The 72,089-nt window shown below is 42.0% G+C and overlaps 1 pseudogene across 1 annotated transcript; it reads right to left on the reverse strand.

Moving 5' to 3' along the window:
* Nucleotides 1–31,834: 31,834 nt before the first annotated feature.
* Nucleotides 31,835–33,469, reverse strand: LOC308337344 (splicing factor 1-like; annotated as a pseudogene). Its single transcript has one exon. The product of its transcript is annotated as a splicing factor 1-like (transcript).
* Nucleotides 33,470–72,089: the final 38,620 nt, after the last annotated feature.

Here is a 72,089-nt window from a genome sequence, read left to right on the forward strand (position 1 = left end):
AAATAAAATTCCAGATGACTTCTTTCCATAAATTGACAAGCTGATCCTAAAATTCATATGGAAATTTAAGAAATTCGGAGTAGCTAAAACAATCTTGAAGAACACAGTTTGAAGACTCACACTGCCTGATTTCAAAACTCTGAAAACTACAGTAATTAAGACAGTGTGATACTGACATAAGGATAAACATAGATCAATAAAATAGAATTAAGAAACTGGAAATAAATCATCACATTTATGGTTAATTGGTTTTCAACAAGGGTGCGAAAACAAGTCAATGAAGAAGAGAATAGTCTTTCCAACAAATGGTACTAGGACAACCAGATGTCTATATACAAAAGAATAAAGTTGGACCCCTACCTCATACCATAGACAAAATCCACTCAAAATGGATTAAAGACCTGAATGTGAGAGCTAGAACTACAAAATTCATGGAGGAAAAGATAGTTGTAAGTCTTCATTACCTTGAGGTAAGCAAAGAATTCTTAGATATGACACTAAGCGCAAAAGCAACCAAAGGAAAAACAGGTAAATTGAACTTGATCAAACCTAAAACCTTTTATGTTGCAAAGGATAGCATCAAGAAAGTGAAAATATAAGTGACAAAATGGGCGAAAATATTTGCAAATCATATATCTATTAAGGGATTTGTGCCTGGAATATATAAATAACTCTCAGAACTCAATAATAAAAAGACAACACAATTTAAAGATTGGCAAAGTATCCAAATAGATAATTTCCCCAGAAAAGATATACAAATGGGTAACAAACACAAGAAAAGATGTTCAACATCATTAGTCATCAGGAAATCCAAATCAAAACCATGATGAGATACCACTTCACACCCACTCAAATGACCATAATCAAAAAGACAGATAATAACAAGTGTTGATGAGAATGTGGAAAAATTGAAATCCTCACTCACTGCTGATAGGGGTGTAAAATGGTGCAGCTGAGAGTCTGGAAATTAATCCCCACATTTAGAGTCAACTGATTTTCAACAAGGGTGCCAAGACAAGTCAATGGGGGGAAAATAGTCTCTGGAAAACAGTCTTACATTTCTCAAAAGGCTAACCATGCAGTTACCATATGATCCAGCAATTCCACTTCTGGTTATATGCTCAAGATAAATGAGAACTTATGTCCACACAAAAACTTATACTCAAATGTTCATAGCAGCAATATTGTTAAATTTTGATATCTGAGAGGATTTGAGAACTCTGTGATTGATTTCTAGTTTAATTCCATTATATCAGAGAACATATATGATTTCTTTAATATCAAGTATACTTTTTATTTTTGATGCAGAATATGGTCTATCTTTGAGAGTATCCTATGTGTACTTGAAAAGAATATGCATTCTGTTCTGACTGGTTTGCATTCTCTATAAATGGTAATCAGGTCAAGTTTTTTGATCGTATCATTCAGTTCTTTCTATGTATTTGTTCTATCAATTACTGACTAGTATTAAAGTGTCCCACCATAATTGTAGTTTTTGTCTATTTCTCCTTTTGGTTCTATCAGTTTTTGCTTTATGTATTTTGAAAATCTCTGTTGTTAGGTACATGCAAATATAAAATTGCTTCTTAAAGAATTTACCCCTTTATTATTACATGATATCCCTTTTTATCACTGATAATATTCCTTGCTCTGAAGTTTCCTTTGTCTGATAGTGATATAGCTGCCCAGCTTCTTTATTTATCATGTTTGCATTATACATCTTTTTCCATCCTTCTTATTTTAACTTATCTATACCTTTCTATTTTAATTGGATTTTTTATAGCAGCATATAGTGAGTCTTGTTTTTGGTTGTTTTTTTTTTTTTAAATCCAACATGGCAATCTCTCTTTCATTGGGTACATTTAGACCATTCACATTTAATGTGATTATTGATGTGGTTGGGTTGGATTAAAATCTACCATCTTGCTAGCTGTTTTCTATTTGTTCCATTTGTTCTTTGCTTCTTTTTTCTTATTTTCCTGCCTTCTCTTGTATTAATTATATATTCTTAATTGAGTTGTTTGTTCTTCCATTTTGTCTCCACTATTAATTTTTTATATATAATTTCTAAAGAAAATTTGTCTTACTCCAGGACTTACAATACACATCACTAGTTAATCAGAATCAGCTTTAAATAACATACCACTTCATGTGTAGCATACAGACCCTGAAGAGTAAACTCCCAATTCCCCTCTCCCATTCTTTGTTCTATATCATCGTACATTTTACTTTTATGTATGCCATAAACACCATTTTGCTTTAACCAGTTAGTTTTATTACAGCAATTTTAAATAAGAAAAAAACACATTTTATTTTACTTTAATTTATTCAATTTCAAGTGTTCTTCATTTCTTTGTTTCTATCTAAGTTTTTATCTGGTAATCATATTCCTTCTGCCTGAAGAACTTCTTTTCACTTTTCTGGTTGAGTAGCTCTTATTTTTTGTTTGTCTGAGAAAGTGTTTACTTCTCTTTCATTTTTGAAAAGTATTTCTGTGGGCTTTAGAAATTCTGGGTTGAGAGATTTGTTTTGCTTTTAGTACGTTAAAGTTGTCATTCAATGTCTTCTGCTTCGCACAGTTTTTTTTTTTCTTTTCCTTTTTTTTTCTTCGTGTAGTTTCTAGCAAGAAACCTACAGCAATCCTTATCCTTCTTCCTTTGTATGCAATGTGTCTTCCCCCTCCCCCTCATGCCTCAAGATTTTCTCTGTATTTTGTTTTCAGCAGTTTGATGATTTTATGCCTAGATGGGTGTTTTGAGAGGGTTTGAATTTTGTTTCTTGGTGTTCATCTTTCTTGTTGTTCTTGGTTTCCTTTCTTTGCTGTGTAGTGTTCGTCATTACCTCCTGAAACTGCCCAGCAATTATTTCTTCAAATACTTCTTCTGTTCTATTCTTTTTCTCTTTTCTTCTGGGATTCCAACTGTGTGTCTGTTAGACTATCTGGGGCTCTTCCATGGTTCTTGGATTCTCCGTTCTGTGTTCCTTATTGACACTTATGTTTCTCTTTGTGTTTGAGTTTTGATCATTTTTGTTGACCTCGCTTCAAATTCACTGCTTCTTTTTTCAGCTGTGTCAGGTCTGCTAATGAGCCAAAGATATTCTTCATCTCTGTTACTGTGTTTTTTCATTTGACTTGTTCTTATCGCTTTGATATCTCTGTAGAAATTTCCCACCTGAGTATGCACCTTGTCCATCTTTTTCCCTGGGGCCTCTAGCATTCATGGCTATTTAAACACTACGTCAGGTAGTTCCAACATTTGTGTTGTCTGTGAATCTCATTCTGTGGATTTCTTTGTCTCTTGTGGGTTTTTTTCCTTTCTTTTTGTGCCTCATAATGTTTAGTTGAGACTCAGACCACTTGTGTGATAAAGGCCAAAGTGAATCATTTTTATACCTGGAAACGGGCATGCCTTTTCTTTTGCCAAGTGTTTAGCACGGAAGTTTGAGTTAATTGAGTCAGGAATTGAGCTGGGTTTGAGTTTTGTTCTTGCTTAAGTTTGTTGTTGCTTTAGCGTACTTTCAGTTTAACATAGATTTTAGATCCCTCTAGCGATGCCTTGCACTGAGGCTGGATACTGGTTTGCTAGAGGGATTGTCTCCGGTGGCACATCAGCTTTAGATTTTCCTTCTAACCTGTGATGGTCTCCACAGTCTTGCAACTCTTCTGCCCATATTCCCTTATTAGTTGTTACTTGACACTTGTTAGATGGTTGTAAGAAAGCGTGGGAGTGGTATATTTGTTGTTCTGATTATACCTCAGTTTTAGGCAGGGCCTATGTCCCTTCTGAGTGCTCCGGTCCATCCCTCATATATAATTCAGGGCCCTGCACCCATTGCTGCCCTTTCCTTGGGTGTATAGTTTTCTTTTTTTTTGGTCCCTTCCTTCAGCTGCAACAGATTTTCAGTGACACTCTACAGAGAGCAGTGTTTGTTGCCCTGCATAGATTAAAGCTTTTGTTCCATAGAGGATACAAGGAAGAAAGGTGTTGGGTGCAGTTTCCTCCCCTTTTCCATGATGGCTGTTATTCCTCTCCCTGAGGCCTTTACTATGAGAGATGCTTTCTCAGAACTCTCAGCAGGTAGGGTCCATGGAGAAAAACTTGTCTTATACCTGTAGCCCCCCGGGTCTCCATAATCTACCTCCAGTCCACACTCAGCCCCCACTGATTCTAGGTGAATTTTTCATACCAGTGTCCAGCAACTTCTGCCCTAGGTTAACAACTGCTTACATCCTCTCTGCAAGATGCATGTCTCTCACTTCAGACTAGTTGGCTATCCTGCTATTCGGCTCTCAAGAAGTTATGGATATGCAATTTGGTCTTTTTATTATAAAGGTGGGGATGACTATCTCTAGCTTTCTAGATCCCTGTATAGAAAGCAGAAATCACTTAGGGAGGTGTTCAAAAGCAATTTTTAACTATCTTCCCAGCAAAGAGTTTACTCTTCCAAAGGCCATAGAACTCTGGCTCCAACAGCATGGCATACGAAAGACAAAGAAGGGAAGATGATATTGCACATCTATATTCTGGGAAAAGTTTAATAGCATGTTCTCATCTACCCTGTAAGCCTGCAGAAACTTCTGTATGTCTCTAGGTCTTTCTGTGGCCAACCGTTTAATATCAAGAAGGTCAGAATTTGATTGAACTGTGAATTCACACTGTGTTTGTGTATTTTATTTAATCCATTGCATTAGGAGTTCTGTCTGTTTTTCCTTTTAATCCCATGGAAAATAAAGATGCATCTCTTATATCATTTATAGTAATAAGTAAACAAGAGCTGCTTGGATATCTTTAAACACTGTGCTTTCAAACAGCTGAAGTTACAGACCCAGCCCACACTCACTTAATGCATTCAGCAGTCAAAGCCAGACCCCCACTTTAGTTATAGGCTAAATGTTCTTCCCTCAAAACCCTTGTTGTCTTACGGTGGTTTCCAAACCTGGGTACACGTCATAACTATTTTGTGAGCCCACACCAGAGGTCCTGATATAGTATTCCTTGGGAAAAGAATCGATGTTTTTAACAAGTTCTCCAGGTGATGCTGACACTGATGGTTTGTCTTTGGAACCAGGGAAGTTGGGAAGGCAATCTGGATCCTCGATTCCTGATTCCTTAGATGGCACCTAAGCCCAGCCAGAGTTACATTAGTGTCCAGAGGGCCTCTTCCTATTTCTCCAGCCACACAGTTTAAGTTCCTTAGAGCCTTTTGCATCTGACTATTCACTACTGATAGGAGCTCGTGGGCTTTGACCTCACTCCAACCAACACTCCATCATGAGGAGCCTCACTGTGTATCATTTTGCCAAGATCTGGGTGTGGTAGGCAGCTTCCAATACGGTCGCCAATGATCCCTTGTGTAGTCTCCTCCCACATTGTACAGCAGAAGGGATGGTATGTCACCTTCAAGATTAGGTTATAAAAGACAGCAGCTTCTGTGTTGGAGGTACTCTGTCAGATCACCCTCTGAGGAAAGCCATGTTGTGAGTGGTCCTACAGAGAAGCCCACACAGTCTTTCATTCTTTCGGCCCGAGAGTTATGTGAGTGAGCTTCAAAGTGAATTCCTTAGTCACTTCAAGATGACTACAGTCCTCACTGAAATTTGACTGCAACCTCCTGAGGTTACCTTGAGCCAGAACCACTGAGCTAAGCCTCTCCCAAATTTCAAACTCTCAGAAACTCTGTGAGATAGTCGCGGAATGTTTACAGTTTTAACCTTCTATGTTTTGGGGTCATTTATTTCACCACAATAGATAACTCATACACTGGGTCAGACCCAAAGCTGATGTGGAGTTGCAATGACTAAAGACAGATGTCTTCTGACTCCAGGTAAGACTGGGTTTTTAGCAGGCTGCAGGCAGATTTTATCTGCTCTCATAAACAGGTTTATTTCCTCATGTAGCTTCTCCAGTCCATGCTGCCTTGTACATCAAGGGTAGGGCAGCCTGACTATGGAGTTTCTTGGTACAATGGAACTTGAAGAAAGCCAGCCTCATCACAGCTCAGCAATCCCATGGTTAAAAGCATCCCTTCCTCATTTCACCCTTTCAAAAGCACCTAAGAACCATGGTGACTGACTCCATAATAGCCAGTGGGCAAGAGAACAATGAAAGTATGTGATATACAGAAAATGGAGGAGTTGTCCATACATAAAGGAAGCTTTCAGGGTGGCACAGAGATTTACTGTGAAGGGCAGGAACGTTGGCACTTACAGAAATCAAAAGAGGCGAGCAGCTTCTGGTCAGTAAAGCAGCCAGGTGAAAGATTGCTATTCAATCAACAGGATATTATGTGCCAAAGGGAGGCCATCGTGCTGTCTTGATTGGGGGAAATATGACAGAATGAAATATGCCGGATCACTGCAGTCTTTGGAGTTTAAAGCAGTGAGGAAGATTCAAGTCAAGAAACACGAAACATGTATATTCAATACAGGTTCCAACTTGAGGGGAGATGTGAGATTGTTAAAAGGTGAGATTCCTGTGCTTAAAAAGCTGGCATACACACCGCAGACATGTGAAGTATCTGTACTTAAACCTGCCAGGCCATAATGCAAATATTTATCCTGGTCATTCTCTGTCTACCCATTCATATTTATCTCCACCTTTTCTTACCCTGATCCATTCTGTATGGGAGACCATTGCCTGGGCTCCTTTGGCTTCTGGCTTCCAGTTGAGATTGGCCAATGGGAGGCGCTGGCAGTAAATTGGAAGGTAGGAGGATACAGAAATCCAGAACCGTTTTCCCTGCCCTCCCCTTTGCTTGGGGCCACTTTCTTGGCAGTGGCTACATCTTCTGTGTCTACATCTCCTACTGCATGGGCCTTTTTCCCCGGGTTCCAACTCACACTGGCTCCAGTAATACTGTTCCCTCCCTTTGTCCCATGAGGCCTTGGGGTCGTAGTGGTCTCCTGCTTTTGCTGGTCTCTGAGGGCCTCAACATTCCTCCTTGGTTGCCTTAACCCTGCCTGTTCTTCCTTGAGCAGTCCTTTCATTAAAGTCTTTAAAACCATCTGAGCTGGATTATTTCCTGGCTAATACAGCAGCTTATCCATTCACTCATTTATTTTACAAGCATTTATTGAGGATCTCCCACCGACCAGGAACTATGCTGAGCAGAGGTAATTCAGAGGTAAATACAATTTATTCTACATGCTGCTAGGACATACATTCTAGTATGGAGGAGAGACAATAAACCAATAAGTATATAATATCATTTCCATCAGCATAAGATAGTAGGAAGAAAATTAAATCAAGGCAATGAGATTTGAAAAGTGATAGAAATATGAAAGGGGCTGTTTTAGATAGGAACATCAGGGAGGACCTCTAAGAAAGTGACATTTCTGCAGAGAGTGAAATAAATTCAGGGAATAAGTCATGTAGATTATTTAGAGGACAGATTATCCCAGACAGGAAGAATACAAGACCCTAAGGTGTCTAACAATAAAGCCAGTTATGGCGTGAGCAAGGTGAGTAAATGAGGTGGGAGAGATACGAAGCGGGTGAATCATGTGTGGTCCTATAGAACCTCGAGTTTTATTCTTATTATAATGGAAATTCATTGAAAGATTTGAACAGGACAGTGATGTCCTCTGGCTTATATTTTAGAAAGAATACTCCAGCTGTTCTATGGAGAATTGGCTGCTAGAGGCAAGGGTGGATGTTTGGAAGATATTCAGTGGTTCAGGCAAGAGATGACAAAAGTGATGAGAAGTGCTCATATTCAAAGGATATTTTGAAGGAAGGGCCAGCAGAGTTTGCAATGCATTGGATGCAAGGGTGTGGGCAAAATAGACCAGACTTGGCAAACTCCCATCCTCAGGCCAAATCCACCCCTCCATCTGCTTTTGTATATAGTTTTTATGGAACACAGTCATGCCTACTGCTTTACTATTGTCTATGGCTGCTTTCCTGCTACAGTAGCAGAGCTGAATACTTGTGACAGAGAGGTTATGGCCTGCGAAGCCTAAAATAAAAGGACTGACGGGCCCTTTACAGATAATTTTGCTGGTTCCGAAACAGGAACAATCAAGAACAGCTCCTGTGTTTTGGGCTTGAGCCTCTGTGTCATTCACACCGTATGTTAGGAAGGTGAGGCCTGCAGGAAGGGTACTTTGGCCTGGAAGAATCAAAGCCTGATTTTCTCACAAGCCACATTTCAGATGTTTATTCAACACCCAATCAAAGACATAGTGTAGGCAATTAGAAGTAGAGTTTGGCATTAAGAGAAGAAATCAGAGCTGGAGATAAAAATGTGGGAGTAATCAACACATTGGAGGAATTTAAAGTCATGGAGTCATATATAATTGCTTAGAGCAAATGTTCCCAAACTTTCTTGGTTCACAGAAACTTTCTTTGTTCACTGGAGTCTCAGTAATCTTTTTTCACAGAACTTCTACACCAAAAGAAAACACCCAGCAATTCTGCTTACCAAGTAGTTTAGTCATCTGAGTAAGTATTTTTTACTTTAGTAGCCATTTAAAAAAGGTAATACACATTACTAAAAGACAAAATTATATTTTCCTTTCATTCCTAAGTAACCATAAATACTTGGTAACTGGAAGCACGCCCATGTTGGGCACTGTGCAACTTCTCAAACCTTGGAATCAGCTTGAATACTGCTGCCCTCATTTTCTTCTTCACACTGATTTTCATACAATATTTGCTTTTTATCACAACCACCCCCCAAAACCGACTTCCACAAAAGGTTAGAGCTATGAACTACATCAAACTAGTTGTTTGTATAGAACCTGCCACATGTTAAGAATCATCATGTTTCCTTCCAAAACTTTAAATATCCCATAGTCTCCCTGTAAGTTTGCACAACATACCCAAGACACCCTACTTTGGGAACCACAGACCTATGGTGTAAGTGTGGCTAGAGAACAGAAGAGATCTGAGAAAGTGAAATAGGGGGAAAGCCAAGAAGTATCCTGAAAGTCAAGTAAAAAAAAAAAAAAGTGTTTTGGTGCACTTGGGTGGCTTGGTAGATTAAGCATCCAACTCCTGATATCAGCTCAGGTCATGATCTTATGGTTCTGGAATTGAGTCCCTCATCAGGCTTTGCACTCATTGGGGAATCTGTTTGAGGATTCTCTCTCTCCCTTTGCCCCTCCCCTGGCTCATGCACATGCACTCTCTCAGTTTCTGAAATAAAAAAATAAATCCTTTTTTTTTAAAATCCCTCTTTTTAAAAAAAAAGTGTCTCAAACAAGGACTAACTTTAGGAAAAGTAATAAGATAATGTGTGAGGGATATCTGGAGAGTGAGATCAGAAGATAGCTGTATAGGAATTTCTAGCACTTGTCTCCCCCTAGAAGCACCAATTTGAACAACTATCCTCACTTGGAAATACCTTCACCAGGGCTAAGGACACTCCGTCAGGGATTACAGCAACTGGGTAGAGCCTAGGAATAAGAAAACACATTGAAGATAGTAGGAAAGACAGTTTCCCATTATTCTCATCACCTTTCCCTCAAACACAGGCAGCCCAGCATGAAGATAGACACCCTCCCTGTGGGAGAAAAGGTGAAGTGAGCACCCAGCTTCTTCATGGACTCAAGGAACAGGCCCATGCCAATACAAGGCAGACTCTGTGGCCCCACATGGTTCCCATGGTCCCACATGGCTCCTGGGGCCCCAGGCTCTTGGCCAGCTCCTGCAAACCCAGGTTCCAGGGGGATCCTGTGAACCCAGGCCCTTAGCCATTCCCCCAGTGCCAGGAAGACCCTGTGGCTTCAGGCCTCCTTGCCCTCCCCAGCACGTAACCAGTCCACATAGACAGACCTAGACTCCAGACCAGCTCCCACAAACCCAGGTTCCTGGTCATCCCAACATTAAGACTGCTCCCAGAGCCCTAATATCAATAACCATCAAGGAAATGGAAATCAGAACTAAAATGAGATACCACCTCACACCTGTTGGAAGAGCTAGTCTCAAAAAGACAAGAAATAACAAATGCTGTCAAGGATGTGGAGAAAAGGGAACCCTTGTGCACTCTTGGAAGGAATGTAAATAGGTACAGCTAGTATGGAAAACCTCCACCATAGGGGTTCCTCAAAAAATTAAAAATAGAACTACCATATGGTAGCAATTCTGGATATATATCCAAAGGAAATGAAATCACTATCTCAAAGAGATGTCTACATTCTCATGTTTATTGCAGAATTATTCACATTAACCATGACATGGAAATAAGTGTCCATTGAAGGATGAATGGATAAAGAAAATATGATTTGATATATATGCATATATATATGTGTATATATATATATTCCATATATATAATGAAATGTCATTCAGCCATTAAAAAGAAAGAAATCCTGCCATTTGCACCAACATGAATGAAACTTGAGAGCTTTATGCTAAGTGAAGTAAGTCAGACAGAGAAAGACAAACACGGTATGATCCCACTTACATGTGGAATCTAAAAAGACTAAACTTAAAGAATCAAATAGTAGAATGGTGGTTACCAGGGGCCAGGAATAGGGGGAAGGGAGAACTGTTGGTCAATAGGTACAAACTTCCGGTTACAAGAAGAATCAATTCTGGGTATATATCTGAAGGAAATGAAATCTCTATCTCAAACAGGTATCTGAATGCCCATGTTCATTGCAGGATTATTCACACTTACCAATATATGGAAACAACCTAAGTGTCTGTCAACAGATGAATGGATAAAGATGTGATACATACATAATGGAATATTATTAAGCCATAAAAAGAAGGAAATCTTGCTTTTTACAAAAATATGGATGGACCTTAAGGGCTTTATGCTAAGTGAAATAAGTCAGACAGAGAAAGACAAATATTGTATGTTCTCACTAATACGCAGAATCTAAAAAAGTTGAACTCCTAGAAATAGAGAGTAGAATGGTGGTTGCCAGGGACTGGGGGTTGGAGGGAGGTGGGGAAAACAGGGAGATGGTTGAAAGGTACAAAGACGGATAATTTCTGGTGATCTAATGCACAGCCTGGTGACTATAGTTAACAATATTGAATCATAGATTGGAAATTGTGAAGAGAGTAGATCTTAAACATTCTCACCACAAAACAAGTTTAGTTATGTGACTCGTTGGAAGTTTCAGATAACCTTACTGTGGTGATCATTTTACAATATATATGTATATCAAATCATCATCACAGTATACGTCTTTAAACTTACACAGTATTCCATGCCAGTTACATCTTAATAAAGCTGGAAAAGAGAAAAACCAAAAAAAGGGCAAGGCCACTGGCTTTGGCCACAGGTACGTGACCAGTAAGCCTGATGTGAGGAGTTTCAATGGAGTAATACAGATAAAGGGTTAAATTCCCAAGGGAGATGTTCAGAACGTAAGCACTAGAGAAATTTAGTGAGGATGTTCCTATGAGTTGGCAAGGACTGTATAGTCAGTCCATAAGAAGCACATTGGACTCAGTACTGGCCTTAGAGGATGGGGAGGGGCAGGGAAGGGAAGAGAGTGTATTTCAGGAAGGAGGAACAGCATGAGCAAAAGTACATAAGCAGGAAAGAGCAGGTCATGTTTAGAAGATAGTGAAAAGAGCAATGTGGCTGGAGCAGAGGATTTGGGCAGTTGAAGAGTGGAGACATTGTCCTGAATGCCACCATCTGGAGTGAGCACTGGGTAGAGGAAGTGGGTTTGAGACAAGGACCTCAAATGTGCTTTGTGTCCAAAATACAGCACAAAGAATGCTTTGGTGTGACATCGTCTCTTCCTTGGTAAGTTTTGGAATCCAGTGGCTCATCCAGTTCTCTTCAGGGCACAAAGAAGTGACGGAAATTCCAGGTAATCCTCCCACCTCCCAAGCCCACCTCCTGCCATTCTCACCCACTCTGTGATTGTGAAGCTGCCCAGTCAGCAGAGAGCAGGGCAGAGAGATCTGGAGCATTCTTCAAAGATGGACCTGGAAACCTCTGAGAATTGTCAGAAGTGATTTCACCCACAAAATGATCGCACAAAGAGAAGGAGGGAACAACAAAGCCTCCTGGAAAGGCTGATTCTCAAAGTTGTCCAGATGCCCTCACTGGGCTTCCATTGCTCCCAAGCTACTGTACCTCTCTGGCTTTCAAGGTGGCTCATAAACAGGACACAGGGTAAACCACATGTCAGATTGGAGAGTACCAGTGGTTTCCTGCATCTTCTGGCTGACTCCGGGAACGAGCAGTGTTGAGCATGTCTCTTGTGCAGAAGAGAGGGTCAGGGGTCTAGGCCACTGGACAGGGAATTGCTACTTCCATTTTATTCTTGGTGCTGCTCTCACCAGGACCTGGAGGGCAGGGGTGAGGTTGCCGAGGAGACAAGTAGATTTGTTCCACCCTTCACGAATGAAGGTCACCTTTCCCTCTGTCTCCTGTATACATGATCCCTGGGACTCCTTGATATTATCTGCTCCCTTTATTTTCCCTTCTCTGATCCTACTTTTGTAGGTTGTTAATAGAGCTCAGCAAATTTAAAAACCTCCTTCCAAATTTGATTTATTTAATAAGGATTTCATTTACTCACTCAGCAAGCATTTATCAAAGGATGTCAGAGTTCAAGCTCACAGGACTTCAGTGATCACCTTGTCCAGCCCTCTCATTTTACAGATAAAGAATCTAAAATTCAGAACAGGTCAGTGACTTGCTGGGAGTCATACTGCTATTTTTATTGCATAACTGGGGTTAGAATGTGGGTCTCTGCAGCCCCTATTTGTGCTCTCTGTTGCAATGAAGAGCTCAATCAGACCCTATCTTATCCCATCTGTTACTTGGGTGTCCTTGACCCATAGGAAGACTGTGATTACTCTATAAGGTGACATCTTATTTAGGAAACAAATAATATTACTGGTACCACATCAGACTATTTCTGGAAATCACTTATTTTATTATTAAATATTTTAAATTCTTAAAGAATGTAAATTCCAAGATATTTAAATTATTTAAATGTTAATTTTAATTATTAAACATTTTCCTGCATCTTTCCCCCCATTATTCCTGAGATTCCCCAAAAGGGCAGCTCCCATAAGTCCACAACATCATCTGGCAGTTGCCGTCTCCATACAGCAACCATTCTGTTCTTCATCTCCACTGCAGCTCCCTCTTGTTCATGTCCACTGTCCACTAGCTTTGTGGGGAAGCCTCTCTGCTGCCTCTACCCACCAAGAGAATGTCTATATTCATGCCAAGAATGCCAGCTCTGAGGATTGCCAAGCTTCCCGCCCTTAGTGCTCCCAAACATGATTGATTTCCATGCAGTGGCAGAGTGAATGGGAATGAATGACCTCTTTTCCAACTCTTCATTTACTTATCCTTTTATTTATTCCTTCAGTTGAATATTTATGAGGTACCTACTATGTACCTACTATGCTAAGCACTAGGAAGGCAGAACAGTGGAGTGTTTAAGAACATGGACTCTGGAACCAGTTAGCCTGGATTTGAATCCTGGCTCCATTATTTTATGAACCATCTGACCTCAGGAGAATGACTTAGCTGATATGTGTCTGTTTTTCCAACTATAAAAAGTGGAGGCAAAAAAGCAAGTGTCACCTTACAGAGCCTTGGTGAGGATTAAATGAATGAATATGTGTAATTTTCTAAGAACAGTATGTATGTGGCATAGAGTAAGTACTCAATAATGGTAGTTGTTCTCATAGAGGACTTAGCAGTGAACAAGACTGACATCATCTCCAAATCAAATTTATCATCTAGCAAATAATGGGAAACAATTTGCCACCTGAGTCTCAAAGAAACTCTGCGTGTTTCCAGAATATTATTCAATCTAAAAAATATTTCTAGTTTTGCCAGTATCTCTCTCTTCTAACCACAGAGACTCAAATCCAGGTCAAAGGGCCTATATCGGTTAGAATTCTATCAGGAAAAAAATGGCAGTAAAAATAGTCAATTGAGGACAATTTCATAAAGGGCTATTTCCAAAGGTATAGGCAGAGTTTTCAGAAATTGTCAGGCATGGAGCCTGACAGAGCTTAACCTTCTCTGAGGTTAGCAACAGAAGGGAGCGGTTATTTCTCAGGCCTAAAGAGATAAGAATAAAAAGTTACAGGAACAAGGGAAAGTACAACTAACAGAAGCTTTGTGTGGAGCATTGGGTCAAGGATTCAGTCGATCCATGGTGATCAGGCAGAAAAGGACCCAGAGAATATGTACCTTGACTTCACTATGTCTACCTTCTGACATCCTTCTGGGGCCTCCCATTGACCGAACCCAACACAAAGCCAAGGGTAGGGAGCCTGTTGATACATCCAGTGGATGTCAGTCTCCTAAAGAACAGAGCAGGATAAAGAGGGCAGAGAGTGAATTTGAAGGGTAACATGGAAGATAATCAGTTCTAAATCAAACCAGGAACAATGCTATACCACCCCTCCACTCTTCACCCCCATGAATCTCTCTTCTCCAAGTTCAAAAAAAAATTTTTTTAAACACCTACATATATCAAAACATGTAAATAGGGAAGGGGTTAGGTGCAATGACTGGGCCCTGCACAGGCAGCTCAAATGTGTTTATACACCTTAATGATGGTATGTGTCTTGGGAAAAGATTTTAAAGTCAAGGGAAAAAACAGTGAAGGTGACCCAGTATAGGTTGCAGGTTTTATTCAGACTATGCATATCAAAGAGCACCTCAAAATTAAGTAACTCCCTGAGCTGAAGCAGGATTGGAGAAGAGGGGGGTACAGGACTTTGGTATTGTCCCTGGTTGCAATTTTCTTTTTCTCTATCTGATGTAAAGCTGGAGGTTGGAATGGCTGGGGTAAGTTGGTTTTCATGCCTCTTTCTTGGAATCACTGGCACATCTCATTTTGGCAGCTGATGGAACAGTTCTTTCCAGAGTTGGTCTTTGTAAACCTTGATAGTTGTCTTTAAGTTGCCTAATGTCAGTCAAGTTTCAGGGGAGTGGAAGATAGAAAAAGAAAAATAATGGAAAAGAGAGGAAAAAAGAAAAAGAGGCAAAGGTCTAAGCAAGGAAAACTGGGGTCGGCTCTAATTCTTTTATAGCTCCTTCTCTTGGCCAACATAAATAACTTTCATCTCCACACAATCTTTTGGGAGAAAACACAAAATTACAGAGAGGCATAAGGTTCAGGAATTGAGTCAAGCAACCTCTCGTAGTGAGTTGGAGGACAGTTTGTTCTTTGGTCTTCTGTCTTTAATCATAGTTTGGATCATCTATTTGGACAGGACAGGGCGGCTGGTCTTGATTAGATATGATTGGATGCCCTTGAGGAGGGGTACTCTTTTCAGAAAAAAAAAAAGAAAATAATCACTAGCCCTTGGGGAGAAGTGTATCCCAAGGACTGTATCTCTGTTGTGAATACCCAGGCGTAAAAGTCCCTTCTGCAGTAACCAGCCAATGATCCATAGGTCCTAGAGGACAGGACTACCTCATTCACTTGACAAATGTTTTGATTGGCTTCACAGATGTGTTTATTCAATGAAAAGACATCAGAAAGTTTGGGAGGTGTGTGTGTGTGTGTGTGTGCACGCACACGCAAAAATCATCATTTTGACAGCTGTACAAATACATTCCTTAGATGCCAAGACAATGTCAAATGCCAGTTAATGATGGACAACAGCCTCTGGAATTTGGGCATTTCATGAGCAAGTGCTTTAATACTTTGGTGACATTGTTGGTGGCATGGTTAGCTCACAAATGACAGCATGAAAAACTCTTGCATTGCATTAAAATCTTCAGAAGCCCACAGGTTCGCTCCTTCAGTGATAATGTTGGCGTAAGACCTGTTGCAGGTGGCAGTGAACATATCTAGATTGTTTCTGAGTCTTTTAGCTTCTTCACACAGTTCCTTTTTGTCACTTACTGAAAATGGATATTTTGCAAAGAGGGTGCTAGTCCTCAATCATGGATTATTCTTCTGGTTTGGGAGCAAGAATTTGACTGCTGACCCAAAGAGATGATAAACTCAAATAGATGAGAGAATATGGTTCTGTCCAATTGTTTATTGGCCAAAACAAATAAGCAGTGGAGACACACACACACAAGTTTGAATCCCTTGGGACTCTTTCCTGGGTAAAGCTGGCCCATTGACATTCACCCCCTTAAACTGGGCCTGGCAGGTTTTGTTACAATAGCTCAGGGCCCATGAACTGAGGATTAGGAACAAATATTTCCTTTCAAAAGAAACAGGTTCCCCCTCTTCAGGGAGTCTTCTAGGTAGGGTGTTCTTCTTGGAGATTTGTTGGAGACCCAGTTTGCGTGGGACCTTGTCCCAAATGCCAACAGTAATGACAGACAGATTTCCTTCTGTGTAGGAAATAGGTACTTCTAAAATGGCAATGGAACTAATGGGAATGATGAGCAGAGTCAACAATCATAGCCGGCATTAGCTTCAAAAGTAGAAGGCTGACCCAGAAAAATGCCGAAGACTAGAGATATTGAAGGAGGAAGGTAAAGTGTAGAGAGGGAGAAGGAAAAAGAAAGAGGGAAGGAGAAATGACAGAGCAAGGCTAACAGTTGGAGATTCTTCTGCATATTCAGAGGTTAGAGATAAAGGCTGAGAAACAAGGCTGGCATGAAAAGGGAGATGATAAAATTAGGACAAGATAGTTCTGTCATCTCGGGCAGAATCTGTCCACTATTCAAGATCATCTGCTTATACCATGTTTCTTGGGAAATTTATCTCCTTTGTGTCCTCATCTGCTTCAGAAGAGTTTCAGGAAACTCTCAGTTTTAAGTCTCCAGTTAAGGGAGAAGACAGAACTGAGATGTATTACTAAGCAGTGTATTGAATTTGGAGGTGTAAAGCCAGGGAAACACGGTTGCTCTATAAGATTCATAGCCCTCAAATCTCGTATAAAGCAGAAGACAGGAGTGCTACAGGGACAGGTACAAGAAATGAGTAAATCTGCAACAGTGGGTTATAGTCCCTCCAGTGCTTTGGGCTTAAGAGATACTGGGGCAATTTAGAAAGAGGCATTATGGGATCTCCTAAGGCGCTAGAATCTTTCTTTCTCCCGCATTTGTAGATGATGAAACCCAGAGGACATCAGAGACTAAGAAAAGTAAATCAGAAAAATGAGTTAATTCTAAGGAAGAAGAGAGTTGGGGAAATAAGAGTGTAGGGTAATCGAGGAAAGCCAGCATGCGAGGGCATATCGGGTCATCCCAGTCGGAGAGCCAAGAGAAAGTCCTAGTGAGCCCTTAATACTGGCTTCTTACTGGGGCAAAAGGTCCCACTCCTGATAGGTTGGGGGCCAGGGGAGGATGGAAAGACTGAGGGAAAAAACATGTTGACAACTTAAGGGTCCCAAGGAGACAGGAAACTGCTATATTTGTGGAAGGCCCTTTATTTCCCTCAAGCTATTTAAACTGTACTGTCATAAATTCATGGTATGAGCTTTTCTCTTTTTTATGATATTATCTGCAAAACACTAAGAGTTGTAACTCATGGAAAGGTGTGGTCTGTCAGCCTATTTTATGCTTTGGAACAGTATCTGATATTTCAGGCTTAGGATGGGTAATAAAAAGGCACTTATCACAGATGAGGGGTGGCCTAATCAGTCCCTAAAGTTAAAGACAGACTCACCACATGCTTGTTGACAGGACTAGATTATTCCCCAGTCAATGAGGGCAGGGGGGTGGGGGGCAGGGGAACGTTCAGGAATCACCTTTAAAAGACCCTCCTAACTCTAGGGCTTTGGCATATCTGGAGGAAGTGTGTTATTTCTATGAGAGTTAGCTATGTCCTCATTTATGGCGGCCATTTGGCCTTGTCAACCCAGGTTCTGTCACCCCTTGGTCCCACTAAAAGGTGTGCTAACTGCTATAGAGCAGGGTGCTCAGGAACATAAAGCCCCCCAAATTATCCTGAATTGCTCAATACATTTCTCTCTATTCTTTCAAGGATTTGGGAAATCTTTGACCTGGTATGGAACTCAGCCCAAAACTAGGTTGTGGTTCAGGGTGTCGGATTTGGGTTGGGACCTTCTTGGAAAGGACCAGGTAAAGGTCTGGGTCTGAAGGTGAGAAGGAGGTATGCCTGGGTGCCTCAGTCGGTTAAGTGTTAAAGGTCATGATCCCAGGCTCCTGGCTCTCAATCCCAGGGATTGAGTCTTGCCGTCCAGCTCCTTGCTCAGCGGGGAGCCTGCTTCTCCCTCTGCCTGTTCTGCCTGCTGCTCCCCCTGCTTGTGCTCTCTCTCTCTCTGATAAATAAATAAGTAAAATCTTTTAAAAAATTTAAAAATAAGGTGAGAAGGAGCTGAGGAAGGACAGGAGGAGGAAAGGACGGCAGGGATCAGGAAAGGAGGGAAGCCAGAGAGAACTGGGGTTATAAGAGACAGAAACAGCTAGACAAGAGGGTCAGTCTTTGTGTAGGAAGACAGTCTTTGTGTAGGAAGAAAGCTGAAGTTGTTTAAAAGAGACCTTCGTAGGTGGAAGTCTATCCGAATTGCTCTTTTTTTCAGTGGCTTCTTCTTACACATTAAAGAAAACCACCCATTTTAAGTTAGCTACTTTTGTTTGGCTCCAAGGTATCATGCAAATATATATAAGTTCTGACTTGTCTCAAGAGCCCCACCTTGGAGCTCCTCATTGGAGTTCAATATAGTCTTTCCTGAAGTCCTATTACTTAAAGAGGAACCTAACAGGATCAGTGTGGCAGAACATATGACTCCTGAGGGTGGATGGAGTGGGGAGAGAAATGTTGGGTTTGTGTTTTCCATAATAAAAGAGATCCTAGATGGGAGAAGGGAGAAGCGCTTTGTCCTACCTTAAGACTATCATCGAATTCTCTACTTGCCCAGAGAATCCCAAAAGACGAAGGTAAATAGATGCAGCCACTTATCAGACAATAGATTAACCTTTCAAAGAAACCCAAGCCTGAAACATCCATGCAACAAAGGAAAACTGGAGCACAAGATTGAAGGAGGACCCAACAGAGGTCACCTAGAAGGGAGGAAGCAAGAGTTCCTCAGCATCTTCTCTCCATCTCTGAAACCTCAGAAGGATTCAGGGCTCATCTAGGCTCTGCATAAGTCATGGCATCCAATTACCAAGGCAAAAAAAATAGTTAAATGATCCAAATAGAGGTTGAGGGCTTTATTCAGCTGATATGCCTCAGGGAGCACCTCAAAATTAGGTAATACTCTTAATGGAAGTAGGATTGGAGTTGTCATTGGACAAGAAGAGAGAGCTCCGTGACTTTGATCTTGTCCCAGGTTACAGTTTTCTTTATCTGTGATTGCTGCAAAGCTCGCTGTTGCAAAGGTTGGGATGGAGTGATTTCCATGCCTCTTTCTCAGGCCACAAAATTTCATTTTGGCAGCTGACAGGAGTCTTTGGAAAGCTCTTTGTAAGCCTGGATTGTCTGTTGGCTATCTAACGCCAGTTAGGGTTCATGGGAGCAGGACTGGGAAAAGAAAAAAAGGCCAACAGAGAAGGGGTGGGAGTGGGGTGAAGGGAACCAAGGCAAAAGTCTAAGCACAAAAAACTGGTGTCTATTTTAATTTTTTACCATAGGAGGTAATAACCTGGGTTCATTTAGGGGCATGACCCAAGCAGGACATTTCTCCTTTAACTGTTTGGTGATAATTGGGTTTGAGCCCGTGCTCTGCATCTAGGAAGCCCTTGGCAATAGCCCTCCCAAATAGAGCAAGAGTCCTTTGGCCACTGCAGTAGCAGCTAAAGCAAACCCCTAATGGGCAGGTTTTCTATTACTGAAACTGAAGCCAACCAGGGAAAGGGAGGCAGAAAAACTTTTCGGACTACTTTTCTGGAACAATGCATTCCTGAACTCTGCCCAGCCACACCCTTGCCCCACCCTGAGGCCCTGGCCACTCCTGAACATGGAATTCACACACAAGCCAATGGCCAAGTTCAGAGCTAAGGAACACCTGTGTCTATGAGGAAATGAGCTGGTCTGATCTCTTCCCTCTTCCCAGAGGCTACAAACATGAGAGGCTCACACAGTCTTGCATTTCCCTGCCCAGCAGCAGGACGCAGGCTGACTCATTGGCAAACAAGCATTAAGCAGCTACTCTGGGCCAGCCTCAGTGAATACAAAAGTGAATAACACCAAGCTATGAATAAACACTTGATAAATTTAGCTTTCCTCATACGTCTCTTTGCTCAGCAAGAGCTCTCCCAGAATTGGCAGAATCCACCATTCACAGGATCTGAGTATCAGATCATTGAGAAGTTCAGAATCTTGAAGCTTTGTATCAGGATGGTAAGGTAAGGAGGAAATATAGAACCTGAGAGGTCCAACTTTCTAGCTGATTTTCACTGATTTCAGTCAAAATATCAGGGCTTTTCCTAGAAGCCACCGATGCAGCCCTAACGCCACACCTTCTTCATTTTATACTTGTTCTGATTCCAATACTAGAAGGGTAATTCTTTTTCTTTTTATATTTAATCTTGAAGTACCTTTGGTAAGAAGGGGCTTTGACACATTGGGGATTACAAAGTACAAAACAAAGAGTATATTAGAACAGATGTGTGGGGTCATTTCCCTGGTCTAGCTCCCCTATCCAGGAACATCACAAAGCTCATAACCAGTCTCCATGAGGGTAGCTCATGGAGAGCTTAGAAGCTCTCCATGTGCTTCCAAGACTAGGCCATACCTGCCAAAGATTCTTTACCCCTGCCTTTGGTGGGGTTCCTAGAAGCAGTGGCTGACACAGGAATTTCTGTGGAAGTGATGTATTGAAGAAGGGCCCTAGGCAGGGGAGGTGGTGTGGTTAGCAAGAGTGTGACCTCAGCAGGAGACTGGCTTTAGCCTGATCCCACAGGGCAGCTCTTGGCACACTGATCGCACCTTTGTATGTTACTGGCCAAGGTCTGCTGTAGGCAAAGGGGCACGGAGATTGCTGGGCAATCTAGAGAAGAAGACATCTGTAAGTTATCAGCTAACAATTGCAGCAGCTGGAATATGAGTGTAAGGGCAGGAAAAAAGAATCTGGGTGAGGCATCAGCAGTCTCCTCTACCACTCCTTCCATCACTATCTTCTAAATCAGGAGTCAGCAAACTTTCCAAAAGGGGCCAAGTTGTGAATAGTTTAAGCTTTTGCCATACGGTCCCTGTCAGCTCTATCATCGTAGCACAAAAGTAGCCATAGACAAAATGTAAATGAATGGACAAGACTGTGTTCCCATAAAATCTTATTTACAAAAACAGGCTACTGTGTCTTCCACCTGCCCTTTTGGAAACAAACAGGGATCTTGGTCTGCCACTGGCATTGGGTATGAGAGGCAGATGTGGACTGTGGTGGAAAATACTGAGCTTCTAACCACAACCCTGTCTCCCCCCAGCTTTGGCTCTTTCACATATCGGTGCCAAAAACCCAATTCAAATGAACTCAGAGAAAATAGAGTAGGGGAAAGGAGTACTTAGTGACTCAGGTAATCTAACCATGGGCAGCCTGGCCTCAGGAACGATAGTTCTAAGACATCAAACTCTTTAGGGCCTGCCCTCTACTTACTCAACATTTTGGCTTTGGTGTCTTCTACTAACAGTAGACTTGATTTCTTTTTTTTTTTAATTAATTAACTTATTTGGGGGGCATGGGAGCGGGGTACAGAGAGAAAGAGAGGGAGAGAATCCTAAGTAGACTACCCACGGAACACAGAGTCCAACACAGGGCTCAATCTCTCGACCCTGAAATCATGACCTGAACTGAAATCAAAAGTCAGACACTTAACCAACTCAGCCACTTGGGGTCACCTCAACAGACTTGATTTCTGCACCAGGGAACATGGTCTCAGGCAGTTCTGGATTCAAGTATGAATGACCCTAACCCTGGAAAGGAAAGAGTATCTTCTCTAGCTTGGGTGAGGTAAGAAAATCAGCAGAAGAAAATTGGATCATTCACCCTCCTTCCCATCTCCATGGCCAGGATGATAGATACGGTCTGACACAAGATAGGTGTTAAGGAAAGCCTAGATCAGGCCATTGGGGAATCATTTTGACCCAGAATCTGCATGAATTATGTCAATACAATAACTTGTGGAGCCTCAGTTTCTTCTCCTTCCTCTCTGCCTATTATAAGATTTCAGTACTTGACAAATATTTTTGAGCACATACTATGTACCAGGTACTGTGCTAGGTGGGTAGTGTTTAATTCGTATGAATAAGACAGAAATATCTCTGTCTTCACTTACATTCCTACAAGTGAGCTTTGCAAACCCGAAACAGCAGACCCAGGTCTTGGTTCCAGTGGTTCGAGAACCACAAACCAAGGTATGTGGCTCTAAAGAATAGTCCCCATTTTACTGTTTCCACTTCTTTTCCCTTCATTGTCTCTATTCTATTGCATTGTCCTCCATCATGCCATGGAACCACCCTGGAAAAGTCACCAGGTACTTCCTTATTGCCAAAACAAATGCATTTTTGTCCTCACTTGCATTGAATTTGGATGCAGTTGAAGTTGTTGTCTACTACCTATGTTCTGAAACTGTCCTTCTTAGAAGGCAGTTACTCTTCTGGTTCTCCTCCTAGATACTTGAATGAGCGGTCAGTTAATGACGCTTTAAAATTTTTACTTTCTATGCTTTTTTAAAATAAATATGAGGTTTTATACTGAAAACCTAATCTTTAAAATAAAGTAACTTAAGTTAAATAAGGTTAATCAGAAAGTTAAAAAGTCTTAGGAGTCAAGAGAAATGGTTTTTAAGATTTTATTCATTTATCTGAGACAGAGAGAGAGAGCGCGCACAAGCAAGGGGAGTGGCAGGCAGAGGCAGAGGGAGCCCCATGCAAGGCTCAATCCCAGGACACTGGAATGATAACCCAAGCCGAAGGCAGATGCTTAACCGACTGAGCCACCCAGGCGCCCCAGAGAATGGGTTTTAAATCCAACCCTAATTCTATCTAGCTAACAGGATAAATTCTGCTCATTTCATTGACTCAAGAAGAGGGAATATTGCTAGATTCAATTTATTAAACATGGACTATACATTCTCTGCACCAGATACGTAATACCAGGCATGAAAGGTACCAAGATGATGAAGAGTCTGCCAAGAACTTTCACAAAGAGTATTGGGGGAGGGGCTGGGAAGCTTCTGTAGATGAAATCATTGTCTTGAAGGATGAGCAAGTGTTTTGCAGGCAAACTAGGTGACATGCCAGACAGTGCCAGGGCAGGTGTATCAGAAAACAAAGCAAAGTTGGTGCTGGGAGTCCTGATGAGGTCCTCATGACTGAATTGTGAAGTTTAAGGGTGGGGACAGATGGTCCAAGATAAGGCCAGAAGGAAGAGAGGAGTCCAATCAAGGAAGGAAATGTGAAATTTGAAATTTCATGGAGGTGAGGGGGGCAGTAGAGCTGGGGGTCCCTTAATCTAGACTGTTACATGGTTGACCATCTTTTTACATGGGTTAGCTACTTCAATTTCTACTGGGTTGCCTATCTTTTTCTTATGAATTGGTAAGGCTTTATACAATCTGAATCTTAATAATTTGCCTGCCTTCCAACATTGCAAATCTTTTCTCTTAGTTTCTAATTTTTTTATGCTTGCTTATGTGTCTTTGCCATACAGAAGGTCTGTAGTTTCATGTAGATACATGGTCTTTTACTTGAATGAATTCAGAGAATTAATTTTGTATCTTAAAAAAAAATCCCTCTCCATTTTAAATGTGAAAAATATTCTCTTGTCTAATTTTATAGTTTTGTTTTTATGGTTAGCTCTTTATTCTAGCTGGGGAATTATTTTTGTACATGCTGTAAGGTAGATATCTAACTTTTTCTCTAAAGAAAGAATCATCTTTCACAACACCATTTATTGTACTATTATTTTTCACAGTATGAAATGCCATCTTAATCTCCAGATTTCCCTATGTGCATTAATTTATATCTGTAAATATGTATAAAATTGAAAACCACCAAAACTTCAGTTAGAAAATGGTCAAAAGACATAAAGAGACAATTCATAGAGAAAACATTTGACTCACCTCAAACCTCAATAGAAACATAAAGTACTGATTAAAATAATAAAATAAAATAGTTTATTTTTAAATCAGCAGAATGTCATGCTAGTAATTAAAAATAAGCCAGTTAGTAAAGGTACATTTTAATGAACATTCTCATTCTCTGCTGATGAGACTGTAAATTGGTGCAATCTTTCTATCCCTAAAGCACTAATTCTCATTAGCACAAATCATCCTTTAGCAGTGCATTCTAAAGAAACAGTCAGAGATTCAGTCAAGGATTTATATAAAGGATGTTCATCACAGTTATACTTAAAACCATGACAAATTTAAAGCAACCTAAATGTTGAACAATACAGATTAGTTAAATTAATTATGGTACAAGCATATGAGATAATATTATGATTTTACAGCTCTATTTTTATAACTGGTTTATCAGTAAAGACAATGTTTTTACATGACTCAGTATCCATTCATTAATAACAGGTCTTGCCAAGTTAATTTCATTTCTTCTTTAAAGGAAGGGACAATCAGACTAATATGTAAGTGGAATTCAACACATTAAAAGGGTGTTTAGAACCCTTAATATACATGTATAGAATTCCTGGTACACTTGGGTTATAGTTGCCTGGTATTAGATATATAGGTGTAAATAAAATGTAATCCCTGGCCTCAAGAGTTCATAATACAAAGATAGAAGATAACAAACAAATGGAAAATAATAATACAGTATTGTAAATGCAAGAGTATTCAGACTCATCCCATAAAAGAGCACAGAAATGGATATGAACTCAATCCAAAGGCAACAGGGCAGAATGACATAGAACTAGTGTATCTGGATTTCTGCAAGATGTTTCAGAAGTACTCTCCCATTCTCCATATGGATCTCAATGGAAGATACTGGAAGGATAGCAAGTCAATTTGATAGGTCCATTGCAAAATTGTATCTGATAATCACTCTCTATTAGCATACTTCAGGATGCTGTACTTGATCTTTCTAGTTCTTTCAAAAATGTTTTAAATTATTTGAATAATTTAAATTATTTAAATTATTTGGACTTAAATTTAAAACAAAAATGTTTTAAATTAAATTATTTAAATTATTTGGATTATTTGTGAAAACACAAAATATATGCTTTAAGCATTTACAAATGACTCAAGGATAGGAGGAATAGTTAACATAAAAGATGAGGGCAGCAAGAGTCAAGAACCATTTGGCAAAGCTTAATGATGGACTTCACTGACAGGATGAGAATTAACCAGAATGCAAAATCCCACATTTAATTCAAAGAATGGGTTAGCCTAGAGTAGGTAGCATTTTATATTTTAGAAGACCACGGGAGTCTCAACATAATACTGGAAATCCTAGCTAATGCAACAAAACAAAAGGAAATAAAAGGTTTACAAATTGGGAAGAAAGTGGGTGCCTGGGTGGCTCAGTGGGTTAAGCCTCTGCCTTCGGCTCAGGTCATGATCTCGGGGTCCTGCAACTGAGCTCCACATCAGGCTCTCTGCTCAACAGAGAGTCTGCTTCTTCCTCTCTCTCTGCCTGCCTCTCTGCCTACTTGTGATCTCTGTCTGTCAAATTAAAAAAAAATCTAAAAAATAAAAATTAAATTAAATTAAAAAAACAAATTGGGAAAAAAGAAATAAAATGATCTTTGTTCACAGATAACATGATCATCTATGTAGAAAATCTGAAAGAATCAACAAAAAAAACCTCTGGAACTAATAACCAGCTACAGTAGAGTGGCAAGATAGGAGGTTAATATTCAAAAGTCAATAACTTTCTTGCATACCAACAAGTAACAAGTGGAATTTGAAATTAAAAACACAGTACCATTTCCATTCATACTCCAAAAAGTGAAATGCTTAGTTATAAATCTAACAAAATATGCACATGATATATATGAGGAAAACTACAGAACTCTGATAAATGAGATCAAAAAAAGAAGTAAATGCAGTAATATTATAAGTAAATGGAGAAATATTCTATACTCATGGGTAGGAAGATTCAATATTGTCAAGATGCTAGTTATTCCCAATTTGATCTATTGATTCAATGCAATCACAATCAAAATCCCAGAAAGTTATTTTGTGGAAATCAACAAACTAATTCTAAAGTTTATGTGAAGAGGCAAAAGACCCAGGAGAGCTAACACAATATTGAAGGATAAAACAAATTTGGAAGACTGACACTACTCAAATTCAAGACTTACTACACAGCTACACTACACAAGATAGTGTGTTATTAGCAAAAGAATAGATAAGAAAATCAAAGGAACAAAATAGAGAGCCCAGAAATAGACCTACATAAATATAATCAACTGGTCTTTGACAAAGGAGCAAAGGCGAGTCAAGGGAGCAAAAATAGTCTTTTCAACAAACGATGCTGAAACAACCGTATATTCACATGAAAAAGAAATTAGTCTAAGCACAGATCTTATACTCTTCACAAAAATTAACATAAAATGGATCATAGACCTACATGTAAAATGCAATATGGTAGAGTAGCAAGATAAACCCCTAGAAAATAACATAGAAAAAAATCTAGATGATCTGAGTTTGGCAATAACCCTTTAGATGCAACACCAAAGGCATGACCCATAAAAGAAATAATTAATAAGCTGGACTTAATTAAAAATAACACTTCTGCTCTGAGAAGAACACTGTCAAGAGGATGAAAAGACAAGCCACAGACTAGGAAAGGATATTTGTAAAAGACATATCAGATAAAGGACTGTTATCCAAAATATGCAAAGAACTCTTAAAATTCAACAGTAAGAACACAAACAACCCAATTAAAAACTGGGCTAAAGATGTTAACCGACAGCTCAACAAAGAAGATATATAGATAGTAATTAAGCATATGAAAAGATGTTTTGTGTCATATGTCATCAAGAAAATAAAAATTAGGGGTGCCTGGGTGGCTCAGTGGGTTGAAGCCTCTGCCTTCGGCTTGGGTCATGATGTCGGGGTCCTGGGATCGAGCCCCGCGTCTGGCTCTCTGCTCGGCGGGGGGCCTGCTTCCTCCTCTCTCTTTGTCTGCCTCTCTGCCTACTTGTGATCTCTGTCTGTCAAATAAATAAATAAAATCTTAAAAAAAAAGAAAAGAAAAGAAAAATTAAAACAACAATGAGATATCACTACACAGCTATTAGAATGGCCAAACTCTAGAACACTGACAATACCCGATGCTGACAAGGATGTGGAACAACGGGAACTCATATTCATTGCTGCTGAGAATGCAAATGGTCCAACCACTTTGGAAGACAGCTTGGTGGTTTCTTACAAAGCTAAACATACTTTTACCAAATGATCTAGCAATCATGCTTCTGGGTACTCACCCAAAGGAGGTAAAAACACACAAAAACATGCACATGAATATTCATGCCAAAACTTGGAAGCAACAAAGACGTCCTTCAATAGGATAGGAGACAGATAAACTGGTACATGCAAGCAGTGGAATATTATTCACCACTAAAAATAAAGGAGCTACCAAGCCATGAAAAGACACGAGGAAACTTAAATGCATATACTAAGTGAAAGAAGCCCATCTGAAGAGGCTACGTATTATAGGATTCCAACTATATGACATTCTGGGAAAAGCAAAACTATGGGAACAGTAAAAAAAATCAGTGGTTGCCAAGGGTTCGGGGGAAGAAAAGGTGAATAGGCAGAACTCAGAGGATTTTCAGGGCACTGAAACTACCCTGTAATCACTATACTATACTGTAATGGTGGATCTCATCATTATACACTTGTTCAAATCTATAGAATATACACCAAGAGCAAACCCTAATGTAGACCATGGGCTCTGGATGATGATGATGTATCATCATGGACTCATCAGTTATGACAAATGCACCATTCTGATGGGGGGGTGTTGATAATGTGGGAGGCTCTATGGGGGCATAGGTTATAAAGGAAATTGCTACCTTCCGCTCAACCTTGTTGCAATTCTAAAATTGCTCTAAACATATTTTTATTTATTTATTTATTTGACAGATAGAGATCACAAGTAGGCAGAGAGGCAGGCAGAGAGAGAGAGAGAGAGAGGAGGAAGCAGGCTCCCCACTGAGCAGAGAGCATGATATGGGGCTGAATCCCAGGAGCCCAAGATCATGACCCAAGCCAAAGGCAGAGGCTTTAACCCACTGAACCACCCAGGTGCCCCTAAACATATTTTTTTTTAAATGAAGGCATTTTGAGTTCAAGTTCAATGCAATCTTAGAGGACACCAATGCATTTCTGTCCAAGACATGAGATGTGCCAGCATTACAGTCATCTATAGCAGATGAACCACACCTGAAGCCAGACAGGTATCTCCCTTCAAGGAAGGACTGTTCCTTGCCAGATCACATTGGAAACAAAGGAGAGAAGTGGAACTATTTCATGTGAAACAGAGAACATGAGAATCCTTCCCAAGTGTCTGATGGATCACTTATTTTATATGGCAACAGAGGGGAGACCGGGCATGTTAGAAGGGGGCGTGTTTCTCGACATTTGAGAAAGCACTTATGAGCACTTAAGGACAGGTGGTGCATCTAAATAACATTGTCAAAGACTTACTCTGTGTCATGGAACTTTTCTTTTAATCCTCACTCCATTTTATGAAGTCAGTATTACCGTTATCCTCATATTACACACATAAAATAGATTTGCTGAATTGAATGAAAATTCGTATAAGCTGCCCATAAATAAAACAGATTACCTTCAAGGCAGTAAGTATCCAGGCTGATGCAGAGGGCAAGTAGCACTGGGTCCCTTCCAGTCTAAAATGCTGTAATTCTATGATTAGGGGAACTCAAGATCATGTGGGACAGTTTCCCTGTTCAGGGAAAGTGGGTGGAAATTTTCTAGATAGTCATTCAAAAAGAAGCAAGAATGAAGAATCTTTCTGTGCAGCCCTCCTCCTTCCAGCAGGAGCAATTAGTCATGTTTTTCTTCTAGAGACAGCCCCAGATCTATTGACTTGCTGAGCCATCTTGCCCACTGTAGTGGGTGAATTCAATGCCCAGATCCATTGCCTGGTTGAACCCAGATGCCCATGTTTCCAGAGACTTTGGTGTGGAGACAGTTCAAATGCCATGGCTTCTACCTCTTTGTTCCTGACTGGTCTTCCTATTCCTCAGCTGAGATGGGAGTCTTATCCACCATACATTTGACATTTTTGAGCATATCATAGGTGCTAGGTCTCATGTAACTTGTCCAAAAAGTCCATAATAACAGTAAATACTATTGTTATTCCATTTCTTATTAAGTAAGCTCTACACCCAGCACAGATACTGAACCCAAGAACCCAAGATCAAGAGTCACATGCTCTACTGAGTGAGTGTGCCAGGTGCACCATTGTTATTACCATCTTACAGATGTAGAAACTGAGGTTTAGCAAGTCCCTAAAATACCAGGACTACTACAGGCTGGACCCAGGATTCAGACCTGAATCTATTGATGTCCAAATCCATGCTCTTCCCCATCACCTCCTGGAACTAGTTTTCCTGGCAAAGACCCCATGTCTTGCCTAAGTGTTACCGTGCTTAGGATCATGGATGGATTGGTAACCCATGGAGCTTCTACTCACAAGAATTGTACATGAAATATCTCAGGGTTGTGCCCACAAGCTAGATGCCACAGAGCTTGACTTCTGAACCAGCAGCAGGCCACCTAGATGTCCTTTAGAGCCAACCACCAAGGCCAAACTGGTTTCTCCTAAACCCCCTTCCATAGGCCCATATTGCTAGATTCCCACCAGGAACTAATAAAGACGATAAGGATGGAGGAAACAGAGATGGAGGAAACGGAGAGGATGTGTGAATCAAAGTGAAATAGTCTGAAAATTTTCACATCCTTTAAGCTCTTGAAATATAACTGAAAGTGTTATCAGAAGTAACTGGGGGAAAGTCAGAGTAAAAGTTTATGTGAAGCTTGAAGGAATGGAGAAAGATCTAATAAGAGCATCAGCAGAAACAGTAAAGAAGTAATGATATATTTAGCACAAAAGACTATCCAAAAAGGGAAGCATATGGAAGAAGGCCATAGCAAGTTACTAAAAGCAGGTGGGTAAGTTTTGACCTCGTGAGGAAAGTCTTTGGAGATTCCAAGAGAGCTATAGACACATTCCCATTTTGAGTCCAGCAAATATCTCAGTCCCACAAACCCAGAGCCTAGACTGAGGATTAGCAATGCTTGGTGGTTCAAGTTCCCTGGGAAAAGGCTCAGAAGAGGCAGAGAGGTTAAGTTGGCTTATCTCAGCATCAGACATGATTACACATCTAGGAGCTGAGATATTTGAACCCTGGGGAGACTTTCACATATGGGAAGAGGACCTGCAGTTCCCCGGCCTGTTCCTGGAATACTACAATTCTGGGAATTTGCTAGTCCTGCACTGTGAAGGCATTCTCAGACCTACACAATGGCTCCAGGAGCCGAGAGCAGCCCGAGAGCAGCTACCTATTAGGGGGATGCTGGAGCTGAGATAAAAGCAATGACCAAAGGAAGGTCCCGGGAAATTATCTGATTGGACGTGCTATGTGTGAGCAGCGAGAGAGATGTCAATGGGTATTTCCATCTAGACGGCCTGTAAAATCTCTAGAGAAGGTTTGTAAAGACAGTGAACCAGTTAGTGGACAGACACAATTGAATACAATTATCATTCAATTGCTATAATGAGTATTGTAATCTCATTATGAGAGTACAGGCCTGCTGACCAACGACATCCTTGCTATAATTGTTAAAATTACTAGCTCAGTGTGGCTTATTTTTTTTTAATTTTTTAACTGCATTGCTCTTGTATTCAATGGAACACTCTCCTTTAACATAGTGTTGAATCATAAGCCAAAAAAAAAAAAGAAAGAAAAGAAAAAACCCCAGGGGCGCCTGGGTGGCTCAGTGGGTTAAAGCCTCTGCCTTCGGCTCAGGTCATGATCTCAGGGTCCTGGGATCGAGCCCTGCATCTGGCTTTCTGCTCAGTGGGGAGCCTGCTTCCCCCTCTGCCTCTGCCTCTCTATCTCTCATGAATAAATAAATAAAATCTTTAAAAAAATAAATAAAGGGGCACCTGGGTGGCTCAGTGGGTTAAAGCCTCTGCCTTTGGCTTGGGTTATGATCCCAGGGTCCTGGGATCAAGCCCCGCATCGGGGTCTCTGCTTAGCAGGGAGCCTGCTTCCTCCTTCTCTCTCTCTCTCTGCCTGCCTCTCTGCCTACTTGTGATCTCTGTCTGTCAAATAAATAAATAAAATCTTTAAAAAAAAAAAAGCCCAGAGAAATTTCTGCAGATAAACCAGTGGAGAGAATGCATATTATATATTATTGTCAATATTATCACTCTATGAATAGAGAAGGGGAGAAAAAAGGAAGTAGAATGAAAAACAAGGGGCTCAAAACCCTAGACACTGCAAAACATTCAGATGTTTGGGATTAAAGTAAAATGTAAAAGGAAGCCTTCCAGGAAGGAGGGGAGCAAATGGAATCTGAGGTAGCTTAGGTGCTCAGGAAGCATGGAAACGACTCTCTAGGGTGGCAGACAAGTCAAACGTGACTTGAGTGGCCCCACCTACCACTCCAGGGTACCAAGAGGGATGTCAACCCCAGACCTGGAAATTAACCCACTATTCTAGAAAGGTGGCAGAGACAAAAATACTCACACTACAAAAAAGAAAATTTTTTTTCACTGCAATCCTGAAAATCTGAGAACCAGAAGAACCCCTCCTCAACAACTGGCTTGACGTTAATGGCTGAACCTCTGCCTAAAACCATTTGCTCTCTCTTCTCCTTGGGAAGAGAAGAACAAGGAATGGACAAAAAGGAAAGGAACCTAATTGCAGCAGAAGATCAGGGAAGACCGTCTCCTTGGATGGAGTCTGAAGGAAGGAAGAGATAAGGAAATAACAAAAGAAAAAGCAAAAAACTAATATAAATTTCACGATAAGGATGGAGGCCCCACGTTCTGATTCTGTCCACACACTCAGGCTGCTTTGCCAAACCAGCCTGTCCACCAGGGGCGCTGCTGAGACTGTCTAGCTGAAAAGGTCACTTTGGGCTCGGAAAGTCCTCACTCTGATGGTTCAGGCCATTGCCACCGCGGGGAGGGATCTTTGCCGCCATGGCAAGGGGGTACTGGAAGACATACTGCAGTGGAGCTGAAGGGGTGTGGTGCAGGCTGCTGCTGCTGCTGCTGCCCTGGGAGAAGAGGACCAGAGGGAGGGGGTGGGGGCTGCCCACTGGGAGGCAGTGGTGGCATCATGCCCTTTGGAGGTGTTGGCATCATAAGTGTTCCTTGATAAGAGCAATAGACCCCAGAGCCCACAGGTATACTTCCCAGGTACCAATCCATTGGAGGAGGGCCATGGTGCCCAGGCGGGAGGGGGCCCTGTGGTGGTGGTAGCTCTGTCCAAGGGAGTGGGGGTCCATTAAGGTTATGCTGCATGGGATGTCCAGCATGCCCACTTGTCAAGCTGGGCAATAGGTGTGGGAGACTGGGGACCAACTCCAGGACCACTAGGACCACCTCGGTGCATGCCATGGTAGGACCAACTCTCTGAAGCACCAGAATTGATCATTCAGGGTGGGCAGCTCTGGGTGGTAGACATGGCAGACAGGGGAGGTGGGTTGTTGGTGGGAGCAGCAGGCCCAGGAGCACTGGCCAGGGGCACGGTGGTGGGCCCAGAGGCGGAGCCCACAGGTGCTTCACCTGGTTCAGCCATGAGATTGAACCATCCATGCTTTCTTCTGAACTGATTGGGAGTCAGCAGGCCTTTGGAATTCGCAGTCAGAAGCAGTGCAGCCACACTTGATCCACACTATGGTATTCGTAGTGCTGTGGGTCTCTGAGCTCTGCCAGATTCTTCTGATCCTGCTCTCGTCTTCCTGAAGGGTCCTATTCAAGCAAGCCAACTACTGAAGCTGCATCTTCCATAGATCATTCCGGTCCTCAGGGGTCTCAATACCCTGTTTCAGGATGTTTCATATCTGTTCCATGGCATTCTTCACATTCTCTATGGAGCCGGTGGTAACTAGGGCAGGAAATGGCTCACCTTCTGCACACAACATCAGGTCATCTTGGTGCCCAGCTTTCCCTTCTATGACAGACCCTTTTCCCCAGACCAGAACCTTGGTATTATACTCCTTCTCTGTGTTCTTCAAGGTGTCCCCTCTGGGCCCAATCAGCAGCCCCATGAAGTTGATTTCTGGATATGCATCTTGTACAATCATTAGTTTATCACTCACACATGTTGTTGGAGGTTTGTAATCTGCAGGAGGCTTAAAATCAAGGTTGAGGGCAACCATCTCTGTGATGAGGTTGTGCCACTCATCTTTAGGCATTTGGTTGGTGTGCAACTTGCGAGTGTTAAGTAAGCCTCTTCCCCTTGCTATTGTAGATGGGCTTAGGGAAAGGGGACCTGTCCTGAGGGTTAGGGGAATGCCCGTGTCTCCTGTGCCCAGCAGTTGCAGATCGTTCCCAAATAAGTCCAGGGGGGATAACTGTAGGGAATCCTGGATTCACCATCTTCTGTTTCATTGGATCTTGTTTCCAGGGGCTCCTCTTCCACTTCATACTTGGGAAGTTGAGCAGCATCATGGCATGCACTCTGGTCACCATGGCGACCCCCAGACCAGGCGGTGGTGGCTTCTTTGTGAACCTTCCAGGGGGAGGGGATCTGATTACATTGCTATGGAGAACGTGGAGCCCATCGTCTCACCATCCCTTCACCCCAGCGGCGACTGGGCCAGACATATTTGGTCCATTTTTTGAAAACTTTTTTTTTAAGAGATTGACAGCGAGAGAGGGAATACAAGCAGGAGGAGTAGGAGAGGAAGACACAGGCTTCCCGCTGAGCAGGGAGCCTGATGTGGGGCTTGATTCCAGGACCCTGAGATCATGACCTGAGCTGAAGGCAGAGGCTTAACAACTGAGCCACCCAGCTGCCCCTGAAAACGTTTGTTATAAAACACTAAGCCTCTTCTTGTCTTCATGGCTCAGTCAGTTGAGTGTCTGCCTTTGGCTCGGGTCATGATCTCAGGATTCTGGAATCTAACTCTGCTGGGGCTCCCTGCTCAGCTGGGAGCCTGCTTGTCCTTCTTCCTCTCCTTCTGCTCCTCCCCCTGCTTGTGCACTCTCTCTCTCTCTCTCTCAAATAAATAAATATTTTTTAAAAAAGTAGTAAGCCTCACCATCTACTGTGAAATTATCATAAATTACCTGTTACTGATGAGATTTAAATACTAAAATATATTGTTTACTTATTATATTCAAATATTCAAAGTTATCCCAATAATAATGTTATTAGTCCTGTAGCAGACAGTGTTAATGCCTTACCCAAAGCCCTTGGCCTTCATCTCTCCACACTCAAGCTGTCTACTATGAATATCTATGAGTTTCTGCCTGAGAGTGTTTTGCTAGCTTCCAGAACATTCAGGACTCTGCGCAGGCCCAAATGAAAGCACTGAAAAACTAATGTCCCCCAGGCAGCCCTCAACCAAGGAGGGATAGGAGTTACAAGTTAAATATTCCCTTGGTTGAGATAACTCTGACGTGTATTTTCTACACTGGCTCCTAGAGCCCCACAATAGGATTGCTTTCCAGTTTCCCACAGTGTTAACTTGCAAGAAGACACACTTTTTATTGGCTTCTTTCCTTTCCTGTCTTCCATCCCCAGTCCCCAAGCAGCACTTTCAGGGATTTCCTCCCAAATTAACAATTAGCACTCTAGTCCTTGTCTTAGGGTCTAATTCTGGGGTAAGGCCAACTAAGACACCTACTTACATTTTTTTTTCTGACATCTTTTGTTGGATGGGAGAGCCAGTGAGCTGTAAGGTGGACATCCATGGCCTTGAGAACATCCATGGGAATATGGTGTATGTCATTGTGTAACAGTAGAACAAAGGATTATCGTAAACATGTAACTGATTGACCATGACACAAGAAGCGATTACAGCTCCATAGAGGATGGGACCCAGGAGAACAGTGCCACCCACACCTTATGATCTCTCTCCTTCCAGTCCAATCCCAGGCTTCAAGAGCATTAGTTGGTAGAAAGTGCCTGAGAATACCCTTTATTTCTGATAAGCACAAGATGTGGGTACAAGGAGACAGAAAAATTAGAAGTATTTCTTTTTTTGGTAACTTAAGGGGAACTCTTCCTTCCCTTCCTTCCTTCCTTCTTCCTTTTTTCTTTCTTCCTTTTTTTTTTAAGGTAGGTGAGGCAGCTCAACCTCAACATGTAGAATGCTGTAATAGATCTCCAAAAATCCATTCCCCATAAAAGCAAGAACACTGGATAAAATGATCATGATCAATGTTTTCAGGACTCAAAATAATTAATTAAAGGTTTACAACAATATTAGGAATGTTTACTCAAGAAAAGTAGCTGAATCTTGGTAAGAACAGCAAATACTGTGGCATTTTAACTTGCCCTAATCCCACCCCTTCTCCCCATTTCCACAGTAGCCTTGAAAACCCATGAAATCACGATTATGGGAGCTGGGAAACCAAACAGCTTAGCATTCACTGGAGCGAGAATAGAACAGCCTTGAAAACTCCCTAAAAAACCCAACCCCAGAGAATTGTCACTATTTGACCTGTCTGGCAGTTCACTTAAATGCTCCACTCTTAGAGCTCATCTTTACTTGACCTAACTCAGAACTTTCTCTGTGCAAACAACTCTACCTACAGGGCATTTGTTAAAGCAATCATTGGCAATTATTTAAAATCACAGCTGCCTGAGATGGTATAACAAGTTGGTGTTAACAAGAGGCTGACCAAAAACTTTAAAAGAAAAAATTGGGGAATAAGATTTCTGTAAGTGCTTCAAAAAGCTCTGACATACTGTCAGGAATCAAGACTACCACATGAGGGGCCCTGTGTGGGTCAGTCAGTGAAGCGTCTGTCTTCGGTTCAGGTCATGACCTCAGGGTCCTGGGATGGAGCCCCACATCAGGCTCCTTGCTCAGCAAGGTGTCTGCTTCTCCCTCTGCCCCTCCACCTGCTCATGCTCTCTCTCTCTCTCTCTCCCTCCCTCCCTCTCTCTCTCTCAAATAAATAAATAAATAAAATCTTTAAAAAAAAGTAGAAGGCCACATGAATGTGCTGGGCTGTGCCTATGCCCAAAAAAGATCTCCAATACCGAGGCTCTTCACAAGCAGGAAATGAAGCACAGAGGCACAAAATTGCCTGCTGGAACATTCAAAGCATGCCCCAAAACATGGACTGAGCCTCTCAGCAAATGCTGGGAGACTTATTGGCTCAAAGCATTTAAAAAAATATCCTTGCTCCATGGATAGCTGACTATGATGCTAACCATGCAGAGACTTCAGTGGTCACACACAACAAATTAATATAGATTTTATAGAATGAGTCCAGGAAAGTCACTAAACATACTACAGATCAATATCTCTTATGAATGTAGATGCAAAATCCTTTTTAAAAATTAGCAAACCAAATTCGGCAACATCTAAAAAAGGCTATACACCATGGCTAAGTGGCATTGATCACAAGAATGTGAAGTTAGTTTAACACACAAAAATCAATGTAGTACACCATATTAATAGAATAGAGAACAGAAACCACACGATCATATCAATGGATGCAGAAAAGCATTGAACAAAATCTAGCACCCCTTCATAGTAAAAACCCTCAAGAAACTAGGAATAGAAGAGATCTTACTCAACCTAAGAAAGAACATTTACAAAAACTCCACAGCCAAAATCATACTTAATGGTGAAAGACAGCTTTCTCCTAAAATCAGGAACAAGATAAGGATATCCTTCTACAAGGATTCTTACACCTTCTACTCAATATTGTAACGTAGGTTATACCTAGAGCAATAAGGCAAGAAAAAGAAATGAACCACATACAGATTATAAAGGAAGAGGTAAAGCTAGTCACAGATGACGTGGTCCTTTATGTGGAAAATCAAAAGGAATTGACACCAAAATTATTAGAACTAATAAGCAAATTCAGAATGGTTGCAAAATACAAGATCAACATACAAAATCATCTGTATTTCTATGCACCAACAATGAACAATATTAAAATGAAATTAAGAGAACAGTTCTATTTATAATAGCATCAACAAAGAAATAGGAATAAAAAGGATACATTTACCAAAAGAGGTTACAACATAAAAATAAACAGATGACTCAATTAAAAAGTTGGGCAAAGATTTGAGTAAGCCTTTGGCCAAAGAAGATCTACAAATGGCCAATGAACACATGAAAATATGCTCATTATCATTAATCACTGGAAAAATAAAAGTCAAAACCACAAGGAGATACCATTCACCAGGATGGCTATCATCAAAAGCACAGACAACAGCAAGTACTGACAAGAAGGAGGGGAAAATGGAACCCTCATCCACCGCTGGTGGGAATGGAAAATGGTGTGGCCACAGGGAAAAACAGTCTGTCAGCCTTCACAGAGTTAGACATAGAGTTACCATATGACCCAGCAATTCCCCTTCTAGTTAGATACCCAAGAGAATTATATCTACACACAAAAACCTGTACATGAATGTTTATGGCAGCATTTTTAATGATAACGCAAAAGTGGAAATAACTCAAAAGATGAAGGGATAAACCAAACTTGGTATATTTATATGATAGATTATTATTCTGCCATAAAAAGTAATAAAGGTCTGGGGCACCTGGATGGCTCAGTGGTTTGAGCCTCTGCCTTCAGCTCAGGTCATGATCCTGGAGTTCTGGGATCGAGCCCCGCATTGGGCTCTCTGCTCGGCAGGGAGACTGCTTTCCCCTCTCTCTCTGACTGCTTCTCTGCCTACTTGTGATCTCTCTCTCTTTCAAATAAATAAATGAAATTAAAAAAAAATTAATAAAGCTCCGATACATGCTATACCATGAATAAATGTTGAAAACATGGTTGGGGTGCCTGGGTGGCTCAGTTGTTGGGTGTTTGCCTTCGGCTCTGGTCATGATCCCAAGGTCCTGGGTTGGAGACCTGCATCAGGCTCCCTGCCCAGTGGGAAGCCTGCTTCTCCCTCTCCCAGTCCTCCTGCTTGTGTTCCCTCTCTCGCTATGTCTCTCTCTGTCAAACAAACAAACAAACAAACAAACAAGAAAACATTATGCTAAGTTAAAGGAGCCAGGCATAAAAAGCCACATATTATATCATTCCATTTATATTAAATGCCCAGAATAGTCAAATCCATAGAAACAGGTAAGAGGTTAGTGGTTTTCCAGGGGCTGGGGCAGGAAGAAATGGGAAATGGCTCCTGATAGGTAGGTAGGTGGATAGATAGATAGATAGATAGATAGAGGTTTTGTTGGGGAGTGTTGATACAATGTTCTGCAATTACATAGTAGCAATGGTTGTAGAACTTCGAGAATGTGCTGAGAACTATTGAATCGTATACTATAAAGGATGAATTTTATGGTATCTGACTTATATCTCAATAAAGTTAAATAAATAAGTTAAATAAAGTTAAAATACATAATGCATAATGATAATAATAATAAATTATTAATAATGAATAATGATAATAATAATGAATAATAAAATTAAAATAAATAAGAAAACATAAGAAAAAAATGGATGAGGCAGGAATACTTACCAGTGACAACCTCGGTGTAGGGAAGTCACATGGCCTCCTGGGTAACCTCAAGGCAAAAGCCCTCAAGCTATTTTCAGCATCTTTTGAATCCCTCAGTATAACTTTGGGGTACAACAGGGGATGACAAAAGCTTGGGTATTCTCTTCAGAAACATCCGGTTTGGGTGCAGTTTGTGGGGGTAAATGAAGATAACACTCCTCCTGCTTGAGCACCTGTCCTTTGGCATGCCAACAGAGAGTGATGGGTACAAACGTGTATTTATAAACTGCTTCAAAAAAATGATTTAGAGCTGACACGCCTGCTAAAGGGGAAGAAGTTGAAAGAAAAGATTGCTTCGGGGCCAACTTCATGGCTGTGTGACCTGTGCAGCCGTACCGGGCTCCACATTCAGAAGGGTCTTTTGCTTGGTTTAATGTTGTGCTGTTGCTGTCTTGAAATTCTTTTTTTTAATGATTTATTAAAGATTGTATGTATTTCAGAGAGAGAGAGCATGAGCAGGAGGGAGGGACCGAGGGAGAGGGAGAAGCAGGCTCCCCGCTGAGCAGGGAGCCCAACAGGATGGCGGCTGAATCCCAGGGCCCTAGGATTCCAGGACCCCAGGATCATGACCTGAGTCAAGGGCAAATGCTTAACTGATGGAACCACTCAGACGCCCCCACAGCCTTCAAACTCTTAATGACTGTTTCTCCAAACTTGTGTTTTGTAAGGGAAGTCTGATGGAACAATGGAGCATGAGTGTAAGCAGAAGAGACGTGGGCAACACGCATGCCCACAGTAGTCACCCCATTCACATATAGCGTTCATGATACTTCATGAGCACCAAATCCAGTGCATCTATGAGGCATCAAAAGTTCAGTGACACTAAAAATGAGTATGAGTTATGTCTATGTGTTATGTTTATGACGGAATGTACAGAGCCACTGACAGTCCCCAGAAATCACATTTCCCCCATAAACTAGAACTTACTAAGATGGCAGGGTGTTCTAAGAAACACAAACAACCCAGGGACCCTATTATATCCTTTCTTACTCCCATTACTGCATCCCATTAGGTAACCACTTACTCCAAAAGTGATGATGAAGAAAAGGGAAAGATAGAGCAACCTACAGTTCCTTTCTTTTCAGTTTTTCCTTACTCATCAGTAAGCCAAACGTGGACCATTGGTAGAATGTGAGGACATCAAGAATTGAAATAAAAATATTTGGCTTCATTTTGTGCAGGATTTCCACTGTTCCATTAAGAACGCAAAGCATGTGCATGTATGAGCTACAAAATAGTGATTATGTGATTTTGGCAATTCTGTGTACAGGTTAAAAGTAGCATTGGGGAGAGCCATTAAGCATCTGCCTTGGGCTCAGGTCATGATCCCAGAGTCCTGGGATCAAGCCCCTCATTGGGCTCCCTGCTCAGTGGGAAGTCTGCTTCTCCCTCTCCCACTCCCCTTGCTTGTGTTCCCTCTTTCACTGTCTCTCTGTCAAACAAATAAAAAAAAATCTTTTAAAAAAGTAACATTAGGTAATACAAAAATGAATGGTAAAATTCATGCTAGTAATTCAAATTTTTTATTTTTCTTTGTTTAAAACCACCTTAAATAGCAAACAAAAAACATCATGACAAGTCAAGAGAGAGAGAGAGAGAGAGAAACCATGGGAGATAGGATAAAGCTTTCTATTTTAGTACCTTTAATGGCACTTTTTTCCTGCTTTTTGAACAAATGGCCCCACATTTTCCTTTTGCGCTGGGCCCTGCAATTTATGTAACTGGAGATTGCCTTGATAACTAAATTCGCAATTTTCAAAAAGTCTGCTGCTTCACAAGCCTACACTTTTTATGTTGGAGTCATTGTGTGGGTGTAAATTGTGTGAGTGGGTGTGTGTTAGCAGGGGTGGGGTGAGGTGGGAAGGTGCTGGAAAGCAAGCTGACAGTGGCAAGTCCAAATTAAGAACACACAGAGAGCTTTCAAAGGTGGTGGTAGTTGGACTTTCTGAGGGGCTCACTCTCCACATTAAAGTTATAGAAAAAATGCTGAAATGTTATCAACTTAAATTTTCCAAGTCAAATGATGAAAAGATGGGGGGGGGGGCAGGGAGGAGTTTCAGCTTCACCATGGCAGCAAAAATATTTCAGAAGCCTGAGTGAGCCAGTTCTCCCTCAAAGCTAACTGTACAGAATGTGAAGGAACATCCTAATTGGTCATGAATGTCATTTGTTGTGAGATACAAAGCCTTCAAGCTATTCTCCATGTTTTACCTTGGCCATTTTTGTGAGAAAGAGTTGCTGCCTCCCGGTGCCCAGGCAGTGAATGTTTTCAAACACACCACCTCTCTCACCACATAAAATGAGTTTTGGGGGCACCTGGGTGGCTCAGTGGGTTAAGCCTCTGCCTTTGGCTCAGGTCATGATCTCAGGGTCTTGGGATCAAGCCCCATATCGGGCTCTCTGCTCAGCGGGGAGCCTGCTTCCCCTCCTTTCTCTGCCTACTTGTGATCTCTCTCCCTCTATCTGTCAAGTAAATAAATAAAATCTTTAAAAAAATAAATAAAATAAAATAAAATGAGTTTTGGATTATTTACTCTCTACATCTTGACATCTGCTTGAAGTATATATTATATACTTATTTTATATAAATAAAATAAGATATTTTAAAGATACAAAACTGAAGTTCAGTGAAAGTCAAGTCGTCCACTCAAAGTCACACAAGGAGCTGAAGAAGAAGCCAAATTTGTCACTGCTTGACATAATGAATGGGATACTGGATACTGGATTGTTTCCCCTTTCTCTCTAAAGACAGCACATGGCTTTCTAATTTGGTGTTGGCTGTGTGGTTTTGTGGGCAGGAGGAGATGATTTTTCACTTTAGACTAAGAGCTACTTCAGATATTATAAAGATCAGCTGATTAGCAATCTTAATTCCATCTGCAACCTTAATTCTCTTCAGCTGTGTCATGTGTATTCATGGATTCTAGGGATTATGACTTGGATATATTGGGGGGCCATAATTATGTCTACACATACATGATACAAAAATGAGTAAATATACAATTTAACAATAAATTGAGAGACTTCAATATTCAACTCCCCAAAATTGATAAAATAATGAGACAAAAATTCAGCAAGGATATATAAGACTGCTGTGCCTTACAGGTACAATGCTATCAAACAATTTGACCTAATTGACATCTGTAGAATACTCCACTAAACAACAATATACTACACATTCTTTCAAGTACATGCAGAACTTTCTGCAGGATGAACCATATTCTAAGCAATAAAACTAGCACCAATAAATTAAAAAGGATGGAAATAATTTAAAGTATATTCTCTGAAACACAATGGAAATAATTTAGAAATAAAAAAACAAAAACAACAAAATTGGGGCCCCTGGGTGTCTCAGTCAGTTGAGCATCTGCCTTCAGTTCAGGTCATGATTCCAGGGTCCTGGGATCGAGTCCCACATTGGGCTCCCTGCTTCATGGGGAGCCTGGCTCTCCCTCTTCCACTGCTTGTACTTGCACGCACTTTCTCTCTCTCTGTCAAATAAATAAATAAAATCTTTTTTAAAAATTGTCAAATCCACAAATATTTGGTGACTGAATATCACTTTCTATCTGTGGGTCAAAGAAGAAATTAATGAGGAAAGTATTTTGCAACTGAATGAAAATGAAACCACACCATATAAAAATATATGGGTTCCAGCTAAAGCAATATTAAGAGAGGAATTTATATTCACAAATAGTTATGTTAGAAAAGAAGAAAGGTCTGAAATCAATATAGTAAACTTTCACCTTGTGAATCCCAAAAAAGAGTTAATTAAATGCAAGGCAAGCAGAAAGAAGATAATAGATTAGAATGCAAATCAATAAAATAGGAAATCATTAAAGAAAATCAATAAACCTAATTCTTTGAAAAGATCAACAAAACTGATAAAACTTTAGTTAGACTGACCAAGGAAAAAGAGAGAAGACACAGAGCACCAAAATCACTATAAAAAAGAGGGGACATTACTACTGATCTTACAAAACACAGAAGAATTATAAGGGAATTCCATGAACTACTTTAAGACAACAAATCAGACAGTTTAGATGAAATGTACAAATGTCTAGAAATACATAAATTAGCAAAATGACTAAAAAATAGAAAATAGAAATAAGTCTATAACAAGTAAAGAAATAGAATTAGTAATCTAAAATATCCCCATGAAACAAAACTCAGGACGAGATGGATTCAAAGGTAAATTCTATCAAAGATATAAAGATGAAATAATGCCAGTCCTTCACAAACTCTTCCTGAGAATAGAAGAGGGAACAACTTCTTTTTTTTTAAAGATTTTATTTATTTGACAGACAGAGATCACAAGTAAGCAGAGAGGCAGGCAGAGAGAAAGGGAGAAACAGGCTCCCTGCTGAGCAGAGAGCCCGATGTGGGGCTTGATCCCAGGACCCTGGGATCATGACCTGAGCCGAAGGCAGAGGCTTTAACCCACTGAGCCACCCAGGCACCCCAAGGGAACAACTCTTAATTCATTCTATGAAGCAATATAACCATGACATCAAAGTCAGACAAAGACACCAAAAAAAGAAAATTGCAGACCAACATCCCTCATGAATATGGACACTATAATTCTCGAAAAGATTAGCAAATCAAATCTAGTCAGATGTAAAAAAGGATTATACATCACAACCAAATGGGATTTATCCTAGGAATGCAAAGTTGGTTTAAAGCTGAAAACCAGGGGCACCTGGATGGCTCAGTCAGTTAAACATCCAACCCTTGGTTTTGACTTGGGTCATGATCTCGGGGTCCTGGGATCGAGCCTCATGTTGGACTCTACGCTCAACAGTCCACTTGTCCCTCTCCCTCCCCCTCTGCCACTTCCCCCACTCATGTGTGCACCAGCTCGCTCTCTCTCTCTCTCTCTCTCTCTGAAATAAATAAATAAATAAAAATTTAAAAATAAAGCTGAAAACCAACTAACATAACAAACCATATTAAGAGAATAAAGGGTAAATACTGCATGATCATCTCAACAGATACAGAACAGGTATTTCACAAAATCCAATACCCATTCACGGTAAAAACTCTCAACAAACTTGACATAGAAGGGAACTTCCTCAAACTGAAAAAGAGTATCTTAAAAACCATACAGGTACCATATTTCATGGTGAAAGACTGAATGCTCTCCCCCTAAGATCAGGCCTAAGGAAAGGCTGTCCATCTCACAATTTCTGTTCAGCATTGCCCTTGAGGTTTGACCAGTGCAATTATGTAAGGACAAGAAGGAGAAAATACTCAGTTTGGAAAGGAAAAAGTAAAACTTCACAGATGATATAATCCTGTGTATACAAAATCTTACAGAATTCTCAAAACACTATTAGAACAGATAATCAAGTTCAGCCAAGTTGAAGGACACAATACCAATATATGAAAATCAATTGTCTTTCTATAGATATGAGGAATGAATAATCTGAAAGTGAAATTAAGAAAATAATTCTATTCATAATATCATCAAGAAGAATAAAAGTTTTGCAATACATTTAACAAAAGAATTGCAAGACAAGTACACTAAAAATTACAAACTTTGCTAAGGGAAATTAAAGAAAAGCTAATAAATAGACATTCCATGTTATTGGATTTTGGAAGATTCTATAATGTTAAAATAATAATTCTTCCAAAATTGACCAATAGATTCAGTGCAATCCCCATTAAGTTTTCTATCTCTCAATCAGTCAATAAGATTATCATAAAATTTATATGAAAAATCAGAAGTGCCAGAATAGCTAAGCCAGTTTTTTAAAAAGAAATTGGCAGACTTTCATGTCAAAAATTTTAGAGCTTACTATAAAGATATAGCAATCAAGAGAGTATGGTAATACATTAAGGAGAGACATACAGATCAATGGAACAAAACTGAGAATCAAGAACTACACTTTTGTATTTGTGGTCCTTCAATTTTTCAACAAAGTTTCCAAAGCAATTCACTGGGGAAAGGTATTCTTTTCAACAAATGGTGCTGGTATGTGTGGACATCCACAAGCCAAAAGATGAACTGTAGAGCTAAATGTTAAGAGTTAAAACTATAAAAATATTTAGAAAAATTTCAAGATCTTGGGTTCTACAAAGATGTCTTAGATACAACCCTAAAAAGAATGATCCCTAAGAGAAAAAAACGTGATAGATTGGACTTCATCGAAATTTCAAACTGTTGTGCTTCAAAAGATACCATTAAGAAAATAAAAGGACAAGCAACAGCCTGGGAGAAAATATTTGCAAGTCATATATGCAACAAAAGACTTGTGTCCAGAGTACAGAAATAACTCGAGGCACCTGGCTGGTTCAGTCAATAGAGCATGCAACTCTTGATCTCAGGGTTGTGAGTTTGAGTCCCACATTGAGGAGAGAGATTACTTAAAAATAAAATCTTAAAAAAAAGATTATAGCAAGCAAGAACTCTTACAACTCAATAATAAGACAAACAATTCAAAATTGGCAAGGGATTTGAACAGATATTTCCCCAAAGAAAATATATGAATGACCAATAAACACATGAAAAGATGCTCACCACCATAAGTCATTAGGAAAATGCAAATTAAAACCAATACTTCACACCCACTAGAATGGCTATAATCAAAAAGTCAGACAACAAGAACTGTTGACAAGGATATGGATAAATGAGAACTCTCATACATTGCTGGGGGAAATGCAAAAGATACAGCCACTTTGGAAAATAGGACTTTCTTAAAAAGTTAAACACACCTTCTCTATATGACCCAGCAATCCCACTCTTTGGTATCTACCCACGCTAAATGAAAACATATGCCTACACAAAAATTTGTACACGGATGTCCGTAGCAACACTATCCATAAGAGCCAAAATGTGGAAGCAACCCAAATGTCCATCAATGCATGAATAGATAAACAAAATGTGGTACAGTCAAACAATGGAATTTTATTCAACAACAAAAAGAAATGAAGTACTGAAACATGCCAAGACATGAAAGAACCTCCGGAATAAGCTATGAGGAAGAAGCCAGATGTGAGACTACATAGTATATGGTCGAATTTATGTGAAATGTCCAGAAAAGGCAAATGTATAGAGACAGAAAATAGACTTGGTTGCCTGGAACTGGAGGTGAGAATGGAAAGTGATTGCAAATGGGCACAAGATTTCTTTTGGGGATGATGAAAAATATTCTAAAACTGGATGATGGTCATAGTTGCACAACTTGGTAAATTTACTAAAACTCAGAAATCATATATTTTAAATGGGTGAATTTATGGCATACAAATTATGCCTCAGTAAACTGATTTAACAATTCTAATGGAAACCGAATTCCCCACTTAGGGTACAAGCCATACTGCAGCTACTATGGAGTGTTGGCTAGTGTTGTTGCCCATAAGGTAAGGCCCTTAGAGGCATCTCCTTATACGAAGTGAAAAATTACAATAGCTATAGCATTTATTCAGTTCTTACCATAGGCTGTGAGCTATCCTAAGTGCTTCAAATGCATTTGCTCCATTAATGTTCATAATACATTTACGAGTCAGATTAAGTAACTTGATCCAAGTCACACAGGTGGCCAAACCAGTACTCCAATTCATGTCTGCCTGGAGTGAGAGTCCTTCCATATTCTAAGGTCTTTACAGGAAGCTTTAAAAAAGGACAAATCGGGGCACCTGGATGGCTCAGTCAGTTGAGCATCCAACTCTTGATTTCAGTTCAGGTAGCTGTCTCAGGGTCATGAGATTGAGCCACATGTCCCACTCCATGCCTAGTATGGAGTCTGCTTGAGATTCTCTCTCCCCCTCCCAGTTCTTGCATGCTCTTGCTCTCTCTCTCTCAAAATTAAAAAAAAAAAGACAAATCACCACCTTTAAAGAGATCTGGAAGACTTTGATACCTATCTGACAAAGTAGTTAAGTATAATGGCAGTTGTGATCACAGACTTTAAGAAAATGTATGAGTCTCTAATGCAATGCGAAAAATTACTCCAGGAGGCGTAATGTAAAACAATAATGAACATGTGTTATCTTGCAGTTTCGGGAGGACAGGAATCTGGGGATGGCGTGGCTAGGTGGTTCTAGTGTGGGGTTTCTCATGAGGTTGTACTCAAGATGCCAGCAGGGCTCGTGTCATCTCAAGGCTTAGCTAAGTCTAGAGCATCAAGTTCCAAGGGGGCTCCCTCCCATGACTGGTAGGCTGCTGTCTGTGGGTGGGAGACCTTAGTTTCTCTCTATAACACTGCTTGCATATCCTCATGACATGGTTGCTCACTTCCTCTGGAACAAACTGTCCAAGAGACAGAGGTGGTAGCTGTGTTGTCTTTTATATCTTAACCTTGGAGGTCACACTCCATCATTTTGCAATGTCCTCTTCTGTGTGGGAGGAGTCTACACAAGGAAATGAATACCAAAAGGCAAGGATCATCGTGCTCCATCTTGGAGGCAGGCTAATATGGCAACTGTTCCACTCCACTGGGATGGTCGGGAGAGCTGGAGTTGTCCAGCAATCAGTTCCTCATTTATGGCAGACATACACATGACACTTTCACCACGTCAGAATACTTGTTCCAAAGTCATGGATAGCAGCAGGTTCCTAGGCTGCAGTCCTGCTCTGGGGCCACAGGTGGCGATCTGAGGGGACCCCGGTGGCCAATGGGAAATCGGAATGTGACTTTTGGTGCCTCCACACACCCCTTATAGCATTTATCTGCAATCTTATTACAGCATCTTCCCTTGTGTTGATTTCCTATCCCACACGTAGCTTCTCTACCCCTCACCACATTCCCCGCTCCTCATTGAAATGGACCTGTCCTGCGTCTCATCTTCTTGAATCTTCTCCTCTACCTAGAGCTTGGACAACTCTAAATCTGGAATACTCATTCAAGGTAGTGGGTTAGGAACTCATATAGTATATTTGCTTTCCAACGGCATTCCAAAATTTTAGGCCAAATATGGATGCAGGTGAGACTTTGGTCATTTGCAGGCAGAGGGGGTGTATTTCTGTCTCTTCACATCATACCAACTTGATTCAAACCATACATGCATTCGTTCATTCAACCAGCCAGCCAATGAGCATTTCTGGAGGGCTTAACTAGGTACCAGGCACTGTAGTAGGCACGCTACAAAACTCATCTTGGATACTATAAATGAAGGTCAGCTGAACATTTCATGACACAGACAACTGCAGATTGTGTGGCAAATTCAAAATGTAGGCTCCTCTCCTAAAGTCCCAAGGGAAGGGAAGGCATCTCTTTGTACAGTACCTTATGACATCCATGTATTACTAGAAGAGTAGATGTGTTGGAGTCTGAGCCGCACCTAGGAAAAGCTTGCCAGCCAAGGGAAAAAAAAACAAAAAACCCAAATCTGTTCCTTTGAGTGCAGCTTTTTCAAAGTACATTTAAAACACCACCCCCATGAATGCTTCAAAAGGTACATTTATGGGCCCTATGAATATGAAAATAAAATTCACATCTAAGAGTTGATATTATGCCTAAAACAAGGCAGTTAACAAATATATGCCTCCTGAATAATTAGATATTACAAGTGTTAGGAGCTATAGGGACAGGCCACCATTATGTTAGAAACCAACGAATTAAAAATGTATTTGGGCGCCTGGGCGGCTCAGTCATTAAGCGGCTGCCTTCAGCTCAGGTTATGATCCCAGGGTCCTGGGATGGAGCCCCACATCAGGCTCCCTACTCAGTGGGGAGTCTGCTTCTCCCTCTGCATCTCCCATTCCCCCTGCTTGTCCTCTCTCGCCTTCTCTCTCTCTCTGTGTCAAATAAATGAATAAAATCTTTTTTAAAAAATTGTATTGCATTCCTCAGCAACTCTTGGGAGTTTTCAGTCTCCCCCACTTAACAGAGAGAAATGGAGGATAGCTTTATTTAATTAACAAAAATTCATCAGTGCCCACTCTGTCCGGTAACTACCCATGCTGATTGGGCATATGAAGACGGACAAAACAGAAAGAATCCTGCATTCACTGTGCTTAAAACCCAGCAGGAAGGCACGATTTGAGTCAATATTTCAGAAATTCACTCATAAGGGTGATGTATGCAAAGAAGGAATAGATAGTCCAAAACTAATTTATGCACCCCTGCACTTCAAGGAAAATTTTATGACCAGGACCATGCTCCTCTTTTAGCATATAGGGAAGCAGTATAACATATTCATCTTGGAAAGCAAGTTCTAAAGTCTGACTATTCGAGATCCAAATTCCAGCTCTATCACGTAGAAGCTGCAAGCGCGTGGGCAGTGTAAATTCTCTCTCTAGCCCGCGTTTCCTTATCTAAAAATAAAGCCTGCTTTGGGGTGCCCTTGAGATAACTGAGATTATACATGACCAAACAGACTGCCCGACAGATAATGAGTGCTTAGTAAATGTTATCTGTAACTTTATGAACCATGGCACTTATTAAAATCAATTTCCATTCCTTGAGGATACACTAGCACTATGAAAGGAGGTGTGGGTTTATATTTTCTCCGTGGATTTATTCAGCCATTTCTTTACATCTTCGACATCTTTCTTGCCAACACCAAGGAGAATATAAGGATCCCAACACTTTCTTTAAATGTCTTACTTGGCTACACTCGGATTGCGCTCACTCCAGATCCTTGAGAGTGTAAGTTTCTTCACTCTCACACCTTAAACCCTATTTCTCTTTCCTTTCCCCTTCTTCTGAAGGGCATCACAGACTAACATACGAGCTCAGCCCCAAAAATAAAGTCAGCGTCTCTCATTCGTCTAACAACAGTCAGAGAGAAACTGCTAGAACGTCTAGCACAAGAACGAGATTCCGATATTAGTGCTCGGTCTCTGTTAGTTCTCCGAATGGTTGGGGCAGCCATTTTAGACAGGGAATTCTTAGCCTTGAGAACCCGGACCCAGATTTCATCCATCACTCTGGGACAAAAACAAGCCATTGTCAAGCAAATAGCTAATTATTCCCTTTAAGAGAAAAAGACAAAGGTGTGCCATTTTTATCCTTTCTCTTTCCTTTTCTCATGGTTTTTTTTTTTCATGTCAGTGAATAATAGTGGCATCTACTCCCTTCATCTTCAGTCCTCCACCCTTCTGTTTTAAATTCTGCTGGGGTTGTCCCTTAAAAAAAAAATCTCTTACATAACTTAAGCATCTCGTATAACTCAGTAAATGGTTGTGGTTTCAGCTTCTCGAGATTATTATTAACTTAAAATCCATTTCCAGGGTCAAGCTGTTTATGTGTGCATGCCCACACTTGCGTGTGTACTTATTGACATCACCAGCTAGCATAAGGATCTAGTGTAAACAAGCATGGGCTCCCAGGTCAGACAAGTTAGGGTTCAAATACCCAATTTGCTGCTGACTAGCTGTGTACAGTAAGCAAACTATTTACCTTTCTTGAAAAACTCAGTTTCCTCACCCATATACATTGGGTTTATCACAAAGAATAAGTGAGATAAGATATGTAGAACGCGGGGTGCCTGGGTGGCTCAGTCAGCTAAGTGTCTGCCTTTGGCTCAGGTCATGGTCCCAGGGTCCTGGGATCCAGCCCCACAGGGAGTCTGTTTCTCCTTCTCCTTCTCCTTCTCCTTCTGTGCTTGTGCTCTCACTCTCTCTCTCTCTCTTTCTCGCTCTTGCTCTCAAATAAATAAATAACATCTTTATAAAAATACGTTTAAAAAAATTTTTTAAAGATACACGGAATGCTTGACACAATAATATGTCATCCATACATGTCAGCAGCCTCTTTTGGGGGAGGGATAGGAAGGGAGTCACATGTAAACTAAATTTCCACAGGCTACTCCAGTCTTGGTGTGTCAATGGTAAAAACTCAAACCCCATTAGTCCATTCGTTTCATCTCTTCAAGGACACCTTTCTCCCAAAGTCTTCCTGCTTCTTTCTGAGAATTCCCCGGAAGAATTTTAGATGTGTTCTCCAACCTTCTTTCTCTTTTGGTCTTGGATTTTGGGGTCCCCACTCCTGTGAAGCCAAAAACAGGCCTACCCTGATTTTCCATGCCAGGGAAGCAGCTTTCACTTTACCTCAAAACTGTGAATCACAAGGGGTCTGAACAGAACTGGTTCAGTTGAAGCCTTTATGCTGATGGGCTACGCTGTGTTCTTGGCATTCGTAGGAAAACAGCTCCTCCTCCCAGCTCTGTGCTGCGTTTTGTCACTTGGCCCTTGAGAAGCATGAGTTGTCGCCCTGAGCATCACAAGTATCACATGGAACCTCGTGAGATAAACTTCTTTTTTCTAGAAGCCCATCTCTTCACGGGCCTCAGACCTCATCCCTGACAACTAGCTGGGCCGCAGACCGTGTTCTCCTCCTGGATCGCATGCTGTCTGTGTCCTGCCCCTACCTCCTTGGGCCTTACCAATGACCCCACAGGTGCACTGCTTTGCCTGGGAGCTGCATTAGTAGCCTGTCTGTCCTGCCTGTGGCCCAGCATCTTGGGCACAGTGATCAACCAGCTTCTGAGAGCAGATGGAGATTACTCTGAGGCTTGTGTTTGACATTGGCTTCTAGAATTTCCCATCACAATGAAGCTCCAGTGAACAACAGCCTTAACTGAGTAGTGATTCATTTCTGATGTGTGTCACTTCTCCACTCTCTTAATAGTGTTTTTGGGGGTGCCTAGGTGGCTCAGTCAGTTAAGCATCTGCCTTTGGCTCAGGTCATGACCTCAGGGTCCTAGGATCAAGCCCCACATCAGGATTCCTGCTCAGTGGGAAGCCTGCTTCTCCTACTCCCCCTTGCCTGTGTTCCCTCTCTCGCTGTGTCTCTCTCTGTCAATTAAATAAATAAAATATCAAAAAAAAATAGTGTTTCTGAAAACCATCTCCAACAAAAGCCTACTTGCACTCAAATCTTGGTCTTAGAGTTTCCCAGGCGAACGTAAACTAAGAGGCCTCCTCGCCTCCCAGTTTTGCTCTCCAGACACAGAGCACACATCTCCTCATAGACCCACATTCCCTAGGCAAAATCAACTCAGATTCCTGGGCAACTACTAGCCCACCAGTTCCTCAGGTATGGCCAGAGTCCAGATCAGCCCCTGCTGTAAATGTAAATATCCTCCCATATACGGTCTTCTTCCTCTATCCAGTATTGTGCCTGCATTAGGGCCCCTATACTCCTTGGCAATTCCTATATTTTCCCCAGCTGTCATAATGGCAATGCTTATTTTAATTCCAGGTTTTATTAACCATTGATGCTGTCACACTGTAAGGCCTGTGAGGCCAAGGATTGTGTCTGTCTTATTTGTCATTTATACCTATTATATGTGATAGTGAACGGCAGAGAGTAAATCCACAGTAAACATATGTTGATTTCAACTAAATTTCCGGGGAAGACTAAAAGCCTGACACCCCGGGCAGCCTGAAACCAGGGAAAAGAAATAAGCTCCAATTTTTTATTGACTTCCGGAAACTGCCTTGTAGCATCTCAGCTATATGGTCGTATGTCAAGTAATTTTCAAACATTATTCCATTGGATGTTTGTATTTTCTCAGGAGGTAGGTACTGCTATTCTCATTTTAGAGAGGGGGAACATGAAATAAATGGGAGTTCAACACCTTGGCACGCTACTACTAAGTAGCAAAACTGGTATCAAATTCAGACCTGTCTGATTTCAAGAGTTAGCTTGTTAAACACTATGCTGTGAATTTCTCAATACTTCCGTTTTGCACATGGAAAGTACTATCACAGACCAAGAATTATTGGTTGGACAATGGTGATAGTTTAATGACCATTAAAAATGAATGTAGTAGGTTGAATGGTGGTCCCCAAAATGATATGTCCATGTCCCAATCTCCAGGACCTGGGGATTGAATGAGACCTTATTAGAAAAGGAATCTTTGCAGTTATAATTAAGTTAAGGCTCTTGAGATAAGGAGATCATTCCAGATTATCCAAGTAGACTCTAAATCCAATGACAAGTATCTTGTTCTTCTTTGAAGATTTTACTTATTTATTTGTGTGTGTGTGTGTGAGAGAGAGACAAAGAGGACAAGCAGGGGAAGCGGCAGGCAGAGGAAGAAGCAGGCTCCCCACTGAGCAAGGAACCTGATATGGGGCTCAATCCCAAGACCCTGGCTGGGATCATGGCCTGAACTGAAGGCAGACGCTTAACCAACTGAGCCACCCAGGTGCCCTGACAAGGACACACAGAAGAGGGGAGGGCAATGTGACCACGGAGGCAGAGATCATAGCAATGTAGCCACAAGCCAGGGAAGGCTGGGAGCCCCCAGAAGCTGGAAGAGCCAAGAACAGATTCTTGCCTAGAGCCTTCTGGGAGAATACAGTCCTTGATTTCAGACTTCTGGCCTCCAGAATTGTGAGAGAACAAATTTCTGTTGGTTTAAGCCACTGAATATGTAGCAATTTGTTGTAGCTGACCCAGGGGACAAATATAAGGTCCAACATTCATTTGTGCATTCATTCATTCTGCAAACACTTTACAAGCATCTCTTTCTATGTACCAGGCACTGCCACACAAGCAGATAAGACTCTGTCTTCATGAAGTCCACAGTCCAGTTAAGTTCGGGACCTTAAGCCTGGGTTGTGTGATCATTCCACAGTGACACTGTACCTACTGGCCCTTTTGCTGACCAGCCCGCTGCATAATTACTTGGTTAACTAGAGCGCCTGGAGGCCAATGGAAATCTCTGAATGTCTGTGTGTCTTCACACAGGGGATCATAAGGTCAGGAAACTTGAGAGATTCTAGGGATCCTGAAGACCATTCGGTTCAGCCTCCCCCAAGTGTAGGAATCCATTTTCCAGTCTTCCTAGCCGGGGGTCCTTCAGCCTCTTCTTGAGCACTTCTCCAGTGAGCACAACTTTCACTACATAGTTGCCACCTTCACTTGGCTCCAATTTGCCCATTCTGGCTTTCTACCAGTTATCAAAATCCTATCTTCAAGACCCACATAAACAGGCCTGATTCTGCTTTCACAGAACAACCCCTCAAATTATTAAAAACACCTGATGCATGGCCCCAACTATCTTCTCTTACCTTGCCACTAGTCCAGTTTAGCTTCCCATTCCTCAGGTGAAGTGATTTCTGCACCTCCCACCATACTACATTCTTTCTCTCAGTACAGTCTCACTTACCCACATAATTTAACATACGGCACTGAGAACAGAATGCCATTTACACATAACTCAGGAAGAGGATCTCCTCTTTTGTTCTGGCCTTAATTCATGCATGCTAAGACTGCATTCCCATTATAGAGAATGGTGTCCTATGATTGACTCATTCTGGCCTCTTTGACAGCTGGAACCTAAGTGTTTTACTGAGTTTCTGTTAACCCTGGTTTCCCCTATATGCCTATATGGCTGATTTTTGGATCCATGGGAAATATTTTTTTATTGACTTCTGGAAACTGCCTCTCTTTTTGTTTCAGCTAATTTTTCTAGGCTATCTTCCAATCGTGATTTCTCCTCGGCCATATCAACTCTAATTCCTTGACTCTCATTCCCATGCTCCCCATCCCTGGGACATAACACTCTGTTTCCAGGCTCTGATTGAAACCCTTCCTTGTTGGACTCCTAGAACCTGCTCACATATTCCCATTATAGGCCATTACTCCTTGCTCTTAACTCTTGTTGAGTCAGGACAAGCAATTTCCACGCCAGGGCTCCAATCTCTGAGGCTCCCTCCAACTCTGATCTTTCAGGCTACTCTGATAGAAACTGGCAAATATTCAATACCATTGAGGCTGATAAGGCATGTGGAAGTGCAGGAGGCAGCTAGCACCTTGTGAGACCCAAGAAGACAACTGGTGTTTTCTAAATGACATCAAAACAACATACTGGGAAAGACCCTGAGAAATTACAACATCCTTCAGAGAGTTCATGCCAAGACTCTGGCAGCCATTTTGGATCCTCTCCTCTGAGCTGCAGGTATGAACCTGAAGAACACAGAAGTGGCTCTCATAGGCCTGTGGACCCTTTCCAAAGTGCTGGGAGCACCACCACTTGACGTCATCAAACCTGATTCAGTAGGAAGGGCCGAGTTCACAAAGCCTGTCAGGGCATAGCACATAATATCTTGTCAATACCCTGCAGTAGCTCTTTTTTGGACTAAAAGGCACAGTGATAAGAGAGGTGAAGGGACATCTGACATGCCCACGCACACGTGACATCAGAGAAAAGAAATCCTACTTCCATGCTGCTTCTTCTGACTGTTTCTTTCCATTCTTTTCCCACAAAAACTGAAGTGCAGTGGTTTGTGGACATGAAGAGGTGATGTAAGAAAAATAGAGGGAACACTGCTGTTTAAGGCTTGTTTGGGGGGGCACCTGGAGCATCCAATTTTTGATTTCAGCTCAGGTCAAGATCTCAGGGTTGTGAGACCAAACCCCATGCCAGGCTCTGTGCTGAGTGTGAAGCCTGCTTGAGATTCTCTCTCTCTCCCTCTCCTTCTGCCTCTTGCCCAGCAACTTGCATTCTCTCTCTCTCTCTCTCAAAAATAATAAAATTAAATTTAAAAATAAAAGTTATTTTTGTTATTTTATACGTGTTCATATTCCTGATGCTATTAAGGTGCCAGTCGTCTCTAGGAGTATTTATAACAGAGAATGGGCTAGAAAGGGCTATAAATGATAAAAAAAAAAAATTTAGCAAGCATCATTGAGTGAAAGCCTGCACACAATGATACTTTATACCTACATAACACTTCACATCTCCCATAGCACTTTTACACGTATTAAAACCTCAGTAGAGGGAGTGGGAGATACAGGCTTACAGGTATGGAATGAATGAGTCACCAGAATAAAAGGTACGGCATAGAGAATATAGTCAACGATATCATAATAGTGCTGTATAGTGACAGATGGTAGCTACACTTGTGGGGAACATCACGCAGAGACCTGTCCAATCACTATGTTGTACACCCAAAATTAATGTAACATTGTATATCGGCTATACTTGAATTAAAAAAACTCATGACAAACAACGTAGGATTGTCTTCACCATCTCTGCTTCAAGATGAGATTTGGGAAGTGGAGACTTGCCCAAGTCCGTAAAAGTAGCGAGCAAAGGCAAAACTTGGACTTGAACTGTCATATTCTTAGGATATGTATGCTTTACGCCACGACACAATTATCCTCAAAGAAGAAAAACAAATCACTGCTAGCTCAGCAATCTTGAAAAACTGCAATTATCTTTTTAGGTTTCATACGAAAGGGGGTAGGGATTTCTTTCTTTTATATCCAGATGAAATAACGTCATTCTGCAAGTCCCCCATCTCAGGTCATCCATGAAGATGCCTCTAGTCCAATGTCACAATTTAATGAATGTTTAGTGTATACCTGCAGTGTGTAAGGTGCTATGCTAACGGAGGTGGAAATTACAGAACTACTTTGGCTCTCAAAAATCCTACCCATCTAATAGAGAAGACAGGTGTTTCAGTTACCTACGGCTGCCTAACAAACCACCCCAAAATGTAATGGCTTAAGAAAAAGACCACCCTTTACTCTTCTTGCTCATGATTCTGTGCATTGGCAAGGCTCCACCAGGCAGTGCTTCCCCTCCACTGTCTTTTGGAACTCCCCAAGATCACCCTCAGTTTCAATGAAGAGGACTCACAGAACTCAGAAAAGCCATTACCCTCACAGTTAACAGTTTATAACAGTGAAAGGATACAGCTTGGGGCACCTGGGTGGCTCAGTGGGTTAAAGGCTCTGCCTTCAACTCAGGTCATGATCTCAGGGTCCTGGGATCGACTCGAGCCCGCATAGGGCTCTCTGCTCAGCAGGGAGCCTGCTTCCCCCCCTCTCTCTGCCTGCCTCTCTGCCTACCTGTGATCTGTCAAATAAATAAATAAAATCTTTAAAACAAAACAAAAACAAAAAAAGAAGAAAGGATACAGCTTAAAATCAGCAAAAGGAGGAAACACATAATGCAGGGTCCAAGAGACAGCAGGCACGAGCTACAAGCTGTCTTCTCCCAGTGGAATTGTGTAGACAGAACTTACTTTTAGAAATGTCCCCAGTATATTGCCGACCAGGGAAGGCAACCTGAGCCCTGGTGTCCAGAGAATTTATTGGGGCTCAGTCACTTATGCATGGTTGACCTCCCACATGGCTGACCTCAGTCTCCAGACTTTTCAGAGATCAAGCTAATACCGTGTGGCCTAAGACCCCTCCCCACCCACCATAAATCATATCATTAAAAACTATCTGGTATGGCCTATGGCCCCAGGTAAACAAAGACACTCTTACCAGACAGGACATTTGAAGACCTTAGAAGCCACCTCTTAAATGAAAGGCAAGGATCAAACTCTTCTTTGGGAAATGTTAATCCTTTGTTGCATATTCACCTAATGCTGGGGCTGCAGACATGTGGAGACTTGGTTACATGGAAATTTCCAAAATATCTCACTCTCATGGTGGCTGTTGGTCCTGGCTACTGGCTGAGAGCTCAGCTGAGGCTGTTAATTAGAACCTCTTATACATGGCCTCCCCCATGTAACTTGGCCTTCTCATAATATGGCAGATGGGTTATAAGAGGGAAAATTCCAAGCATACAAAAACTGGAGCTATAGATCTCTTAAGGCCCAGCCTTGGAAGTTGCAGTGTCCTGTCTCTTATCCTATATTTTACTGGTCAAAGTCATAGATTTGGCCAGATTTGAGAGGAGGGTAAAACAACTCCACTTCTTGATGGGGGAAGTGGAGAAGAATTTAGAACAATATTTAAATGCATGGAACAGAGGATATGTTTCCTTCAAAGGGACAAGAGTTTCCTTCTCCAAACTCCAGTGACACTGCCCTGAAGACCCACTGGGAACCCCTGGAACAACACAGCTGAAGGGAAGAGTAGCTTACACTCTGGGTCCTGTTGGGGTCAAAGGCAAACCACATGGCTATGCCTTATTTGTAAGAGGCATATAGTCTATGTGGCAAGCTGGAGGGGAGACAGTGAGTGTTGTGCTTGTCAATTGCAGTCAGCAGAAGGTGCATACATACATACCTACATCCCAGAAAAACTGTCACTTCTCCCATGTTCCTGACACCAGGGAAGTCACCTTCTCTGTGTCCCTTTTCTGGGATGTTAACCAATTGCTAGAACCTTAAAATATTTAAGAGTCTCAGTGTGGCACATTTGTATCACTGAACTGACTTGACTGGTCTGAAATTCAGCTTTGTCTACATGATGACCTTGAAGGACAGCTGTGGATGTAACAGCTCCACGAGACAAGCAATTTCTGGATTCCTTTTAATACTAGAGGGACTTACCAAAACAATAAGGTGGTTCACCAAAATGACTAAAGAACTACAAGTTCAAGACACTGTGTTTGTTGTTTTAGTTCAAGAGGTTGTTTCCCCCCAGTTTTCATTCATCATGCCCTACCTCATTCAAGTAAGAATCAAATTTTCCAAATAAGTGAAAAAGACTTCCTAAACCTTTTGACAGAATGGCAAAAACTAATACATCTGAAAGAAGCAACAAAGAAATCCACAATTATGGTTGGAGGCTTCGACCCTTTTTCAATAATTGATAGAACAAGTAGACAGAAAATCAGTAAGAATGTAGATGACATGGACAGCCCTATCAAACAATTTGACCAACTAACAACTTATAGAACATTCCACGCAACAAGAGCAAAATACACATTCTTCCCAAGAGCACATGGAACATTCACCAAGATAGACCACATTCTGGGACATATAATGAACATTAACAAATTAAAAAGAATAGAACTCATACAAAGTATATTCTCAAATCGTAACAAAACTACAAAAGAAATCAATAATAGAAAGATATCTGGAAAATCACCATATATTTGTAAGTTAAACAATATACTTCTAAGTAACCCATAGATAAAAAGAAGTCATCTAAAGGGGAATTTTTTTAAATATATAATTTTTTTTGAGGGTGAGAGAGAGAGAAAGGGCGGGTAGGGTGGAGGGAGAGAAAGCATCTTAAGCAGATTCCATGCCCAGCGTGGAGCCCAATGTGGGGCTTGATCTTACGACCCTGAGATCATGACCTGAGCCTAGATCAAGAGTCAGATGTTTAACTGACTGAGCCACCCAGGTAGCCCCTTAGGGGGATTTTAAAAATAGTTTAAACTAAAATGAAAAGCAAAATAGAATATATAAAAATTTATGGTGCTACAACATGGACAAACCTTGAAAACATTACACTATATGAAAAAAAAAACAGACACAAAAAAACAAATATCATAAATAGAATAAACACATATCCATATCCAGAATTCTAAAGTCAAATTTCTGGAAACTGAAGACAATGAAAACATCTGCTAAAGAATGTCTTTTAAATTGGAAATTCAGAGAGATCTGCTTAACTTCAAGCTTTCCATACAAACTTGAGGATTGTTTGTTCTAGCTCTGTGAAAAATGCCATTGGTATTTTGACAGGAATCCCATTAAATGTGTAGATTGCTTTGGGTAGTATAGACATTTTGCTGTTGTTGTTGAAGATTTTATTTATTTACTTATTTGAGAGAGAAAGAAAGCATGCATGCACGTGGGGACAAGGGCAGGGGCGGGGTAGGAGAGACAGGCAGACTCCACACTGAGCGCAGAGCCTGACACTGGCCTCGACCTCATGACCCAGAGACCATGACCTGAAATCAAGAGTCCAACGTTAAATCAACTGAGCCACCTAGGTGCCCCAGTAGCATAGACATTTTAATACTATTTGTTCTTCCAATCCATGAGCATGGAATATCTTTCCATTTCTTTGTGTCCTTTTCCATTTCTTTCATCAGTGTTTTATAGTTTTCAGAATACAGGTCTTTCACTTCTTTGGTTAAGTTTATTCCTAGATATCTTATCATTTTTGGTGCAATTATAAATAGAATCGATTCCTTAATTTCTCTTTCTGCAGCTTTATTATTGGTGTATAGAAATGCAACATATTTCAGCACATTGATTTTGTATCCTGTGACTGTACTGAATCAGTAATCAAAAAACTCCCAACAGACAAAAGTCCAGGGCCAGATGGCTTCACAAGCAAATTTTCTGCCAAACATTTCAAGAAGAATTAATACTTATTCTTCTCAAACTATTCCAAAAAAATAGAAAAGGAAAGAACACCCAAATTCATTCTGAGGCCAACATTACCCTGATACCAAAACCAGATAAAGTCTCCACTAATAAAGAGAACTACAAGTCAATATCCCTGATGAACACAGATGCAAAAATTCTCAATAAAGGGGTGCCTGGGTGGCTCTGTCAGTTGGACAACCAACTCTTGGTTTCAGCTTGGGTTGTGGTCTTGGGGTTATGGGATCAGGCTCATATCAAGCTCCCTGCTTAGCATGGAGTCTGCCTGAGATTCTCTCCCTCTCCCTCTGCTTCTCCCCCTGCACTCACACACACTATCTCTCTTGCTCTGTCTCTGTCTCTCGCTCTCTCTCAAATAAATAAATAAATATTTTTTAAGATTCTCAATAAAATGCTAGCAAACCAAATCCAACAATACATTAAAAGAATCACTCACCAAGATCAAGTGGGATTTATTCCTGGGCTGCAGGGGTAGGTCAGTATCCACAAATCAATTAATATGATACACCACATTAATGAAAGAAAGGTTAAGAACCATACAATCCTTTCAATAGATGCAGAAAAAGCATTTCACAAAACACAACATCCATTCATGATAAAACCCTCAACAAAGTAGGTTTAGAGGGAACATACCTCAACCTAATAAAGGCCTCTATGAAAAACCCACAGTTAACATTTTACTCACTGGTGAAATCTGAGAGCTTTTCCCCTAAGGTCGGGAACAAGACAAGGATATCCTCTCTCATTCTATTCAACAATACTGAAAGTCCTCATCACAGCAGTCAAACAAAAAGAAATAAAAGGCATCCAAATCAGCAAGGAGGAAGCCAAACTTTCACTATTCGCAGATGACATGATACTGTATATAGAAAATCCAAAAAACTCCACGAAAAACTACTAAAGCTGGTAAATGAATTCACTGAAGTCATAGATGAATATCTTATTGCTGTTGCGAATACCTTTAGACATTCTGAATGAGAAGCTCAATAAAAATCATATAACTTTGTTTGACTTATGCTAGATTTTACCTGGAAAAACTTTCCAAAGACAATCGTCAAAAAAAAGAATGAAGGCCTTAGTTGTTTACTAAAAAGACCTTTGGTCCATATTACAGCTGAATGTGTTCCCACCCCAAACAGCCAGACACACAGAATTCTTCCAGGGGAAAAAAGAAATTCACAAATTTCTGAAGAATTAAAATTGACTTAAAATATACTAAGGGGGAGCACCTGGGTGGCTCAGTTCATGTCATGATCTCCGGGTCCTGGGATCGAATCTCTCATCGGGCTCCTGCTCAGCGGGGAGTCTGCTTCTCCCTCTCCCTCTGCACCTTCCCCTGCTTGTGCGCTCTCTCATTCTATCTCTCTCTTAAATAAATAAATAAGAAAATAAAATCTTGAAAAAAGAGTGTTGCATGATGATGAGGGTAGCTACCCTTGCAGGAGCCTAGCATGACGTACAGAGTTGCCAAACCACTCTGTTGTACACCTGAGACTGCTGTAACATGGTGTGTCAGCTCTGCTCAATAAAATAACAATAATAATAATAATAAAAGAAACTGGACGGAACATTGCTATCCACCACTTATCACCAAAGACCAGGGAGGGCCCCTTTGGCTAGGCATCCCCTCCCCCTTCCAGTTCACCCCATTTTCCCTTCCTCCTTAGGGCTAGGACTCCAAGCACCAAGGAGGAGAAGGACAGGGCTAGGCAGATTGAGATAATAATAAGCAAACGGAGGTGAGAGAAAAACTCATTCTTGCCTCAAGGCCAACATCCAGAGACCCGCCGTTGCTGCCCAGAGCATAAAGCAAAGGGACCCATGGGAGCTGCCACTCAGTCTCCAGAGAAGAGGGAAAACATTTTTCTTTTTTTTTTCTCTTGAGATAAGGAGAGAGAAAGGAGGTTCCGAGGAAAGAAGCCAAGACGTCCCCCCTGCCCTCACCTCCCTCCACGGCCTGTACTTTAAAGCAACGGGGTTCTCACAACTCAGCGTATCAAAACCATCTGCAAAGCTTGTCAAAACCCGCTCGGTCCCAACCCCAGCGTGTCTGACTCAGTAGGTCTGGAAGGGACCCAAGAATTTGCATTTCTAACAAGTTCCTAGGTGTTGCGGCTGCTGGCCCAGCCACGCTTTCTTTTTCTCACTTTCTCGAACAACTGCTCCGCAGGAAGGCCCCACGTACAGTTGTGAGCCTAAGCCTGGGGCCCCCCAAGGGGCCGATGTGGGGTGTCCCGGTCCTGGAATGGTTAGTGAACCAGCAGTAAGGTGAAGTGAAATGGAATCTGTCTGGATTTCAGTTTCTGTGGGTTATCATGAAATAAATGCTTTAAATTGGTGGGTGGCTTTTTTTGTTGTTGTTGTTTATTTTAGTGGACTAGAATAAATATTTCTTGAGTTTCTATTATGGGTTTTCCCCTGTTTCAGGCTCTTTATCTAGCGAATTTTAGTTCTCATCATAACAACTTTGTAAGGGAGTATCATTACAGGAGCATGGCACAAGAGGAAACTGGTTCATTAATTACAGCAGTCTCCCCTGCTCTGTGGGGGATAGGTTTCAAGACCCCCAGGGGATGCCTATAACCTCAGATAGTACTGAACCCTTTATATACACAGATGGAGGGGTCGACTGTGAATAACTGAATCCACAGATGAGGGCGGGTGGGGGGGTGGGGGGGAACTACCATAATTGAGAGATTTGCTGAATGACAACATCACCACTACTACTCAGGCGACAAAAACCCTTAGAAGACATGAGTAGAGACCATTGGGTGACCCAGTCTAGTAAACTCCATTCAGGACGGCTCTGGGAGACTGGGTTCAAGTAACACAACATTTTCTAAAGCAGCACCAGGATCAGGATCGGGATCACTGATGTGGCACTGGATGATTTGTGGTTTGTATTAAAAGAAAAAAAGGGGGGGTGCCAGAACCAGAGAAAGGTCAGTCTCCTGAGGCACTACAGACAAGCCTGGGGCACCGTGGTTGATGGGACCCCTTGACCAAGAATTGAATGCCTTCTCTGGTTTTTCTTGCTATTTGGTGCAAAATTCACAAGGACGCAAAGAGAAGAGAGTCTATCCTTTTTAACATGTTGGCTGCTGAAGAAGATACAAAATCCGAAGACCTCTGTCAGTCAGTCGCCTCTAGTGAAATAAATTCCAGTAAAAGCCTGTGTGTCCTATGCCACAACCCACACGAACACAAATCCCACTTTCTTAACGTGGCACTGAGGACTAAAAGCAAAGGTCCACCATTTCAAACTGTGATCATCGTTTTCCTGGTTATTCATTGGCATGAATCACCGGAGAGCCCATTCCTCAGTAGATTAAAAGGTTACATTCGTTCCCCAGCTAGCTAGTTTCTACATGTTCTATCTGAGCTACCGGGGTTTGATTTCATTATTCCTTTGATTCAAGTAATGTCACAGCCACGCTCAGCCTGAGACACAGATGTGAGAAAATGCAAACCTTTCTAATCTAGGAAAGCAACTACCATAAAGAACACGGGAGGGGGTATCAAAACTCCGCATTTGTCCAGCAAGAGAAATACAGCAGGTTGAAAGTGCTTTTTTGCCTTTGCGTACAGCCAATGTTTACTAACTCTGAGAGGACAGAGTTGTTTTGCATTTTTCAACCCCAACAACCTGCTTTGATTTGTAGGGTTGCATGACTCATCAGCGAAGCTGAGGTTCTTGGAGCCTAATACTTGTCCTCCCATTCTGACCAGCATCTACTCCTCACCCAGAGGCTGGGCCGAGGCAGATGTGTACCAGCTGCAGTGCCCACACCTGAGGACAGGGCTGGGAAGCTCCATCCACCCCCTTCCCTAGAGCCCCATTGCTTCTCCCCCAGAAACTAGTGTTGTTCCGGGTCTCATTCACTCTCAAGTTTCTATCCCTCCTACTCAAAAGGAAACCTCTAACTGCATTAGGATGAACCATTTGGGGGGATAAACACTGATCAAATATCAGCCATTTCATATGGTTCAACCTAATGAATTGGAACAATCTGACGTCCGTTCTAGAAGGAAAGGGGTCTTTGAGAGGAAGGAGTTGAAAATATGGGGCAGATATTTCCATAGGAGGGCTTTGGGGAAGGAAAATTAAAATAAGATGGAATCAGAGACGGAGAAAAACCAGGAGAGACTCTTAACTCTGAGAAAAAAGCTGAGGGTTAGCTGGAGGGGTGGGGGGTGGGGGGGATGGGGTAACTGGGTGATGGGCATTAAGGAGGGCACGTGATGGGATGAGCACTGGGTGTTATATGCACCTCATGAATCACCGAACTCCATGTCTGAAATGAGTAATACACTCTATGTTAATTAATTGAATTTAAATAAAATAATTTTTTTAAAGGGAGAGCTTGGGGGAGTTGGGGGATAGAAAGGGAAGCTCCAGGGCACCAATTACACTGGCCCACAGCATTTTTACCTTGAAGACAGAGGAAGTTCCCTGACTCAGACATTTCACTTTGCCAATCGCATCCCCGGTCCGAAAGATAGCCATGACCCCAAAGGGTAAAAAAATTCCTTCCTGTTTTTCTTTCTCTGGGTGGAACGAGCAGTACCAACTCACCCCTAGGAACATTCTTAAGCTGTCGCCAACATTTGGGTCTCTGGCCTCTCAGAAGAAAGGCGGAGGGGAAGCCTGGGTCCTGCGTGTCCTCTGAGCCTGGAAATCCGTCAATAAAATGGTCACAGCTGCTAGGAAAGAACAGCGTTTTCCTGCAGGCTGTTGCACATTATCTCTGGGAAAGCTGTGGGGTTACCGTGGCAAAGGTAATGTACAATAATGGCTAAAGTGAACTCTAAAAAGTCATCGTAAAGTCAGGGCTCTGACCCAGGATACACAATGATTACAGCGGTGGGGGGACGGGGGTGGGGGTCCACCCCCGTGTCCCCCCCAGGCGTCCAGTTCTGGTCTAAGGCTAGACTCTTCCTCTCCTTTTTTCCAAAAGCCAGAAATGATAAAGGAGAGGGCCCCCAGTGCAGTCACAGGTTTCTAGCTGTTTCTGGCTGCCATCTCAAAAATAGCAGGACTGCCCCACCACCGAGAAAGACGTTTAAATGACAAAAGATTTCAGGCTTGAGAGCACATGTGCCCCCTTTCTGAGAGGCCAGTTCAGGACCTGGGAGCAGCCCACCCTCAGGAGGTTGCCCTGGAAATTCTGGAAGGGGGCAGCACTGGAGAACCCCAGCTCCCTATCCGCATTAGCACCCAGAGCCTCTGGATAAAGGAGCCACGGACCAACGTGAGGAAGAGAGGGTTTTGCTTCAAAGCCTGGGGGCCTCAAAACCATTGTTTCCCCAGCATCAGAGCGTGATTAGCCACAAACTGCATTGTCTCCCTCCCATTCCTGAGCTTTGTTTTATCACAGACTTGAGGAGGTTTGGTCGTCTTTTTTTTGCAATCGACTTTTTTTTTTTTCCCTTCAAATTGTTGTTCCCTTAACAGGTAGAGAGTAGCCAAGGTTGACTGAGAGATTACTTACACGCTCTGAGCCTCAGTTTCCTCGTTTGCAAAATGAAGATAATAATAATACTTCTCTCCGGGGGCCGTGGTGAGGCTTCAGTGAGTTAATAAACGCATTTGGAACAGTTGTGGGGTGACAGCACTTCCTTTTACATATCGTTATTATTATAATATTTAGCTATTACTATTATAAATACTACTCCCTCAACAATATATTAGGTACTCTCCCAGATGGGGTAAGATTCTCTGCCTCAAAGGGACTGCCAGTCTGGCCAGAGAGAGGCAGAGGCATAAACAATGAACAGTCATATCTACTGTGTGATGTCTGCTGGACCAAAGGTGTCGGGGGTCATTCATCTAGGCAAGTGGGAAAGCAAGAGTTACTGGATTGGGCCACAGATGACCTGGGGGGGTTGCTCACTGAACCTGGGGAGCGATGTATGCAGAGGTCGGGAGAGCCTAACCAAGGTCCCAGACAAGGATTCAAGCAGTCTTTTGTTTTCAAGTTGTCAATCTTCCCAGAGCTGGAGAGGCACGAATTCTGTCGAATACTTGTAACAGAGAGGCAAAGGCTCTGCCGGGGCCCCACAGGCTATGGCAACATCCATCCACCTCAGTAAAGGGTACAAAAGACGAGCCTCGCCGGGGCACACAACTGGAGGGGACGAACCCGCGAGCGTCCATATGAACTTTGAAAATTTTCCCCCAAAGTCCGTGAATCTGATGCTTTCACAGGACAGGAAAGATCCAGATGTTGCTGTCCACACATCATGGGATAGGAGGTGGGACTTCCACAGTGAGTGGCTGTGGAAAGAGTTCACCAAATCCTCTCCTCAGAAAAACAATAAAACTTGGGAAAACTGTCGGAGAGGAAAAATAAATGCAGAAGCATTGGGCGCCTGGGTGGCTCAGTGGATTAAGCCGCTGCCTTCAGCTCAGGTCATGATCTCAGGGTCCTGGGATCGAGCCCCGCATCGGGCTCTCTGCTCGGCAGGGAGCCTGCCTTCCCCCTCTCGCTCTGCCTGCCTCTCTGCCTACTTGTGATCTCTGTCTGTCAAATAAATAAATAAAATCTTTAAAAAAAATTTAAAAAAATTAAAATTAAATAAAAAAAATTTCAGAAGCATTTAGTCAAGAAAACTGACTGAATCTCAGTAACTACAGTGGGAGCCTGTGACATTTGAGGTTGTGGGGGGTGGAGGGAAGGACTGCTCCCATCTCCCCCAGCTCTGTATTGTGGAAGATCTGCTCTGGGTGGGTAGGGCAGCCCAGGACCAGCAGTTCCCATTCTCATTCAGCTCTGGTTCCACAGTGTGAAGGTTCCACTCTACGTGGGGCAGCACATGAAAGCTGACGGCTTCCCCATCCCAGCTCCAAATCTGGAACGCAGAGCGTTGACTCTCCAATGCTCCCTGGGGTTGTTGGGGTAGTGGAGAAGGAATGAGAAACCAGCGAAGGCTGGCAGAACTGAGTTCTTGCCTAAGAGGGATGACTTTATTTGGAACAAAGTGTAGAGAAATCTGTGTCTGGGAGTCTGGGAGTATTGCTGAAAACAACAGAGATCATCCAGGCTAGCAATAAGAGAAGGCCAACGGTTCCACGCTACTAGGTGGACAAACAAAATGGCAGACCAGGCCGAAATGTAACACGGGGATCCAGGAAAAGAGATCATCAAAGAGGGCCCTGCAGAGATTAGACTCATCCCCGGTCCTCCTGAAAGGTGTGTGCATATGGAAGACTGTGCCCTCTTAGGAGCCTTCAGAGAAGGTACCCATGAGCTTCTGGTCCCCGACCAAATGTGGAACCTACTTGCAAGGTCTCTGAACTTTGAAAATGGTCCCCAAGCACGCACAGATCCAGCGAAGGGCAGAAGGCTTACTGGTTGAGGGAGCATAGACACAACTTCCGGCCAATCATCGACTTGACCAATAACCTCAGCTGACTGGGGATGACCCTTAAGATGCCAGGCTTAAAATGAGAATAAAGAAAACAGCTGAGCAGTCACAAGCTGCACACCACAGGAGAAACAGACTTCACAAAATTAGCCCAGCCTAGTCCTCTAAAAGCAAGCAAACAAATGTCATTAAATCAGCAGCAACAACAAGAAGCTTGGGGGAGGGGCAGGAGGGAAGTCGAACAGGGTAATCAGAATCCCAAGTCAGTTCAACATATCCTATAAAATGTCCAATTTTCAATAATAAAAAAAAAAGGTAAGATAGTCAAAGAAAGAGGAAACAGTGATCCATGCCCAGGGCAAACGAAGCAATAGAAACTGCCATCGAGAGGGCCAAGATGTTAGACTAAGCAGAAAAAAGCTGCAAAGTAGCTATCAGAAATATGTTCAAAAATCAGAGGAAAGCATGTGTAAAGAAATACAGAGAGGTATGACGACATGGCTCGTGAAATAAAAAAATATTGATCCAGGGATACACATTTTTTAAAAGAACCAGAGCTTTGGCAAGCACAACATAACGTATAGAGAGATGTCGAATCACTTCGTTGTACCCCTGAAGTCAACATAACATTGTGTGTCGATTATACTTCAAAAAATAAATTTTGAAGAAATAAACAAATGGATGAATGAATGAACAAACGAACCAAAGAGAAAGGAAAACGTTGGGAAAAGTACAATGACTGAAATGAAAAGATCCCTGGGGGACTCAACAGATTTGAGCTGGCAGAAGAAAGAATCGGGAAGACTGAAGACAAATCAGAAGGGATTACGTAATCTGACGAGGAGAAGGAAGAAAATGAGCTGAGTCTCAGAGACAGCTCAGACACTGTTCAGCACACAAATATATGCACAGTGGGCGTGCTGGAAAGAAGGAAGAAGACAGGAAAGGACAGACAAAATACTTAAATAATGGCTGAAAGCATCCCAGATTTTATGAAAAACTCAATTTTCAGTGATGAAAGTCAATGAAGTGAATGCAGTGTCTTGAGACATCGGTATGCCCGTGTTCATTGTGGCATTATTCACAATATCCAAAACATGGAAGCAACCCAAGTGTTCATCAGTAGATGAATGGAGAAGAAAATGTAGTCTATCCATACAATGGAATTATATTCAGCCTTAAAAAGGAAAGAAATTCTGACACACGCTACAACGTGGGTGAACCTTGAGGACATCATGCTAGGTGAGATACGCCAGACAAAAAAGGACAAATACTGTATGATTCCACATGTAGGAGATACTTAGAATAGTCAAAATCATAGAGACAGAGGCACCTGGATGGCTCACTCGGTTAAGCATCTGACTCTTGATTTCTGCTCAGGTCAAGTCTCACACTGGGCTCCGAGCTCAGTGTGGAGTCTGTATGACATTCTCTCTCTCTCCTGTTCCCTCTCCTCCTCCACCTGCTTGCTCTTTCTCTCTCTCTCAAATAAATAAATAAACAAAATCTTTTAAAAAATCATGGAGACAGAAAGTAAAATGGTGTGTGCCAGGGCAGAGGGAGGGAAGAACAGGGACGTTAACATCAGTTTTTAAGAGTATGGATGTCCAGGGGCGCCTGGGTGGCTCAGTGGGTTAAGCCTCTGCCTTCGGTTCAGGTCGTGATCTCAGGGTGCTGGGATCGAGCCCCGCATCGGGCTCTCTGCTTAGCGGGGAGCCTGCTTCCTCCTCTCTCTCTCTGCCTGCCTCCTCTGCCTACTTGTGATCTCTGTCAAATAAATAAATAAAATCTTAAAAAAAAAGAGTATGGATGTCCAGTTTTATAAGATAGAAAGAGTTCTGGAAATGGAGGGCGGTGGTGTTTGCACAACATTCTGAATGTATTTATGCCACGAAACTGTACATTTAAAAATGGTTAGGATGTTACACTTTATGTTGTGTGTACTGCAATAAAAAAAAAAAACGGGGAAAAATCATGGGATAGAGATCCCTTAAGAGAACGTAACACAAAAATTCCGTGCTGGCCCCATGTGGCCAACCAACTCCTTAATGCCCGGGCTGGCCATCTTGGGGGACAACTTATGGGAGGGCTTTGTGGGACATTTTCCCACAGCTTCTCTCCTTTCCTTCTCACAGGACCCTGCAAAGTAGAAAAGGTGGTCATCACCAACTGCATTGCAATTGGCAAAGCATGCTTCAGGAAAGTTGGATGACTTGTCTCCAATGAACTAAGACCGGAGCCAGGGACAAGAAGGCCACTTCCATGCCACACGCTGTGTTCGGTCCACTCCTCTGCTCATCACAGTGGGGGACACAGAGACCCCGCCCCCCACCTCCCCACCCCTTCACCCCCACCCCACCCCTATCCCCCACCCCCATCCCTATTCAGGCTGGCTTGCCACACCAAGGTCAGCAAACTTTTTCTGTAAAGAGCCAAATATTTAAGAGTTGAGGGCTTATGGGCCATCTGGGCTCTACCACTGTAGCGGGAAAGAAGCCATGGACAGTAAATCAACAAATGGGAGTGGCTGTGTTCCAATAAAACTTTACTTATAGAAACAGGTGGCCAACTGGATATGTCCCGAGATTTGCCTACCCTGAGTCTACAGCCTTTGGAGGTAGGCAGCCTCTCCAGGACCCTTGGTGCTGAAGAGCCAGGTCCTTGGGGCCAAATTTCTTGGCCATGAAGTTGGCTCAGGGTTGACTCAGGCATAAGCAACAGCTGTTCAAAGCATCTACGGTTCTTGTCCCCAGCCCATTTCCTCTGTCGCTGACCCTGTTCCTGTGGCAAGCCGGGCCCCTCCCTCCCCAAGGGAAGATTATTTTCTGATTCTCTAGGACTTCTTTTCAGTCTGGATTGTATCCCCACACTCCTTCCCGCCATTTTTTGCTTCTCCTCAAATTACAAAATTCCCCTCATCGCGGGCTCTTCCTTGGGGGGGTTATCTAAACCCCATCCTGCCTTTCTCACTGATGTGCCCCGGGTCCTTCAAGACCTGCCTCTCCCAGGCTCACCACGGCTCTTCTATCTTTGAGTAAATGGACGTGGCCCCTGAGCCTCCGTTTCTTTCCACGACTTTCCTTTCTCTCGGTTCTGCCTCGGATGCCATCAATGAGTCACACAGAGATCGTTTGTTAGCATTTCTTCATCAAATTAGCATTGTTAAAGCTGCACTCATTTGTTCAGCAGCAAATATTTATTGAGCCTTTGCTGTGGGAAGGAGACAGGCATAGCTCTAGCCCGGCCCGTGTGAAATTAGCAGCTGAATTTGGCAAACAGGTCCATAGGCAATCACAATAGAGAGGATGCCGGGGGACCATCTACGGGGAGTGCCCAGCCCCATTTCTTCATCTGTTTGGCTGTGCGCAGAGTAGGATAAAACAAGGCATTCTTCCCTGCCCTGAGGCAAAGGCATCCTGCTTCATTAGAGGGCTTTTTAACAGGAAGGCAAGCACTGGACCTTCTGACACCAGGCCTCTCTTTCTGAGGGTGTGTGAATATTCTTGAGCCCATAACAAGTTTAGATTCCTTTGGGGGCTTTTGCCAGCCCTTGTTGCCTGCCTCTTTTTTTTTTTTTTAAGATTTTACTTATTTATTTGACAGACAGAGATCACAAGTAGGCAGAGAGGCAGGCAGAGAGAGAGGAGGAAGCAGGCTCCCTGCTGAGCAGAGAGCCTGATGCGAGGAGGCTCAATCCCAGGACCCTGAGACCATGACCTGAGCCAAAGGCAGAGGCTTTAACCCACTGAGCCACCCAAGCGCCCCTGTTGCCTGCCTCTTAACACCACTCACCTAAGAAATGTGTGGAGGTCCAGGAACCTTCCAGTTTCCCCACATGGCCAGTTTAATCCTTGGCCTTAACCTTTCATAGGTGGGAGAGATGCGTGCTCTGTTCTTAGACTATGGACCTCAGCAGATAGCCAGGTCTACAGAAGCTCCCCACAAGTTATTAACCCAAGCCCATGCAGAGAAAATAATACTGTAGAAAACTTTCTGTTATGTAGGCTGGCTACCATGGTAACGACCAATTTCTTCCAGAGCCGGGCAGATTTTAAATGCAAAGTGGGTGGAGAAATCCATTTGTATTTACCAGATCAAAGCTTTGCAAAGGGTCACAAGGCGGTAGGTGCCACATAGGGGTGTCGCCAGTCACAAAATGTCCTTCTCGTCGATTCTATTTTCCTTGGGATATCAGGCAGGTCTCCGGTCATTTCTCATCACAGAAACGAAACAAAAAGCTAAGTCTCTTCACATAGTGGAGGCTGTGTTTCCCCAAAAGCTTTTCCTCGGATTCCTGGGCTCCCCCCACCCCGGGCTCGAATCTGCTGTGGGCTCTGGCACGGGGCCCTATGTCCAGGTTGCTGAGCCTCATGGAAAATATGCTTGTTGATTAGGCTAGAATCCTAGCCTTGCTGGGAGGCTGGTAAATACCAGGTCTTTTTTTTTTTTAAGATTTTATTTATGTATTTGACAGAGAGAGACACGGAGAGAGAGAACACAAGCAGGGGGAGTAGAAGAGGGGGAAGCAGTCTTCCCACTGAGCAGGGAGCCAGATGCAGGGTTCGATCCCAGGACCCTGGGATCATGAGCTGAGCTGAAGACAGATGCTTAATGACTGAGCCACCCAGGCACCCCAATACCTGGTCTTTTAAAAGTTGTTTGTACTTTTTCGCTCCTTGTCATCAATATATGAAGATTTCAGTGGACATGGGTGTCATAAAATCATCTTCAGAGCCAGTGGCATGAATCAGGAATATATGGAAATGGGCCTTCAAATACTCGTGGTCAGAATATTTGCTTAAATGCCTCCCACTTGATGGTTAGAGATCACGGGCACCAAGTTTCACTTAACTCTGAGAATAGCTGAAATGATTGTGGAATCAGCCTACCCCTCCTTCAGGCCAGGACTCTCCTTATGTGACCTTGGACAAGACCCTTGGCTTATTTAGCTTTAATTTCCTCATCTGCACCTACTTCATAGGGTGGCGAGGACCCAATAAGGTTAAGCAAAAAGCATTTGGCATATAGGTGAAGATACCATAAAATGCACCTCTGTAAACGTAAACCCAGAGGTCTATAAGGGCAAAGAGGAATCTCAGACACCCCTGAAAGGTCTCCTGCTTGCCTTGCTGGGACCTCAGTTGCAGGGAGGAGAGAGAGACCCAGGACCAGAAGGCACCAATGGAAAAACGAGAAGACAGCTAGGGAGAATATTCTGGAAGCAGCTTGCCATGAGACTATGAGACTATGAGCAC

Source organism: Martes martes (genome assembly GCF_963455335.1).
Source record: "Martes martes genome assembly, chromosome: X".
Taxonomy (NCBI): Eukaryota; Metazoa; Chordata; class Mammalia; order Carnivora; family Mustelidae; genus Martes; species Martes martes.